Below are 72,089 nucleotides of genomic sequence, written 5' to 3'. Positions count from 1 at the left end.
GATGTATCCTACTATCTGCTTGCTCAAATTTTTTTTCATCATCTTTAATTCCCACTCCTTCACTCTCAGCAGATAACTTTACTTCATACTTCACAATTAAAATGGAAGACACGGATTTAAAAAACAAACAAACAAAAAAACAAAAAAACCTCCTCAACTTCCCACCACTACATTTACCTACATTTACTTGTCTATGTCCCAAGATGCTTAATCTTCTGTTCCTGTTAAAGTAGAGTGGAACTTCTTCTATTAGAGGGCAATCCATCTGCTTGTTCACATGGAAATGTAACTAAGTTCTAGTCAATGAGATGTAGGTGGTATTGTAGTATAAAAGACTTTAGAAAATGTCATTAAAAGATAGTGTCCTTTCCCTATTCTTATAGTCCCTTCCTCCATCCAGATCCCTGGAATATGGATGTGATCACTGGAGTTCTTGCAGATGGATTTTAAGAATGATGCCCATTGAATTGCAGAGGAGTGAAACAGAATTACATTTACCTTCTTTAAATCATTCCAGAGGTGCTTGGGTGACTCATTTGGTTAAGCATACAACTCTTGATTTTAGCTCGGGTCATGGTCTCAAGGTTGTGAGATCGAGTCCCAGATTGGGCTTCACACTTACTGGGGAGTCTCTTGAAATTCTCTCTCTCTCTTTCTCTGTGCTTCTTCCTCTGCTCACACACTCTCTCTCTCCCAAATAAATAAAGCTTTTTAAAAGATCATTCCAATTTCTAACTCAAACAGGTGCAACTCTTCTGTTTCTAAAACCCACACTCTTAGGATGTTCTTAAAATTTTGTTACACTAAAATTACTTCATTTTTATGTTAAAAGAACTATCTCTTTTCCATCCTTCATATATATTACAAAGTCTGCTTCCATTGACTTTACTCTGGAAGATTCCATATCCTATTGTCCTTTTCCAATGCCTGGCTTTCCTCTCCACGACAAAGGTGATAGGGTTTCCAGAGTAGGGTTGGGTATGGAAGAAAAAAATGTAGCCCCATTACCCATACATAATTCTAGTCAGTTTTTGGTAATATTTGTATCATCCTCTCTATCCTTATTATTCTCCCTCTTGTTCTTCTTTTGTTGCTTTTGTTTCTATCCTCCTTTTACCTTGTTTAGAAGTTGACCCAGAGGAGGAAAGATACTAAAACCATACATCAACATCATCAAGCTTTCATTCCTACCTCCTGTATTTTCTCTCTGCTTTCTGACTTAGAGAAAATATTAAAAGTAGAAAGAGCACTTATTGTTTGATAGCCTTCCACAGGCTATCAAACATCCTCTTTTTTTTTTAATATTTTATTGATTTATTTAACAGAGAGAGACAGAGAGGCAGGCAGGGGAAGGGGGGGAAGCAGGCTCCCCGCTGAGCAGAGAGCCCGATGTGGGACTCGATCCCAGGACACTGAGATCATGACCTGAGCTCAAGGCAGAGGTTTAACCCACTGAGCCACCCAGGTGCCCCTGAAAACATCCTCTTGAAGGAAAATACAATCGGATGATTTGTCTCAGAGTCTGAGCTGAGTAGAGAAATGTTCTTGCTAAGGGTGGCCAACAAGGAAGTATGAGTAGATGATTAAACTCTCCCAGCCCTGTCATCATCTTTCACTTTGCTTCCCAAGTGGCAACTCTGAGAGACAAGCATGATTTGTTTATTCTCCTGCTTTAAACCCCTCACTGGCTCCTTTCCAACTTCACCTTTCACCCTTGGCCCTCCCCACACCCTGTGACTCTAGTTAGCTTGATTTCTTATAGTAGTCTGGGCTGTTTCACATCTCTGTGCTTTCTTTCTGTTGCTCTTTTCTAGCCTGACCTCCCACCTCAACCTTCTAACAAATACAAACCCATTCACCTTCAAGGCTCAACCCAAGAACCTCCTAGTCATCTGTGAAGCTTCTTGTGCCCTTTGACCTCCATTCTCCCAACTGACCTTTCCCTCATTTATCCCCCTCTAAAGAAGTATTTTAACATGTGTCACCCTCTATTACAAAATTATTTGACACGTTTGTATCCTTTAATTTAAATTCAATTAATTAACATATAATGTATCATTAGTTTTGGAGGTAGAGTTCAATAACTCATCAGTCTTATATAATACCCAGTGCTCATTAAATCATATGCCCTCCTTAGTGTCCATCACCCAGTTACCTATCCCTCCACCCCTCCCCACTCCAGCAACCCTCAGATTGTTTCCTATGATTAAGAGTCTCTTATGGTTTGTCTCCTCTGTTTTCATCTTGTTTTATTTTTTCTCTCTTCCCAGATGATCTTCTGTTTTGTTTCCTAAATTCCACATATCAGTGAGATCATATGATAATTGTCTCTCTCTGGTTGACTTATTCTACTCAGCTTAACACCCTCTAGTTCCATCCACATCATTGCAAATGGCAGAATTTCCTTTTTTGATGGCTGTGAGATATATATATATCACCAAACTATGGAAAGAGCCCAGATGTCTATCAACAGATGAATGGATAAATATTCGCACAGCTTCTTTATCCATTCATCTGTTGATAGACATCTGGGCTCTTTCCATAGTTTGGCGATTGTGGACATTGCTGCTATAAACATTGGGAAGCAGGCGCTCTTTAGAATCACTACCTTTGTACCTTTGGGGTAAATACCCAGGACTGCAATTGCTGGGTCATAGGGTAGCCCCATTTTCAACTTTTTGAGGAACCTCTCTACTGTTTTCCAGCGTGGCTGTACCAGCTTGCAGTCCCACTAACAGTGTAGAAGGGTTCCCCTTTCTCTTCATCCTTGCCAACATCTGTCGTTACCTGACTTGTTCATTGGTCTGAGATGGTATGTCATTGTGGTTTCGATTTGTATTTGCATGATACTGAATGATGTGTATCCTTCTGTTTAACCATAAGGTCACCAAAAGCAGGCATTTTTCCGTACTCATGTTTTAATTGCCCAAGTAATTCATGAACACTTTCATTTTGTAAAGGAATCAATTAACACAGAAATATAACATGAAAACCCCCTTCACTTCTAACCCCTAAGTAACCCTCCCCTCCTCATCTTATTTTTACTTGAACCCTCCATGCCTAGTTCAGCATCTGGCACACAGAAGCCCCCAGAACTGTGCTTTGAATAATGAATGAATGAATGACTCTCCTTCCAAGGTTATTCTTCTCAGCCAGTGACACATCTGATCATAAATTTGAGTTTAAATAACCATTCACAGCATGCAGCTTCCTCACTCCAAGGTAACACTGTATGTGCTCTCTTGTGGTTTATTTTTGCTCATTCACTGTCTGAGTCTTCAGTCTCCTCTAGGTCCTGTTTACTTTGACTATTCAAAGCTCTGCTCCTCTGCTGGAGCAGTTTACTTTGGGAGGAAGTTTTCCCCCTGCCTGTGCAGTGTAAATTGGTTTCTAAACAATCTAAACAGTCTCCATTAATATTGTACTGTAGAACAAGGCAGGATAAAATATTCAAAGTAGCAGGAGTTACTTTTTAGGATGATTGAATACGATGAAGGAGCCAAGGACAAAGGGTAATTTATTCCAAAGGAAGTCAACACCTTTGCTTTACACTAGCTCTTGCAGTTAAAAAATAGGGCTGGTAATTGGACTTGCTTTATGAAAATCTCATTAGCATTAGCATATAACTAAAATGCACAGCTCCATAGTTAATTGCAATCCTGTACTGCAGTTAACAACTACAGTGATGACATTTGCATATTGCACATAAAATTAAAAATGCATGTCAGATAGGTGCTCTTTCAGAAAAAAAAATCCTTGAATAACATTGCATTCACTACAATAATCAGAAAGATTTTGAATTTGAATGGAAATTATATGTATAGTATGAGCTTTAGAAAGACAGAGGAGCCTGATCAAGGAGGAGGGAATCTAAATCTGAAACATCACATAGGCAAAACTCCAGCAGCTGGAATCTTCTTCAAGGGCAGAGACCTGTAATACTGAACCGTGTGTGCCTTGTAGAAATACAACCCTTTCGTCTGAAAGTCTCATTTCATCTCCCAGGCATCAGTCCCGTCTTGTTACTTTTCCTCCAGACTGTAAGCTTCTTGAGATCATGGGCTTGATCTTTTAAAATCTTTATATCCCACAATGCTTAGCATGTAGCAGGCACTCAGTTGTTCCAGGTGTGAACCAACTCCATCCTCTCCAACTGAATCCGGTAGACACGAGGGACTGGAGTGAAGTAGAGTGAAGTGGTTGTTCACTTTCACGTCCTGCAGTCACTTGCCTTGAGCCAGTTACTTCAACTTCCCTGAGATTCTTTTTCCTCCCCTAAAAAATGGTTTCTGCCTTCAAGGTTTCTGAGAAGATTCAGAAAGAAAATATGTAGTACTTAGCACAACACAGTGCCTGGCATATAGCAAGTGCTATTATCATTGTAACTGTTGTTTTGGGATTAAAGATCATGGGAAAATGAAGCTTTCAGGTATCTGTTTCTGTTTTTGCAACTTTTCCCATGTTGAAGCTGAAGTATAAATCACTTTGTATGCCAGTTCTAATGCCAGTCAACTACCAGATAGATCAATGTTACCATGAGTAACTACTTGCCACAAGGGCAAATGAGGCCCTGAGAAGAGAATGAAGGGACCTGAGACAGAAATACCACTCTCAAGGTGGATGATACAAGAATCCATTATCAGGCTTTGTACAGGAGACTCCTCTGTTGACCCTAAATTGCCTGCTTCTTGGAAGACAACAATGTACCAGGAACTGGAGTCAGCGTATGCAGTGCATTGTGCTAGGAACTCAGAGACACAGATGACCTTGGATGTGGACCTGACTCATATACAACTGGAAATTTTGGACTAGAAATAAAGTAAGGATCAAAGAGTTAAAGATATGGGTGTCATCAGCATGGAGAAGAGTTGCAACACTGGACACAGGTGAGCTCCCAGTAGCTGTTTATTGGGGAGCACCACCACTTAGGGGATGCAAGAGGGAACCCATTATCAGATTCATTATCAGGCTTTGTACATGAGACTCCTCGGTGACCCTAAATTGTCTGGTTCTTGGAAGATAATCACAGTCCAGGAATGAAGCCGATGGTGCCAATGAAGCAAACAAGGAAGGAGAAATATGGGAAGAAAAAGGGCAGAGAGGTCTGGGAGGTTGAAGGAGAGAAGAATTTTAATAGGTAGGTGGTAGTTACCAGACTTAGCTCTGTGCAAGATCAAAGAGGGCCACTGGATTTAGCAATAAGGATGTGACTGATGATTTTTTTAAAAAGATTTTTATTTATTTATTTGTCAGAGAAAGAGAGAGAGAGGGCACAAGCAGGGGGAGGGCAGAGGGAGACGAAGAAGCAGGCTCCCTGCTAAGCAGAAAGCCCAAAGTGGGACTTGATCCCAGGACCCTAGGATCATGCTCTGAGCCGAAGGCAGACACTTAACCTTCTAAGCCACCCAAGCATCCGTAGTGATTCTTGTTTAAGAAGGAAGCTGCTATAGAATGGTGTGAGTGAGAACTTGCCATCAAGGGTAGGATAAGAATGAAAGGATAGGAAGGAAATGTAGGAAAATGTAGACTATGCTTTGGCAATAAAAGAAAAAGCTCAGCCAGCAGCTTGAGGGCATAGCTGAGTTGGAATGGAATGTGTATAGTACTGGAGAGAACTAAAGTAGGAGCCAGTGAGAAAAGAGAAAGAGAAGATATGAGACAGCTGGAGGTGGTGATACCCTTGGAACCAGCTCAAGTCCCAAGCTGTACAGGATTCTTGTGAGCTGTGTGTTCTGTTCTGTGGGGACTGAGGTCAGGACTTTCTCATTTGGGAGAGATTCCCCTTTTCTTTGGCCCTGTGCCCCTGGTGCTCACCCGTATCCCAATACGTATGGAATCATAATTTTCAGTTTTTTCATCTGTGTCCTCCTTTGATGGTAAAATCCTCAGCTGCAAGAAGCATGTCTTATTCATATGAGCATCCCAGTACCTAGTTCAGGGTCTGGCACAGTCAGTAAGGATTATTGAACTCAACTATATAGTCCCTCATGGCCAGTCTGTTCCATTAGCTGGAGTTCCCAGTGATTACACAGCCCCTTTATCAATCCTCCCACCTCTGCCCCCATCTCACATACATCTGATATTGAGGTGAGAAAAGACTAGGTATAGTTCACTCCCTTCCCCATACTTGCGGAACAGACCAAAAAACATGGGAGCCCTGTCTCACCTTGAACTAAATGAACTGTGTGAGGTACTAACTGAAAATAAAGCCAAAAGGCCCAAATCCTGTTCTCTCCTAGTTTTCTTTAGAGAGTTTCTCCCCCAGAGTCTACTTCTCTCCCTACTCTTTCTCTTCTGGCTAGTCCGTGTTTTTTTTTTTTTTTTCCTCAACTCTCTAGTACCTGTTTCTATTTCTACTTTTAAAAGCCTGTTTTTAGACCCAAGCCTTTCATTTGCCTTTACTCAAAGGCTTTCTGCAGACTGACTATCTCTAAGAAAATGATCTTGAACCATAATCTGACAATTGAAGCTGAGCCAACCTTTTTCACCCCTTTCAATGTTTTTCACCATTTTCATCCTGTGTGGGTCCAGCTCAGACAAGACCCCAAAACACAAAAGCTTCTGTTAAAGAACAGACCCTGGGGCCTCCAATTTAGAGCGATAGGCCTTCCTGGAAAGGGATAGAGATGAATCCATGAACTCAAAGCTGTGTGCCAACTGTCCTGATTTTTCTTAATAAATCAATAGTTGCAAAGCTTTCCAACTAGCAACAAAGAAACCTCCTTTTTCACTCCTGCTTAAAAAATAATTTTTTTTCTTCCAGAAATTTTTTACTAGTAATCTCTTTAGGTCTAACACCCTACCATTCAGTCTGAACACTTTGGCTTCCCACATATTGTGGGATTAGGATTGGCCTGGCAGTGACCCAGGGGCACAAAGAGGCAGGCAAAGTGGGGTGTAATTCTACTCCTCTCACTGCCTTCTCTGGGGGGCCACTGCACACCCACCATCCTGTGAGTCAGTTTGCAGATCCTGGGGTCCAAGAAAAGGAAGCATTGTCTCACAGCTATAAATCAAGAACTGTGTTCGTGGGATTTTATTTTCCTGCTTCTCACTCATGCTCGTTCTTGTTTTCCTGGCACAAGGGCATTTGCGCCTAGAATGGCTGCTTACCTCAGCTGACTGCTATTTGCCGGTATCCAGCTCATTTTGTTGTTCTGAAAAGCCACACAAAGGAAAGAGTTGATAATTCTTACTGATGCTACATTAAACTTATCTATGCTAAATATGTCTCAAACACCCAAACTGCCTTAAAACCTCAACGAAGCTGAACAAATGACTCACTTTTAGGCATGCAGGGGCGGGACACACACACACACACACACACACACACACACACACCCTGATCACCTAACTACACAGTTTTTGTCAGCATTGCTCTACCAGTGACTTCCATTTTCAGCTTCTTTGGAGTCTTTTGGTTCCTGCCCAACACAAGGCTCTGCTTGTTCAGTAGGGTTCAAAATTCAGTGTGGAGTGGTTTGGGTGGTGGGGGTAGGATACACAGCGCTCCTACCGTCTTTAAGCGGAACTGCAGGGAACTGAAGGCACCAGGCCAGCGGCCTCTTGCACCTCATGGGTCCACATAGAGCCTTTCCTCTGGCTTGCTCTGTGAGCCTACACATTCTACCTCTTTCTCTCTGCTAATGCCTTTGCTGAAGGAGATCCACCCCATTTCCAAAGGTGTCTCTGTCTAATGCTGTTTTCTAGCAGCTCATGGCAACACAGTCATTTGAAGCATATACCTAAAGACAGTCTTCTGCCCACCCTGCTTCCTCTGCAGCTTACCAAAAGGAGCTCCTTGTTTATGCAGCTGTCAGCCATTTCCCATAAATGTCTGGCCCAGTGAACTGTGTTGTGTCAGGCATGGCTTTAGTACCAATGGGCTGGCCCTCCGCCAAGTCCTCATTGTTGGCGACTCCATCTTGCTATTGAATGCTAAGTATGAGTCATAGGTGATTCTGGTGAAACTTTGGGCAGGTCCTGACAATGAGGGCCCACCAAGCCACACAGGGAGAATGTTGCCTGACCTCCTCTCTCTAGACCTGTGGATACTTCTGAAGCTCGATGCCATGTTAGTACAAACAGTACAAAATGCAATTCAGGTACTCCTGTGCACTCACCACTGGGCTGGGCTGTCAGAGGCAAGGAAGAAGTGTATGTTGATTTCTGTAGGAGCTATGTACAGCAGCCCATCTTCTTAATCGGGTTTCACTTGAAAATAAATACCTCACTGGATAGGAACACTTATCAAATATTTTTGGAAGAAAATTGTTGCTTTTGTAGGCTGATGTGTAACCTTTTTTTTTAAGAATTTATTTACTGGGGCGCCTGGGTGGCTCAGTGGGTTAAGCCGCTGCCTTCGGCTCGGGTCATGATCCCAGGGTCCTGGGATCGAGTCCCGCATCGGGCTCTCTGCTCAGCAGGGAGCCTGCTTCCCTCTCTCTTTCTCTGCCTGCCTCTCTGTCTACTTGTAATCTCTGTCAAATAAACAAAAAAAAAAAAAAAAAAAATCTAAAAAAAAAAAAAAGAATTTATTTACTTATTTGACAGAGAGAGATCACAAGTAGGCAGAGAGGCAGGTAGAGAGAGAGAGGAGGAAGCAGGCTCCCTGCTGAGCAGAGAGCCTGATGTGGGACTCTATCCCAGGACACTGAGATCATGACCTGAGTCAAATGCAGAGGCTTAACCCACTGAGCCACCTAGGCACCCTGATGTGTAACTTTAATAATCTTATTGTTAGTCCTGAGTACCGTGCTACTTATTCAAAATTATCCTTCATCTTCTGTATGTATTACTGTATTTATTCAGCAGCAGCTGGCGAATGACTATATCACTAGATAATGCCCACATTTTGAGAGGTTAAATTTCCTAGAAACCAGTTTCTAAATTTCATTAATCCTTGCTTATACTTTTTAAAGTTACTGAAGATGGATATTATAAAACCCTTTCTTGCCCAGTGGTGATGAGATCAGACAGACCTGATCTGACGAGGCTGACTAAAACTGTCATACAACTTTGGGGTAGCCTTGGAGACTTGGAAACATTTGAGGCATGCTTAGTCACCACTACAGATCAATCCCATGGGTCCCATCACCACTTCGGTGAGTTGGTAGTACAATAGAGATGTCACCGTGGTAAGGCCTGGAATGAGGGCCAGTCACAGGGCTGTTTTCATGGTAAAAAGAACAATAAATTGCTCCTAGTTATTTTTTTTATTAGAAGGAATTTTCTAATGGAAAATGCTCCTCCACTAAATAGGATTTTATCTGTACAAAACGGTAATGCTTTTAACTGTCAGGGTCAGTTCCCATTGGCATCTGAGAGCTGAAAAATGACATCTGTCATCACAAGAGAAAGAAGTATTTTTTCTTATGTTGGTCAAAAGCCAAGTCATTAATTGCCAACCAATAAAGATACAGCCAAGGGGAAAAGAATTATTCAGAGTTTTAATTGCCCCTGAAATTGCAGATAGAAACTTTTACATTCATTTACACCTTAGGTAGCCAAAAAACTCTAAGGGATTAAGTTCTTTGGCCAACCCAGAATTTGGTTTGTCCAGCATTCCCTGGAAATGGATCATTGGCTGGGATTTGTACATATGTTTGTTTTAACCTTATATGGATTATAATAAGATGAATATATACATACACAGACATATCAGTCTGATACATTAATCATAAGTTACCAAGTTATTCAAATTATTTTCAAAGATGCAAACTTTATGTGAAGGTAAAGATATTAACATGTAAAATGCAAAAAATATTTCCTAGCTATGTGCTACTTTATGTCAACTGAATACAGAATGTAGCTTAAGAAAATCATAATATATAAATTAAAATGAGATGAATGGGGTACCTGTGTGGCTCAGTCAGTTAACCGTGTGCCTAGGCTCAGGTCATGATCCCAGAGTCCTGGGATAGAGTCCCACATTGGCTCAACGGGAAGCCTGCTTCTCCCTTTCCTTCTGCTCCTCCTCCTTGCTCACATGCTCACTCTCTCTTTCTCTCTTTCCTCCTCTCATAAATAAATAAAAATATAAAGAGGTAAAAAGTGTTGACTAGCTATATTAAAAAAGTCAGCAATTCAAGTTGTGCAATCTGGGTTATTTTTTCTTTTCACCACCTGAGATTTTGTTTATAGTTTTCCCCATATTATAAAACACTGATAATGTTTTCAATCCATTATTACCTTCTGGACTATAATGTAAATTCTTATGTGTGCTTCAATATTTTTTTTAGAAATCCTTCTTTGGTTTGGTTAGATTGCTATTCAGAGAGTAAGAAGGAATTACTTCATATATTCCTTGTGTTTTTATTAAAGCTAAAAGTTTTTCTTTTAAAGATTATTTAATTGAGAGACAGAGAGAGAGCATGAGTAGGAGGGAGGGGCAGAGGGAGAGGGAGAAACAGGTTCCTCGCTGAGGGGGGCTGGGGGCTGGGGGTGGGACCTGAATCCCAGGACCCTGGGATCATGACCTGAGCCTAAAGAAGATGCTTAATTGACTGAGTCACCCAGGCAACCCAAATTTTTTTTTAAATATGAAAGACTAGAAAATTCCTGAGTTGCCTCAGGTTTTGGTCAGAGGAGGCAAAAGAAGAGTGGAAAAGTCTGGGATGACAAAATGGTTGTGGTGGTAGGACCACTCATAAGAGGACACTGAGAGGTTGTCTTTGATTTTAGTTTGTATCTTAAAGAACATTTCACTTTGTTTCAGACAAATAGATTGACAACTTATATTTCACAGTATAGCATATGCAAAGCACTGAACACTTTTCCTGGGACATGCTGACTCCACACTGGGATGCTAGGAAAGAGGAGTAGCACAGATACAGGGAAGGCAGCATGGCCTACAGCATTTTATGTTGTGGTTTCAGAAAAGAGATCTGATTCTTTGTTTTTCCCATCCAACACTATAAATTGATTCATTCATTGATTCAGCAAGTATTTATTGAGAACCTATTATGCTAAAATAGTCTGGGAAATAGGCTTTTATGAATTGTGATATGTGACAGATTAGTATTCATCATTGAATTAGCAGAGGATTCTGAATTACCAATCAATATAAATAAGCCAGGAATAGCTTAGAACTCTCCCTGAGGCATGCCACATAACCCGGCTATATAGAAATTAAAATGAATATGCATTTTGTTATCTGGGCAAATTGCTAGTATGCACATTGCTACCATGCATTTTGTTGGATGAATAGGCAAAGAAGTCCATCAATAAAGTATAAGTCTTCAAAACTCAGGTGCATTCTTTTTGTGATGTAGGCAAAAGTGGATTTGTTTATAGAAGGCTTATATCAGGAAGGAGTGGAAGGTAGGGACCAGAGTGTCATGAGTTTACACGATCAAGAAGGAGGTGAGCTTATGATTCAGAAATTCAGAGTCAGCACCACCTAAATAAATCTGGTCTTAAAGGAGCAGCTGTTTGACTATGACTCATTTAAGATGCATTGTAAAACCAGAAGCTCTAGGACTAGAGCTTGAAGACAGGAAAAGTAACTACAAACGGAGTAACATTTAATAGTGGCTCCTAGTAAGTATTGTCCAAGGGAAGCTTGTTTTTTGGTTGTCATCTAGGTATGTTTCTTTTGAAATGTGAATACAGTGTTCCATTTCACAAAACCAAAAAAGCTCCTGAAATGGGCCTATTTTCAGGATGTTGTTCTCTTGAATCACTGATGTTATGCTTAGCATAACTGGTAGGGTAGGGATGAAGTTCTTCTAAGAATGAGGAAATTTACATGCAAAAATCAAATTGATATAAAGTGGTATCATAAAATGAGTGGAAGAAACATCATGAGTCAATGCCTGGTAGCTAAGGTATGATTTAAATCCGTAAAAGGCAGGTGCTATCTAGGAAATGATCTGATAGCTGGTCTCTTATGAAATAGACAATGATTTTTGTACTCCTCAACTCCCGTGTATAAATGGTGGAGCTAAAACCAAAGGAGCTTGGAAGTTCAGAATTTTCAATGGCAATAGTCATAACTGGAGAAAGAAAACTTTTTTTTTTTCCTGAATATGCTAAGAACCAGTATAAAATAGCATTGTTTCACTGCTGAATGCACCTACATCATCCAGTGGTTTCTGCTATGTATGATTTAGATACAATTCTATTGCATTGTGAGAACCAGCTCAGATAAACTCTTGGAATATCTCCAATTTCTACAATTCCCTTGTGAAAAGTACATATTATAAGCAAAAAAATATTTTGTATTTTGCCTAAGACTGTCTCTGTTCAGTGATTCCATTTTCTGCTTTAACTATTGGGTCAGTTTCTGAGATATTGAACAGCCAGATATATAATGAAAACAAAATATGGTTAACATTCTTTCTAATGGTTCCCCACTTAAGGACTATGGACTATGGTAGAGATATGAGACTAGGATAGCAAGAGTGTTTCCATCATACACATTGTTTACATTATAAGTAAATAATATGCATATGTTTATGCTCTTATTTTTTGATAAGAAGTAGTGTGGCAGTTATTAACTTTAGAACATTACTGGGTTTATGGAAGCTCTTATCATTATATGTTTTCTCACTCAACTGAAAACTAAAAATTCAATTACAATAAAATGGAGAGTCCTCAAAAATTTTTGACTGGGAAAGGAGTTCTCAAACTTGTTATGGAACAATTCTGGTGTTAGATATGGAAGGACTTCCTTGAGGTTAATTTTTTTCCTATTTTTTCCTGTGGGAAGTATCAATACAAGATGCAGCCAGAATATTTTAGGATGTTCTGGTAATATATCTGTTTCCACAAAAATTGCATGCCTATGTTTAATTATGTTACCCTTAAATAAGGGAAATTATAATTCTATCCATTTGAGGGTGCATAATCTTTTAAAAACACATTTAGATATAAGCCATATGTTAAACTGAGTAAATCAGGTGTTGAAATAATGTGCTTTACTTTCAAATAAATTACACTGGTATTTTTAAAATTACAACAAATCAGTAGCAGCCAACGTACATCAGAATACATTATCAGGTTCATAGCTCTACTGGAAGAAGATACTGGTTTGGCACTTGGTAACTTGATAGGATGTTGATAATGAGATAATACTTACAGTTTAAGGGCCAGGAGTGTGCCTTTAACCGGTGAGTTAGTATTATCTCTCCACTCAACCGCTGGCACCAGTGTTGGCCAGCTGACCCAGGAGATGGGTTGTCCAGTTGCCTCTTTAGTGGCACCTCGACTCCAGGAGTTTAAACATCTTTCTTTGGACCATGAAGATTATGCACCAAAATGATTGGCAGCAGTTTTAATCTGCACTCTCTCTTCTTCCACAGCAATGTTCATTCATTCTTTCTTATATTGAAAAGTATTTATGATGTGCCAGGAGCTATGCAAGATGCTGGGGATACTATCGTGAGGAAATACAGTCACAATCAAATAATCACACAGCCAATATGTAGTTACAAACTAAGATGGGTACTGCAGGAAAGGAGAAGGCCATGATCGAGAAGACCCTGAACCCAGATGGGGACTTAGAGAAGGCTGCCCTAGGAAGCTTGGCTTGAGTAAAATCTAAAGCTATACCAACAGAACTGGTAATTGATAACTGTGTATGATTTCATTTAAAATTAATTAAAAGTAAATGAAATATAAAATTCAGTTTTTTAGTCACACTAGCCACGTTCAAATCCTCAATAGCCACACATGGCAAGTGCCTACTATATTGGACAGTACAGGTATAGAATATTTTTGCATCACTGATCAAAGTTCTATAGGACAACACTGGTCTAAATGATGAAAAGGAATCAACCAGTAAAGTGGTAAGCAAAACCATTTAGGGTGGGAAAAGGCCATGTGCGAAGAATGTATTATTGAAAGAGACAGTTTACAAACTAAAAAAAGTCCATTGTGGCTGGAAAGAAAAAGAACAGTATAAAATGAAACTGGAAAGGTAAGTAAGATAGCTTTGGTCTCTTCCCTGAGAGTAAAGAGATTTGTGTGGGAGGTGGGAGATGGGTAGTACATGTTGAGAGAGAAGAGTTTCAGAGGGTTGTAGAGAGGGAGTCCAGGGAACAACGGGAAGCTTGCTAGGTAGGCAATGTTGAGGAACTCTCTGTTTGGTGACCATGGATTCATAATGACACCAATCTTTTCTCCAAAAAGGCAGCTCTGGTGTATAAATAGAGAGAGAGAGAAAAGAGGGTAAATGCAGAGTTTGTGGGCTAGGAAATTCAGGCAAAGGTGTTACTGAAATGATAGGCCACGAGATTTTACCTGGATAAGGAAACAAGGCATGAAAAAGAGAACTGATGGATTGGTAGAAAGTGAAAGAGGTTAATGGACTAAAATCCAAAGTCAGGTACAGAAGAATCTTAGCAGGAAGGACAAGCTGAAGGAGAGGCAGGTATGGTCAGAGAGCAGGATGCCTAAATCAGTAACTTTGACAGTGGAGCAATTGCAGATGATGACAAGATCCAGAGTGGGCAGTTGAGATGAAGAGAAGTTAAGGCCATTAGAGATGGGAAGATAGAGACCTGGAGGCCAGACTATCGTATGGGTCAACTCTGAATTTTGAAATCACTGGGATTGAGAGGAGTACTACTAGGAGACTAAAGAGTAAATGGCAGGCCCATGGATGAAAGCTACTAAGAGGTGGAAAGGAGGTACTATTGGGGGTTGTGACACTGACTCAGAGGAGAAGGTTGTAAGAGTGTAATGGAGTAAGGGTCTGGAAATGGTAATAGGGGCAATGAAACACCAACTCCTCCTCTGCTTGGTGTGTGAGAATAAACAACCACAATTGTGGTCTCAAATATGAGAGGTCCACAGGAGAGGTGGGGTCTGCAGGTTTAGTTGGAGCAAGAAGGTGAAAATACTCTTTAGAGAAGTGGATGATATAAGAGGGCTTGGTGAATATGGAGCATATAGAGGACATAATGGCAAGTTTCAGCCAGTGAGGAGGAATGGAGGACTCATCCAAAGAATAGTAGGAGAATAATCATGCTAAAGGATTGATGACTAAGGTGAATTATATTTGAGCATTAATTGATTAAAAAAAAAAGTCGACAAGCATAGGAGTGATCACTGGCCCTAATGGTCCATGGGTTTGGCTCACATGGCCTGAGGTTGGGGTGTTTCTGCAGAAATTTCTGCACATGCCACTGCTCTGGATGTTCTTGAGTCAGAAGCTGCATTTTAACCCCTTTACAAGTGTAGCTTCGGTCCCAGAGCCTTTCATTTTAATACCTGCTGGGTATGGGCAATTTCACAGGTGAGGAGTTAAGAGTCCCACAAATAGGGGATAAAGGATCCTATATGAGGTGTTAAGGATGGGTGTCATCCAATCCCAAAGAATAAGGTATGGGAAATCCTAGAAGACATGTCTCTATACTCAAACAGCCTGGGGTATGCTGGTCACAGGAATCTGCAAGTGATATATACCATATATATATATATTTTGTATATAGTGCTGTGGCTATTACAACTCAAGGATTTAGGATTTACTCTGGATTATCATATATAAGATTCTCAACCTTTTTGAGTCAACAACATGTCCTCATTTGTCCCTAATTATAGATCAGAGGATCTTATATCAAATATAATCATTGAGCTTTGAAATTTAAGAACTCTGGTTGCAGCATTATCTTTGATTTTTAAATTGTGAAAACTTGCATGAGCTGCAAGTTATGTGCTATTTTTAGTTCTAGCAAAAAATAGCTGGAGGTCCTATCACAAGATTAACAAACATAAATTATTGGGAAGGTTATTTATTATTTTAATTATGTGATATTATCTTTTCCCACAGACAAAACCAATCAAAATAACTAAAATTGAATCCGTGAAAATAAACAGATTCCCAAAGATTATGTGTTGTTAAAAAAATGTCATGCATTCATTAAATTTCTTAGATGTTAACCAAAAAGAGTTAGTGAAGTAAAAACATAGTGGCCCCTCCTTATGGGTTCAGAATCTGGCTAGTAGTAGACAGAATTCTAGAAATCATTTCATCAATGCTCTCACTTTCTAGAGCAGGAAACTGATACTTAGGTCTGGTGCAGTGACCATTTCCAGCGACTTTAACCTATACTGACAAAATGTCTGGCAAGACTTTGATAATAACAGGAACTGGATGGAATGACAACAATATCATAAGCATTAAGTCCCCAACATTAGAACTATAGCAGTGTCTGGTCCAGTATTAGAATCCTCTTAACAGTAGATTTGCCAATGGTCACCTGCTGTTCCTCAAATACTTGCTTCCCTGATGGGAAGTTGGATTCTCCCAGAACAGCCCATTCTGTTATGAGGTAGCTATTAATGTTGGAAAAGTCTTTATACTGAGTTGGTGTTGTGATGCCTATGACCCACGGGTTCTACTCTCTGGAGCCAAGACCTCCAGTGTTTGCCAATAGCAATTATGTTTGATCTAATTCTCTTCTTTTCCAGGAAAGACATCTCTAGTTCTCTGAGTTACATGTTATATGTGGGGCAAAGGTGAAGTGAAGAAAGGAAAGAGAAAATAATGTGCTGTAGCTTATTATTAAAACTCCAGGAGTTTAGATTTATTCTGGGTCATCACATAAAAGCCTCTCAACCTTCTGAGTCAACAGTATGTTCTTCCTAGTCCCTAATTGCAGATCAGAGAATCTTATGTCAAATATAATCATTGAGGGGTGCCTGGGTGGCTCAGTGGATTAAGGCCTCTGCCTTGGGCTCAGGTCATGATCCCAGGGTTCTGGGATCGAGGAGCCCCGCATCCGGCTCTCTGCTCAGCAGGGAGCCTGCTTCCTCCTCTCTACCTGCCTGCTTGTGATCTCTGTCAAATAAATAAATAAATAAATCTTAAAAAAAAAAATATATATATATATATAATCATTCAGCTTTGTAATTCAAAAGCTCTGTTTGCAGAATATCTTTAGTTTTTAACTTATGAAAGGAGTAGATATACTGAAAAGAAATCAGATGCTACAAATTGTAATATGAAGGGGAGATTCAATGAAATACAAAGTAAGAATTTTTACTTGTAATGACTGTGGTCTGAGACACTTAATATTACAATCTATAGACTTCATGTTGCAATAAAACACAATAATACTCAAGATATTACAGCTTTGTAAGAAAAAAAAAGATTCTTAACAGTTATCTGTTTCTTTAAGAAAAAGAAGGAAAATACCCCTTCCCACCTCTTCAAATATTAGTTAAAATTCCAGGGAACAGGGGCACCTGGGTGGCTCAGTTGGTTGAGCATCTGCCTTGGGCTCAGGTCATAATCTCAGTTTCTGGGATTGAGCCCCAGGTGGGGCTCCCCACTCTTCCTCTGCCCCTCCTCCTCCCCTCCCCCTTCCTCTACCCCTTCCCTTCCACTGCCCCCACCCCTGATCTCCTCTCTCTCTCTCAATCTCTCGCTCTCAAATAAATAAATAATCTAAAAAAAAAAAAAAATTCCAGGAAACAACTGGAATCCTGGAATGCTAGGATACTCTTAGCTAAGATTTAAATTAGTTTTTGGGGAAGTTGTGCATGTGTCATTTTCGGTAGGTTGCAGACCGTAAAAATGTAAATTTACTTTGATTTATTTTATTTTTTAAAGATTTTATTTATTTGGCAGAGGATACAGCGAGAGAGGGAACACAAACAGGGGCAGTGAGAGAGAGAGAAGAAGTCTTCTGGCTGAACAGGGAGCCCGATGCAGGACTCGGCCTCAGGACCTTGTATTCATGACCTGAGCCAAAGGCAGACGCTTAACAACTGAGCCACCCAGGCACTCCATGATTTTTTTTTTTTTTTTTACTTTAATATAAATCCTAGAAGGCACTGTTTTTCTCTACTCTCTAGAAAATATAGCCCATGAGTGGTGCTGAAGGGAAGCAGAATTTGTCACCCCAAAATACATCACTTTGGCCTTGAGGATTATTCTGATCTGAAAGCAATCAAAACCCAGCAGATTCAGCAAAATCTCTTTACCTCCGTGTTAATAGCTTAAATTTAAATTGGAAAGGGGGCCATGTCAGGAAGAGAGCTATTACCATAGATGGACTTTTTACCCAAGAAACTTATCTGCATAACAGGGCAATCTTTGTTTTCTAGACATCTCTTCTGTCTTTCTCTGAATGGCCCTCCTTCCCTTGGTATCCCAGACTCTTCCCCCTTTCTTCAGCTCTGGATGTTCTATAGGCTGCCTTTTGAATTACTTGGCTGACTTTTGAATCTTTATACCTTTATGGGGCTCCTGTATGTAAATAATTTTGTTTGTTTTTCTTCCACTAATCTGTTTAGGATCAATTTAATTATTAGACCAGCCAACCTATAAAGGAAGAAGGGGAAATTTAAATTTAAATTATTTAAATTTCCACTGATATAATTGTCCTGATAAATTTAAAATATAAAATTACTTATTTTCTAAACACAGAGACAAATGAATACACGCATTCATCTGACAAATCTAGCCACACAGATGTTGATGTTTCTTCATAGACTAATTTACTTACGGACAAAAGTAAAACACAGTCTAAGAAACCAGAGACAAATAGACTTGAAATGAATTTTGTTACAAATTGCTTTGAGTCTGGTGGGATTTTCAAATTCTGACCATAACTAGATTTGATTCTATGTAAATTTGCTGTTAAAAGGTTTCACTATGTGTAGACCAATAGCCCTTAGTCACCCACCCATTACATGTCATTTTGTATGGTGAGAACAGGAGAAATGTGAATTCTATTTATTAGATTGCTCATGGGAAGGAGTAGGTTCAGTGAAAACATTTTTGCTAAGTGTTTGCTATTTTTTTACTAGGATGATAGTGATGTTAAACTTGGGAGATGAGTGTATGTGCATGTTAAAATTATATTTGGTAATTAGGTTATTTTACACAATAAACATTCAATTTATTTAGATTCCACTACATCCTAGGCATCTTGCCAAATGTTAGAGAGAGTATGAAGATAAGATAGTTCCCATCCCACACTGTGATTGGTGAAGAAATAATTATGATACAGCATGCTATTTTATAGGATGTACGAAAGGTTATAATGTAGCATAACATATTGTAACATAGTAGAAACATAGTAGAAAATTTCAAATACACGTTTCCTATTGAGCAAAGACTTTGAAACAATATACATTGAATCATGAAGAAAAATTTAAAATCAGGGATGCCTGGGTAGCTGCCTTCCTCTCAGGTCATAATCCCAATGTCCCTGGATTAGGTCCCAAATCAGGCTCCCTGCTTCTCCTTCTGCCTGCACTCTTCCTGCTTGTCTAACAAATAAATAAATAAAATATTTAAAAAATAAGTCAACTAATGAAGTTTAAAATATTTATGGGGTGCATGGCTGGCTCAGGGAAAGACCATGTGACTCTTGATCTTGGGGTAATGAGTTTGAGCCCCACGTTGGATGCAGAGATTAATTAAGAAAGTAAACTTTAGGGGCGCCTGGGTGGCTCAGTGTGTTAAAGCCTCTGCCTTCGGCTCAGGTCATGATCTCAGGGTCCTGGGATCAAGCCCTACATCGGGCTCTCTGCTCGGCAGGGAGACTGCTTCCCCCTAATCTCTGCCTGCCTCTGCCTACTTGTGATCTCTCCGTCTGTCAAATAAATAAATAAAATCTTAAAAAAAAAAAAAGTAAACTTTAAAAAGTTTTGTAAAATGAAACGAGCCAACTGTTTTACATGTTTCTTACTTTAAACAAAGTACATTGTTTCACTCTAGTTTTCTGTAAGAGTTTTCAGAGAACTTTATGAGAGAGATAATTTGGAACTGGACGTTAAGGAAGTGAAGATTTTCTGAGAAGGAAAGGAACAGAATAAACTTCAGCCATAGGGACCTGCATAAGCAAAGGCAGGAGGCTGTGGTGTGTTTGGGGAGTGAGAAGCACTAACCTGCTAATTGGGGCATTGTGGGGGGGAAATGGTAACAGTTTTAGTTAGAAAGGAGTCAGAGCCAGGTTGCCAATTATCTAATTACATCCTCAGGCAGTGGAGAAATAATAGAGGGCTTTTCATTTTGTTTTATTTTAAACTTTTAATTGTAAATAATTTCAAATTTACAGAAAGTTGCAAGTATAAATAGTACAAGAAACAGCAATATATATCCTTTAACCAGATTCACTTATTGTTAGTATTTTGTCCCACTTGCTTTTCATTTGATTTCTCACTCTCCTTTTAATAATGCATACATATGTATAAGTGATGCACACATACACATATGTATGTCTATGATGCATACATACATATATGTGTGTGCACATATATGCACACACACATTTTTCTCTGTACCATTTAAGAGTAATCATGGCCCTCTTCTCCAGAATACTTCTGTGTTTTTCCTAACAATAGGGATACTCTCTTCACAATCATAGGATGGTTATCAACTTTAAATTTAATCCTGATATAACACTGTTTATCTAATCTGGAATTCACATGCCAGTTTTGTCGACTGAAGTTCTGACATCATTTATAGCGTTTTCTCTCTTCCAGTGAAGGATCCATCTTAAGATAAAGTATTGCATTTAGTTGTGGTGTCCTTTTACTCTTTTAATCTAGAACATTTCTACGGTCCTTCTTTGACTTTTATGACATTGACATTTATTAATAATATAGCCCCCCCTTCTTTTTTTTTAATAGAGGAAGCTTCATTTTGAGCAGAGAGTTTTTACAGGGGATTACGTAATCAGACCTGGGTTTTAGAAGAAGTCATTCTCGAGGTAATGTTAAGGATGGACCTGAAGCTAAGAGAGTATTGTTTTGGTAATGAGATAGGAAGCTATTGTTGGCCAGTATTCCCCGGTAGACTGGCAGGAGTAAGAGTCTGGATCTGACCAGGATCCCTGGAAGTTGGGGCAGATGTAGGACCCAAGGGAAAGGGATTCAAAGTCTGAGTCCTAGGTAATGTTGCTTTTAGAATGGTGTAAAATGTCAAGTCCACAGAGGCTGATGGAAAAGCAAGAGCCTGATCTAAAACAGTGGGCTTGAATTTCAGATTAGCATAAATGAATGAATTTCTGATTCAGCATAAATCAGATTAGATAGTGGCATTCCTTCTGAAGAATAATGTTAAATGCATAGTTGAGCTTACAACCATGAAAAGTAAATCCTTCAGCACTAAAAATTAAAAGGGAAGAAAAATACCAAAAACTAGGCATGAACTGATCTTTTAGCAAACTTGAGGGGAGATTTCTGGTCTTGAATATGACCTATGAAAGCCCACACAAATGCAGGAAACTCAACTGGCCTTGAGTGCCAGTGAAGTAGTTAGAACTGAGATCCTTGCATAAAGCCAGGATCAATAAGGGCTATATCCTCCATAAAAGAAAAAAAAATCAACTATGGGCACTTGAAGGTGATAAGGATATTTGCCTTTCTTGACCTGGGCTTTGTGTGGAGGAAAATAAAGAAGCTTTGCGTAGGTGTGGGTTTGAATTTACACTGTCTGAATGGTCTAGGAATCTTTCAGCCTAGAAACCCACATAAAAAGACCCAGTGAGTGATAACACAGATTTGGCCCATAGAGGCAAATGAAAAACTGCTTGGAAGTGTCAAATAATCCATGCAGGATTCATACAGATACAGCCTTGCTGAAGAGGACCTCAATCAAAAACTATAAGGTACATGTAAAGTAAGGGAAACTCCACCATGAATAAGAACAGAGAGACAACAAAAAGCAGAGTTAAAATCCCAGTAACTTCAGATAACAGAACTACAGGTTTAAGACTAGGAAAGTGAGCATGAAAAATAAAGACCTAAAAGAATTAATTTAAACCATAAGAAAAGTATAAGATACTTGAAGATTAAAAGACAGGAATACTGGAAGAAGAGAATACAGATAATCAGAGAGACAGGATATTCAAGGAAATTATAGCTGAGAATTTTCCAGAACAGTTTAAAGACATGAGTTCTCAGATTCTGAAAGCCATAATGAGGCCCAAATGAAAATAGATACTTAGACACATTGTGGGGATATTGTAAGAAAAAATAACTGTTAACCTATAAATCCTTACTCTGATAATCATTAAAAAGCATGAGAAAAAAAGAACATCCCTGGACATACCAACACCCAACATAAACATACATTTATGTATATATACATTTATGTGTGTGTATATATATATATGTACACACACACACACTCAACTCAGTAACAATTTCTGAAAGACGTACTTCAGGAAGAGAAATTTTACCCAGACAATTTTAGTGCAATAAAGAATAATGAGCTAAGTAATTGCTAAATATGTAACTGAATTAATATATGATTGAATAACAATATCTAATTTTCGGTTAATATAGAGAGAACTAAAATTCAGACAACAATTACATATAACAAAGAAGGGATGATCAAAGTTAAAAGGGTGTAAGTTTCTTGTGTTTTAAAAATTGGTAGAGCAATTGATTGACTTTAAGTGTATGACTTTGTATGTTAAATTTAAGGATAAACACAAAGAGAATAGTTACCACCGGAAGCATTAGTGAGGGGAAATAGGAGAAAACTATAATTGATCCAAAAGAGGGATAGAAATAATTTTTTTTAAGATTTTATTTATTTATTTATTTATTTATTTATTTATTTAAGAATTTATTCATTTATTTGACAGAGAGAGAGAGATCACAAATAGGTAGAAAGGCAGGCAGAGAGAGAGGGGGAAATAGGTCCCCACTGAGCAGAGAGCCCGATGCAGGGGCCGATCTCGGGACCCTGAGATCATGACCTGACCCAAAGGCAGAGGCTTAACCCACTGAGCCACCCAGATGCCTCTTAAGATTTTACTTATTTATTTGAGAGAGAGACACAGAGAGAGAGAGGGTGTGAGCATGAGCAGAGGGAGGATCAGGGGGAGGGGAACAGAGGGAGAAGGAGAAGCAGACTGCCACTAAGCAGGGAGACCAACATGGGGCTCCACCCCAGGACCCCAGGATCACGACCTGAGTTGAAGGCAGCCACTTAACTGACTGAGCCACCCAGGCACCCCAGAAAGGATTTTTAAAAACAAAACAAAACCAAAAACCAGGCATATAAATGGACTAAATGCTCCAGTTAAAGGCAGTTGGACTGAGGAAAAAATAAATCATCTTTACAATCTTTATAATAGGAATACCTAAAAATTGAAAGCATAATTTGAAGTAAAAGAATTAAAAATAAAATCGGCAAATTCTAAACAAAAGAAATCTGGTTTCTATATTAATATCAAACAAAATATTCTTTAAGGAATGAAATATCATTGGGGATTAAATAATAAGAGGAACAATTCTCAGGACAATATAACAATTTTTTTATAGATTTTATTTTTAGATACTCTCCACACCCAATGTAGGGCTCAAACCAGGAACCCTAAGATCAAGAGTCACATGCTCCACCAACTGAGCCAGACAGGCACCACTGCAAAATAACAATTTTTAAGTAGGGCTAATAACATAGCTTTAAATTATATAAATCAAAATTTGACAGAGTTATACTGGGGAGACAGGTATCAAAACAAGCAATAAACAAGTTGACTGGAAATGAGTCCCTTTGAAACCACTAATTAGAGATGTTACAAGCACTTGGATGTAACTAGTATCTAAGCTGGGTTTAGGTCTAAAAATTTGAAAGTAAAAGAATGAATGACTCCAAGTTCAATAGATTCTGCACTTCTTGAGGAGAAGAATCTTACTCAGCTTTGAAAGACCCTGGTGCCTATCACAGTGCATTTCACACATGCTCAGTAAGGGTTAAATTGAACATATCCTCATAAAACTGATTTTTTTTAAGGATGTACACATTTTTAGTTCTAGAGATTAATATTTACTGAATTAATACTAAGGGGACTGTAAGAAAGCTTGGAGATACGGTTCTTGCCTTTAGGAATATAGTAATTCACTTGGTATATTGAAGACTCCAGTAATTTGAAAAATTAAAAAGTAATAATCAATTGTCCATAATCAAGTTTTAACTACTATAGTATTTGAATGAGAAGAGAGAGAGAGTTCACCAAAGATTTGAGGTATTGGAGAAAGCCAATAGAAAATGGAAAGCACATAGGTGCAGTTTTAGTTGGTCCTTGAAAAATGGGCATCTTTGGTTTAAAAAGAGAGAGAAGAGAATATTTTGATTTGAAAAATTGGCCTAAAGGTATAAAGGCAGAAAATATTGTACATATGTGTGTGACATTGATGATGCTAGTTTCAGTGGATACAAGTACTAAAGAGTGGTGAGAGAGAAAGCCAGATAGAGGATCATATGCCCTTCAGAGGATCTTAAAGTTGTTAAGGGTATGGAATTGCTTTAGGAGGTAATACAGAATCATGATTTCTTAAATTGGTCTGACACTAATCTTTCTAAGCTATTTCCATGAATAATCTGGAAGTGGTGTGTAAAAGGAGTGAAACAGGAAAATCTGTTAAAATAGATTTAAAGTAATCCAGGTATAAAATCATCATAAGGGCAATGTACATCCAGGACTAAGGTAAATCAGGAGAATGGGGAAAATGGGATAAATTTGAGGGACATATCAAAAGAAGAAATGACAATATTTGGCATCAGATTGATTATAAGCAAACAAAACCTTGCTTCTCCTTCCCCACCCTATCCCTGCTTATGCTCTCTCTCTCTCTCTCTCTCACCTCTGCCTCTCATAAATATAAAAAAAAAAAATTTAAAGAACATTTTATTTGAGATAGAGAGAGTACATGAGTGTGTGGGTGGAGCAGAAGGACAAGCAGACTCCTCGCTGAGCATGGAGCCTGATGCGGGGCTCCATCCCAGAACCCTAAGATCATGACCTGAGTCAAAGTCAGATGCTTAACTGACTAAGCCATCCAGGAGCCCCATAAATTCATAGAAAGTTAGAGATGGCAAGAACGTTAGAAATTATATGCACAGACCTCTCTTTTCAGAGATGAGGAAATCGATGGACAGAGAGCTTATGTGCCAAGTTCATGGCTACACTGGTGGTTAACTGAGAAAATGCTTAGAATCCAAGGAGAGATACCCTGTGAGCAGGTAAAATTAGGCTGCTGGAGGGAAATCAGTGTTGGGTAGATACCTCTGGGGAGTCCTCTGAAAGGCAATTGGAGAAGTGGGAGTAAATGTGCTCTTCAAAAGAGATATTACATAGGGACAAGAGGAGAGAACAATGGTAAAGTTACAAGGAATATTCACTATTGAGGATTCAAACTCAGATGGCTCCCAAAGGAGTCAGGGAATGTTAGATCAGGCATGAGGGGCAATTGGAAGTGGCCAGATCAAAATCCTATAGTATGTTGCCCTTAGGATGACTTCAGTCTTCTGTTATTTTATTTTGTACAAAACTGTATCCTGCATTTTTATGTGAACATTCACCATATAATCTGTCAATACTTTATTTCATGTTGATTTTTACCCATGCCTGGTCTTTTTGTTTGATTATTAATGTTTATTAATTTTATAAGCAAGCATAAACTAATGTTTCATGTTCAAAACATTGACAATAGAGGCACCTAAATGGCTCAGATCATTGGGCGTCTGCCTTTAGCTTGGGTCATGAGCTCCCGGTCCTGGGATGGAGCCCCACGTTGGATTCCCAGCTCAGCGGGGAGTCTGCTTCTCCCTCTGCCTCTGCCTCTCCCCCATTTGTGCTCACTCTGTCTCTGTCTCTCTCTTAAATGAATAAATAAAATCTTTTAAAAATATTGACAATAGGGAACCTAGGTGGCTCAGTTGGTTGAGTGACCGCCTTCAGCTCAGGTCATGATCCTAGGGTCCTGAGATCGAATTCTGAATCAAACTCCCTGCTTGGTGGGGAGTCTGCTTCTCCCTCTGACCCTCCCTCATCTCATGCTCTCTATATCTCTCTATCCCCCTCATTCTCTCTCAAATAAATACATTAAATTAAATTAAAATACTGACAATAATCGACCTCTATACCATTTTTCCATCCCACATCCCTCCCTCCCCACACCTAATAAAACCACTGTTCTTTGCACTTTTATATAGTGTTATCACTACATGTCCACACATAACTACTAAGTAAATTCTTTAGTTCCTTTTTAATTTTAAAGTTGGAAGTAATCTTTGGAACTTACTTTTTAAAAAAGGTTTATTTATCTATTAGAGAGAGAGAGAGTATGTGAGCAAGGCAGGGGGTAGAAGGAGAGGGAAAGAAGCAGACTCCCCACTGAGCTTGGAGCATCCCACAGCCCCACCATCATTACCTGAGCTGAAATCAAGAGTCGATGCTTACCCGATTGAGCCCCCAGGTGCCCCTGGAACTTACTTTTTCACACAATATTATGTTAAGAATCGTATTTTGAGGGGCGCCTGGGTGGCTCAGTGGGTTAAAGCCTCTGCCTTTGGCTCAGGTCATGATCTCAGGGTCCTGGGATCAAGCACTGTGTCGGGCTCTCTGCTCAGCGGGAAGCCTGTTTCCTCCTCTTTCTCTCTTTGCCTGCCTCTCTGCCTACTTGTGATTTCTCTCTGTCAAATAAATAAATAAAATCTTAAAAAAAAAAAAAAAAGAATCGTATTTTATGGGGTACCTGGGTGGTTCAGTCATTTGGGATCTGCCTTTGACTCAGGTCATGATCTCAGGGTCCTGGGATAGAGCCCCTTATTGGGCTCCCTGATCGGGGGAAGCCTGCTTCTCCCTCTCCCACTCCCCCCTGCTTGTGTTCCCTCTCTCACGGTCTCTTTCTCTGTCAAGTAAATAAATAAAATATTTTTTAAAAATCATATTTTGTGGGGCGCCTGGGTGGCTCAGTGGGTTAAGCCGCTGCCTTCGGCTCAGATCATGATCTCAGGGTCCTGGGATCGAGTCCCGCATCGGGCTCTCTGCTCAGCGGGGAGCCTGCTTCCCTCTCTCTCTCTCTGCCTGCCTCTCCATCTACTTGTGATTTCTCTCTGTCAAATAAATAAATAAAATCTTTTAAAAAAAATCATATTTTGTGTGTAGTTGTCGTCCATTTTTACTGTTTACAGCATTCCATATGTGACTATGCCACACTTTATTTTCCCATCAATGGTTATTTAGGCTATTTCCAAATAGTTTAGTCTATTTTAAATCGTGTTACTATGAACATTTGTAGATGTCCGCTAGTGTATATTACAAGGACTTCTGTGGGGTATATATTTGCTTATATTGATTTAGAAGTCTTTCTGTAAAGCGTAGTGCATTAGAATGGCATTAGGCAAATGTTCTGATTGTGGAAATTCAAGTTTAAAATAATCGACATCTTTTCCTAAGAGGAGTTGATTCAAATACCACCCTAGGGGCACCTGGGTGGCCCAGTGGGCTAAAGCCTCTGCCTTCGGCTCAGGTCATGATCCCAGGGTCCTGGGATCGAGCCCCTCAGCAGGGAGCCTGCTCCCTCCTCTCTCTCTCTCTGCCTGTCTCTCTGCCTGCCTCTCTGCCTACTTGTGATCGCTCTCTCTCTCTGTCAAATAAATAAAATCTTTAAAAAAAAAAAACAAAACCAAATACCATCCTAGGAGTCTTGTATAGCATGCACTCAAGATAGGGTTATTTACGAAATGTTTTCTTGGGGGCCAAAATTAAAAGCAGTAGTTGATGACGGATTTTTGTCCCAGTGACCCAATTTAACATCAACGTTATTTTCAGGATACAAAAGGAAAACTGAGGACCAGAGGCAAGGAAAAGAGATACCAGGTTAACTGAAGCTTTGGATTGCTTGGCAGCTAGTCCAGAATAATTCACTTTCATCTCCTTTGAGGGTCTTCCCCTATCTAGCAACCCTCCTTGTGTGAGAGTGAACAATATGAACAAAGAGAACCAAGGAAAAGGGCTCTGTCAGATTTCTTCTCTCAGAATCTGTTGATTGTCTGCTAAGAAAAGTTTCTTACTCTTAAGGGGTTCTGAGCTTAAAAGTCTTATCTCGTTGTGAACATGTAAGAAAGAATCCTTTTCTGCATGTGTGTACGTGTGCACACACAGGCATGGATGTATAAGGGAAAAACCACTGGACAGGCATAGAAGCTATCCTGCTACTCTATTGTAGCCTTTCTTTTTTTGAAGGATTACAAAATCTTTTTCACTTAAATGAAAATCATCCCTATATCTTAAATAACAATAACTTTATTGCTGAAATTTCCCATTCATTTTTACTTGCAGCAAATACACCCGAAACCATGCACATTATTTAGTGAACTTACCTCATGTCCTGCTTTAAGCAAGTATCTGAGACTTTGTGCCCAGTAACAAAACTGTCTACCCCTTTCACAGCTACCTCCCATGGTATCATGATGGAAGGGAAGGAATGATTATATAAGTAGGTATGTTTGTGGAAAATGAGGAACATAGAAAGGGCCAATGGATTATGAATGCTACATGTATCTTACGGTCTTAAGTGGGGTCTTCTTTGATAGGAGCTCAGGGGAAAATCTTGTGGTCTCTAACTTCTAGTCATTTGCTATACTCCCCTTTTTCTTTCCTTTCTGGAAAATAGTTTTTTTAAAAAAGTTAGATAGTATACAAATGTCATTCATTTAGATGGAATACAGTGCCAATGAATTACTGATTATTCCAAGCCCACACATAAAACATACATAAAAAAAAATATTGTTCCTGAATTGCAATGTGTGTTCTACAAGGAAATATTCAAATCAAGATAGAAACAGCAGAGGTTCTTCCTTGTTTGGATAGTACTTTAGGACATAACAAGGAACTACAGCCCTTTTTCCTCACTATGTCAACTGAGGATGCATTTCCTAATTTGCTTACCCTCTCCGCACCACTCCCCCCACCCCCAAAGAGCTGGAACTAAGTTCCATCCAATTAAGGTTTGTGCTTGCAAGTACATTACTATAGAGTCAATTATTTGGAAATTCTATATGTAATCTCTATTCAGCATTTATCTAACATAATATTAATATTTAATTTTTATAAACTCAGCCCTATAAAATAATATTATCATTGCATGTTTATTCACCTCCAGTTTTCCTGTAACAAAATATTAAAATTTGATTGTAAATATGTAGAGAGTAGAAAAGGTGAATTCCTCTTGTAAAAAGAGCATTAACTAGAGCATTCTGATTCCCATTGAGAATTAGTGTAGCAATTTTTCCATAGATAAAAGAACCTCTTATCTTATGAAGAGCTGCATTAATTACAGCCTGAAATTCTGTTTCACGCATCTTCTTTTAGAGCCAAAGAGAGAACAGAAAAAATGTGTGCTGTTGGAAGTCTGTACTCCCATTTTTCTTTTTCTTCTTCGAGAATAGCTTTTCTGAAAGGTAAATAGTACACAAATGCCATGAGTTTAGGTGGAACACAGTGCCAAAGCAATACTAATTATTCCAACAACAGCAGTAGCTATAACTCTAAAAGCAAAAAACAAATTCCAATGTTATGAGTAACTTTGCTGATCATAATAAAAGAAGATGAAATTTAATGTCAATAGCAGTATGAGTGTAGGAGGTAATTTTATTTCATTTTCTTTTCAGACAAAACAGACACGGAACATGGAGATACAAGCAAATGAAAAAAATATCAGGTAATAAAGACTATAGAGAGATCTATGATCTACAATGAGGCCAAAAGCTTTGGTTTTAGAGCTATAAAAGGCAGTTTCCACTTTCTAGAATCTATATTAAGAACTATACTTCCTTGTGTGTCAACTATACTCAAATAAAATAAAAGAAAAAAGACCTATACTTCTTATTTCCTCCCATCACCCTTATTGGGTGATGGTGACCAACCAATAAATAGACACAGAGGAGGAAAGTGAGAATAATCTATTGAGCAGACATTCACTATACTATCAATACTATTGTCCATGGAGAACTTACCAGTACCTGCTCCCTGCTGTCTTTGCACCTCTTCATGACCTTCGTTCCCTTTCCTATTTAGCACCAACCCTTGCCCAAGCTTTGTCCAATGACTGGTTTGTGTCAAACTGTGTGTGTGTAGGTGCAAGCCTGCTATATAATGGTGCTGCCTATGAGCTCAGGTGTGGGGAAAATTTCTTTCCTCATTTATTCATGCATCTATAAAGAAACCCGGGATATTGTTATGCACTGTTACTATAGACCATGTTCTCCATACCACCATTCCAGGAAAAGAGTCAGGTGAAATGAAATACTTAGAAGATAGTAAAGAATTAAAGGTAGCGGTAGATAAGCATAACTCTACAAGAAAACAATCCCAGATAACAGTCCTACTACTCTTCTGTAAGAATCCTGAGATAAATAAACATATTAAATCTGTTAAAATACCTGAACCCGATATACGGAATTGATATTCATCAAAGTAATGCCAGTTTCCCTTTAATGGCTTGCAAAGGGTTCACATTTGCAAATGATGTTACCTGGTATGGTAGGAAGGACACAGCAGACCTAGTTTTGAATTCCAGATCTGCCATTTATTGGCTGTTGACCTTGCCCAAGTACCTTTCTAATTCTCAGTGCTCTTCCACCATGCAGAAAATGATACTTGCAGAGCTATCGGTATGCGTGGAGATATTGTAAAAAGTATCTAGAATGGTACCTGGTACTTACGGGCTGAAAAGCCAGGAGCTTTTCTTGTCACTGTTATTAATCATCATGGCACACTACTTTTTTCACAAAATCTTTAATATTATAATGAATAAAGAGACCCTATTAACTTAAAATAATAAAATAATAAAATGCCTTAAATTCAGAGACCATTTTTGATCCAAAGTACTCAAAACCCATTTCTATTTGTCTGCTTAGTTCTATAAAGGGAAAGATATGCTACCGTGGAGAACATGAGGCCATCCAAGTACAGGTACAGGGGTAGGACAAGAGACCACTGTCCGGCTAGAGTCTGGCTGCCCTGCTTCCACCAGTCAATCCAGACTAGGCGAAGAAACAAAATGGCACCACGAGGAAGGTGAGCAAAAGGAAAAGGATCAAACTGATCACATTTTAGGCCACCAGGGATGTCTTAAGTGATCCCAAGAAAAACAAATCTCTTCAAGTCACCTGAAAAAAATAAAGAATTTTGGAAAATGAGCAATTTACATAGAAGCTAAGAATTGAAGCAAAGATTTGGATTCCTCTCAAAAATCATTTTTAAAAATTTTTGTCCAGAATTAGCCCAGTCATTGCTTCCGTTCTCAGCTTTTCTCAAGCAGTAGAAACAGAGCCAAACTTAGTTCCTTCAGGTTTCTTGTTGGCTGCAAAACGATGAGGCCCTTCATCTCCTCCCTGGTGTTGCAATCCTTTCTCTTTGCGATTGCCTCATCCACCACCTGCCTCACGCCAACACTTTGCCTACTATTTTCTTTTCTGTCCCTCCTTCCCGTGTGGCCACTTGGCCGGCTTGCCAGCAGTGGATTGGCCAGGAGCAGCGGGCTGTCATGTGACCAAATCCAAGCGGCTGTAAAGCACCTAATTCTGAGTTTTCCATGACGCACCTGTTGTGGTCACATTGGCTCCCGAGTAAATAAATGGTCAAATCTTTTCCGAAAGTGGTTTTGACAAAGAACAACTTAAACTGCCAAAGATGTTGACACCGGGGCTGTTATCTGGGAGAATGAGTAAAGCAACCCCTTGGAACAACAAGAACAGATAAGGCCCACCTCTTTGTCCCCTTGCCTTTTTACATTGATATTCCTGTGGAAACAAAGGGAAAGAAGAAAAGGAAACAAAGGCAGATCTTTAGTGCTGGCTGTCCCAGGGTTGATTAGGATGCTGATCTGTGTGGCAGGTTTCTAGGTTCTCACCCAACTTCTTGGCTGCGATTCAAAGGATTTAACAGTGCGCTTTGTAAATAGTAGTGTACAAAGCCGGTCTAAAAATAGTACATTTCCAGGGTCTGAATTGGGTGAGTGGAATGAGTGGCAATGGCTGTGTTGTACAAGACAGATTACAAGCGAGTTACTCCATGGTACTTGATATGCAGGGTGATTCACATGCTTCATCTGGTTTGGTTAAATAATGCAAACACATTTACCAATGTACATGATCATTTTGTTTATTTGTGCTCTGGAGAGCTTTGTGTGTTTATGACAGACAAATGTACATGTTCTATTTTCTGACAATCAAACAAAGCTCTCCCGGATGAGGTAAATAGCTGAGTTAAATAGTGGAGCCGACACTCCTGAGAATCGCTGATGTGACACTCTGGTGCTTGTTAATGACAGGTTTCCTGCTGCGCTTGCTGCCCTAAAGGATTTTTGCTGAAGGTGGGAATCAACAAGAGGCTCTGACAACTAGTGGGACTGCTAGGTCTGGCTGAAATCTCTCCTGAAACCATGTGTGCGAAGGCTTGTGCCTCACTAGAAATTTTTAACTGTGACAGCAACTGGGCTTGTTCTTCCTCCCCCCAACTCCTGTGGCCCAGCTGTATGGGCAGCAAAGGTGAGGTGCTCGTCCTTAGAAGAGAGCAGACATTGCAGATGACAACTGTGGAAGGCAGGGTTGCAGAAGACTCAGGGGCAGGGAGAGGCCAAAAGGAACTTTAAGTAGGAATATTATTTTCTGGGGCACCTGGGTGGCACAGTGGGTTAAGCCTCTGCCTTTGGCTCAGGTCATGATCACAGGGTCCTGGGATCAGGCCCCTCATTGGACTCTCTGCTCAGCAGGGAGCCTGCTCCTCCCTCTGCCTGCCACTCCCCCTGCTTGTGCTCTCTCTCTCTCTCTTTCTCTTTCTCAGTCAAATAAATAAATAAAATCTTAAGGAACATTATTCTCTGAAATGAAGGTGCTGGGAAAGTGTTTTGCAGTCTTTTGTAGGCAAAAACCACCCCACCTACTGTTTTCAGCCATAAGTGGTAGTTTTTCCTATGTACCTTGATGAGAGAAATTTTCTCATACCAAAGTACAATATAATTATTTCCTACCAAAAATAATCATCTCTTGGGCAGTTTGGAGACTTTATTATTTAATGCAGTATGGAAACTCTTGGGCAAAGCCTTCAGTCATTCTGGCAGGTTGGTTTCCAAAAATTTTAGATGGAAACTGAGAACAGGAACAGTGCTCGAAGTAACTGGATTAGGGAAATACATTATCGAGGACAAAAAAACCCCCATCATATCACTTTGGCAAACATTTTTCTTACCCAAATTTCATGCCTTTAATCTGCTACAGTAAATGGGGTCTGACAGTCTCTATGAGCATACATGGTGGCACTCCTCTCTCCCCTCCTTATGCTCTGTGGCTTTAGGAAACTTATATAAATGCTAACTCCCTGGTTTCCTCATCCATACAACAGTGAGAACAGTACTCACCTCATTAAGTACATTGTTGTGAGTATTCAATTAGGCAATGTAAGTAGAGCAGTTGGCCTATGGTAATAAATGAAACCATGGTCATCACAATGAAAGGCAATTAGCAATCCAGGGCACAGCCTCTTACCTGCCTAATAACATCCTATTCTTTCTAAATGGGTATCATCTCACAGGCTGAACACTGTGCAAATGTCTAATTCCTTCTGAGAATTACCACCACCATCATTATTATGATTATCCTGGTTGTTGAAGAATGAACACTTCAGAAAGCATTAAGTCAGACTTTCCATTACCTGTTATTTCCCTCTTTATCACCATCTACATGATAATGGGGGGGGTCTCTTTTTAGAGTTTCTTTTTAAAGTTTCTTTTTAGAGTTATCTTGGAAGATAACATAAATCATTATTTTAGTTATTTTGGATTTTTTCAATCTGTCTTTTATTTCTTATGCTAAGGAATTGTGATTTTTTTCAATAAAATAGGTATTTACTTACAGCCCCAAATAGTCTGGGACACAATATAAATTTCATCTCTTGTTTGAACCTGAATTTTTCAAATGAATGAGAGAATATAACTGGATAGTCTTTTTGGGGTACGTACCCTCAGACATGAGCAAAGTGAATTCTGAAAGAGCCTGATGTAGTTATGGAGAAGTGAAGAGCCAAATAACTTCCTAAATGTCATGGTCACAGCAAAAACATTTACCCACCATGTTTATAAACTTAAGAAGAGCATTATAAATGGAAAAATCAAATTGTGCAAAACAAAATATAGATGATACCTCTGATGGTAAATATTTTCAAGATTTGCTTTCAGTATCTGTACTACAGTGCCTTTTTTTTTTTTTTTTTAAGATTTTATTTATTTCTTAGAGAACAAGGGAGCTCATGCACAATCAGGCAGAGGGAGAGGGAGAAGCAGACTCCCCACTGATCAGGGAGCCCAATGCAGGGCTCAGTCTCAGCACCGTGAGATCCTGACTGAGCCGAAGGCAGGTACTTAACCAACTGAGTCCCCTAGATGCCCCTATACTACAGTGTTTTAAACTTATTCTAAAAAGGAAGGCTCACTGTTACTACCACAACTTTTAATGATTATCATCCAAAGTTAACTAAGTTCCTATAAACAGAATCTTTTCAGCCAAATAAAGTATTAGAATTAACCCATTTATAAAATTCTCACATCACTATACTTAAAAATCATATCAGAAAGACAAAGGATTCTCATAATTGTTCAAGTTTAATTTTCACTGGACCAACTGAATGAATTCCTTTGCTTCCTCTGTAGACGGGACACAATCGTGCCTCTCAGGGGTTTTACTCAAAGGGATAAAATGTGCAAACACAACAATTAAAAGACTGACACTTCTCTTTCAATTGAGATTGATTTTCTTTTATAAGTCTATCTACTAATGTGCTGACTAGGTTCTAGTTACTGAGAGAGATTAAAAACTATACCTGTGCTTGTTTGGGAAGAAATTACTTTCATCTAAGAACCACTCAAGACAGTGTCCATAAGTGTCCAATTACATTTAACCAGCTGCTAAAATAATGTCAGCAATCACCAAATGTATGAACAGTCAACCAAAGGGTGGGCTGGTGTGGAAGGGAAATGGTATTTGGTACAGGTAGATGATGGTGGTTATAGGGGCTGAATTGTAACACCCCAAATTCATACGTCAAAGTTCTAACCGTCTAGGACCTCAGACTGTGACTGTATTTGGAAGTACGGTCTTTAAAGAGTAATTAAGTAAGATGAGGTCATTAGGTCGGGCTCTAATCCACTATGACTGGGGATCCTTCTAAGAAGAGGCTATTAGGATACAGACACACACAGAGGAAAGACCACATAAAGACACAGGGTGAAGATGGCCATCTACAAGCCAAAAAGAGAGGCTTTTATGTGAGTCGTTGGTACTTTATGATGACAGCCCACATAGACTAATGCTACGACCTTGAAGGAAGAGTGAGATTTGTTTAGGTAGAGAAAGGCAGCACATGGGTTCTACACTTCTTTGTCTCCTGTTATTAAATATCTTCTTCTTATTTGCACTTGACTTTCCTTGTTGTTGTTGTTTTTCAAAGATTTATTTATTTATTTATTTGACAGAGAGAGAGAGATCACAAGTAGGCAGAAAGGCAGGCAGAGAGAAGTGGCGGGGGGCGGGGGGAGCAGGCTCCCTGCTGGGCAGAGGGCCCAATGCGGGGCTCTATTCCAGGACTCTGAGATCATTACCTGAGCTGAAGGCAGAGGCTTAACCCACTGAGCCACCCAGATGCTCCTTGACTTTCCTTGTTTATCTCCTTGGTTCTGCCCTTAGAGTTAGAATGTCAGGAGATGATGGGGAGAAGGGAGATGGGAAGGGAATTGGGAGAGGAAAAAGAAGTACAGAAAAAGACTGTATGATACCGATAACATATTAGTTTCAGAAGAGGTGATCAGATAAGGAAAAGCAACAAAAAGCAGCAACTATAAAAGCAGTGAGCAGTCCTAAAACTAAAGGGTGGCTTTAAGAATAAGGAACTACAGAGTATTTAACAAAATTATAAAAAATCTGAAATTTATCTGCACTCAGTAAGTAAGTCTTCATTGCTCACTTGTGTCCTCTTGATAAGTTCAACCTTTATCTTTGTAAATAAATTCCAATATTAGCATTATAATTAATAAGTTTTTTGATAGTTATAACATCCCAGGGTTGCCTTCCTGGTTCATTATTTTTGCACTGTTAAAATACAGTTTCTTTTTACAATGGATGTAATGACGTAAATATAATACAAAAGCATTTATATCAGTAGCAAAGACATGGCTGGGCTATTTAGTCAAATAGGACTTGCTACTCACGTGATTCTCTTACTCATTAAATATTCCTATTGATTTAGGGGTTTTCAATTGGTTGAGAAATACAGTAGAGACAATGACAATAGTAGAAGATAAAATGGTTCCTCAAATCTAGGCTAATCTAGGAAAACCCTGAAACTCATCTAATATATTTTGCCATCCAGACATAATTTGTTTTCAGTGGTGATGTAAAGAAATGCTTTAAAAAAAGAAGTGCTTAAGTGACTACATGTACATTGTTGTTTCTTAAGGAAAGAACATATGTTTGGTCTAAGTTCCTGAAAGTGTACTTCAGTCTCCGTAGTGAATTTATAGAAATCTGTTTCTTTCATTACAGTTTTGCAAGTTGTATTCAGGAATGGGCAGGAAATAGAATTAGTGAGGAGAGTTTTTATAGTCTGGTCTAAACTATTAAGAAAAGAGGGTACCAGGCTCACTTAGTTGGTAGAGCATACAACTCTTGATCTTGGGGTTGTAAGTTCAGGCCCCATGTTGGGTGTAGAGATTACTTAAAAATAAAATATTTTTTAAAATTAACAAACAGGGGGCGCCTGGGTGGCTTAGTGGGTTAAGGCCTCTGCCTTCCGCTCAGGTCATGATCTCAGGGTCCTGGGATCAAGCCCCGCATCAGGCTCTCTGCTCGGCAGGGAGCCTGCTTCCTCCTCTCTCTCTGCCTGCCTCTCTGCCTACTTGTGATTTCTGTCTGTCAAATAAATAAATAAAATCTTAAAAAAAAAAAATTAACAAACAGGGATGCCTGGGTGGCTCAGTTGGTTAAGCATCAGCCTTCAGCTCAGGTCATGATCCCAGGGTCTTGGGACTGAATCCAATGTCCACCTCCCTGTTTAAGGGGGAACCTACTTCTCCCTCTGCCTGTTGCTCCCCCTGCTTGTGTTCTCTCTTTGTGAAAAAAAATAATAATAATAAAAATAAAAATAAAATCTTTAAAAACAAACAAACAAACAATTAAGAAAGGTATTTAATGTGGAAAACATTTCTTCCTTCAGAACTCTTTTTTGTTTTCCCTAGGCCCAAAAGTCCTGGCCTAGTACCTTCAGAGATCCTTCCCAGACCACAGCCTGTGGGCTTACCATGAGAGGTTCTTACCTGGGCTTGTTTATAGCCTCTGTGGGTGTTATCATGCTCTTCCTCACCTGCTGGCCCTGCCCTGCATGCTCATCCTTTTTGACCCTTTGGCCCAGATCCATGCTCTCCATTTACTCCCTTGGTCTGAGTGCTTTGGCCTTCCTCAATTCCTGGACTGCTCTTATCCAGTGTCACTTTGATAAGCATTCTATAATTAGGGGACTGTCTTCTCTACTCTAGTGCCCATCCCTGGTTTCTGAAATCCTAGCCTGGGCCCTCTACTTTCCCAGGAGAGAAAGGTGAACATGTAAAACATCTTGGGTGCTTTTCTTTGTATGTCTGTCAAAAGCACAATACTCAGCTCAGTAAACATTTATTCTTTGAAAGAAAGGAAAGAAGGGAGTACTGGTTTTGTCCACAGTTGCTACACTTGGGATGTGGTTTGCAACAGTAGGAAAAGGCCAGCTATGTCTTTCTAGCAATTCTGTTCTTAGTATGTTCTTCAAGCATTAGCCCCAACCATTACCTCCTAACCCACTTGCTTCCATACAGAACACTTTTCTCCATAGAAGGATTTTTCTTGCCATCATTATCATCAGAAACAAGGAATTTTCCAAGGGTAGGCAGATACATTTCTGAGAACACAGCTAGAAGCCAAATATAGGAAGATTAAGGAAGGTCTCAAAAGTACACAGCTTGCCTTATATATCCCAGTGGTGTTATTATTGCCAGAAACTATGTTGACCCTATGATTTCCATTTCAGTAGTCAAAAAACCCCAGAATAATTGGAGCAATTGTTCCCAACTCTTCTCTTAGATCATCGTATCTAGTAAAAAGGAAGGAAAAAGAAAAATTAATACCCACATTATGTGACAGATATTGAGGTAGGTATCTGTGCAAAATGTTTTAGAACATCTACCCAGATCGTAGGCATCCCCTCAGCTATACCACTCACCACAGGTGACCTTCTTCAGCATGTTTATGCTCTCCAACCCTACTGCTCTGCCCCGCTGTCCCCAGCTGCCATATAGTCATGCACAATGAACTCCTGTTATAAGTAAGGTAAGGAATCAGACTCTTGGTGAGACTTCAAAATTGAGATTATGGGATTCCCATTCTCTCTGAGTTGGTGTCTTAGAAAGGGATATGTAGACTCAAAAGCTATGGGTAGTCACACTGTGTCAACTCTGTTGGCTTAGAAGAGAGAAGACAGATATGCAAAGTGAAGCTATAATGGCTCTTGATGATAACCTTTTATGTCTTGGTTCTAACCTCCTTATAAGGCTTAGCTAAAATCTTGACTTTAAGAATCAAGAATAGAATATCATTACCTTATAATTAATTCTCTGGTCTCTCACTTTTTTTCTTAAACTTGCTCAGATTGGTTCCTGTTACTTGGAATGAAAGGAATCCTACCTAATAAAGTGACACACATGCTTTCCCTTATTTAAAATGATTTCCACAAGAGATCTCAGAGGTGTTTTTTTATTTTGCAAATGAGAGAACTGGTATTAACTAAGTTGTGTAGACTTTCTGTATGTCTTGTGCATTTCAGGAATGGCATTTGAACTCTAGATTTGTGACTACTAAAACCTGGGCTTTTTCCACTTGGCCCCTATCCCTTTGGAAGAATTCTGACAGCTGCGAGAATCCTCCCCCATGGCCTCAGATGCTGAAGTTTTGTAAACTTTGAGGTAATAAAGATTCCAGGTATCACCATCACTGTCCGCCCCCCTCTCCCTCCTGCTATTGATTCCCTGGCACAGTGCCAGTTTCTGCCTGACCCACCCCATTGGGAACACAGACTGTGCATTTTTCTAGGGCTGGAGAAGTTGTCTCTGGACTCCACAGGGAGCAAGGACCCTTCCCTAAAAGCAATAAAATCAAATCCAAGAGATTGTACATCCTCTGGATATGTTTCTGACCTCTGTCAGTCAGCAGGGCCCTAGGGCATCCAGGCTTGTACTGCAAAAGATCTCCCTTTGCATAACATTCACAACACTCCTTCCACTGGAAAATTTGACCAAGAAGGGTCAGTCTATTTGTTCCCAGGAACAGAAGGTCCTTTATCCTTCCACTGAGAGCAGGCTACACCAAAGGCTGTGTTTTATTTATTTGGTGATTAATTATTTGGAATCCATCATTCAGATCCTTCCAGGGAGGAGAAATTTCTTCCTGTGTGAAGCCTGTGGTCTGTTTGCCCAGGGACATGCTCTGCAGCTCCTGTCTTGCCCAGGCCCTTTGGTACCATGATATTTGCTTTAGAACCTGCTATATGTTGAAGACATGGATATATTTCCCCCAATCTTCCTAATGACGTGGGTCCTAGTTAAATGACCTATTTTGTGCTCAGAAACAAAATTTATTGTCTTTCTGGGGATCCTGAGCCCAGGAAATGGGGTTGAGTTCTTGGTTTTAGTATTTTCTGTCTTCTGAGGGAGATCCAGTATAGCTCCACAGAGATGGGAACTGATTTTTATTTCCTGGATGATGATTTAGAACACCACTGGTGATTGTAGGAACCACAGTAGTCTGCCCAAAGTTTATAAAAGTGAAATAACAGGAGCACCTGAATGGCTCAGTGGATTAAAGCCTCTGCCTTCGACTCAGGTCATGTTCTGGGATCAGGCCCCACGTTGGGCTCTCTGCTCAGTGGGGAGCCTGCTTCCTCCTCTCTCTCTGCCTGCCTCTCTGCCTACTTGTGATTTCTGCCTGTCAAATAAATAAATAAAATCTTTTTTTAAAAATAAATAAAAAATAAAAAATTAAAATTAAAATAAAAAAATAAGTGAAATAACAATTAGAATCTGGAGAACTCGCTCCACTCTCATCCTGATTTTCAGTTCTTTCTCCTTTGGGACAAATCTTTGTAACAAAGTGGTGGGCAGTTCAAGAATCTACATGAATTGTCCATGGGGATAGTTTCCTTAAGTACCATAGGGAAAAGTAAAGGATACTAAGATTAACATTAGGTCAATCTCACTTTAGTATCTGGCATAGAGTAGTCTCTGAATGAATGTGAAAAGAATGAATTTACAATAAGAGCTTATAGAACATTGAATGAAAAAAGAATCTATACATTATGATACTCAATGAGAGAGAAAGAGAGAGAGAGAAAGGGAGATCTTCTTTATAGAAGAATGGCAGCTAATAAAGCAGAAGGGTTGATAGAAAAAAGTCACTACTTTGTAATACCAGTGCTATGTTTGGTCCAGGCAAGGATCATCAATAAATGCTAATGCTTCTGGGTCAAGGACTGTTGGGAAATGTTATTCACAAGTCTCAAAATATCAACAATCTTTGGGACACCTGGGTGGCTCAGTGAGTTAAGCCTCTGCCTTTGGCTCAGATCATGATCTCAGGGTCCTGGGATCAAGCCCCACATCGAGCCCAACATCGGGCTCTCTGCTCAGCAGGAAGCATGCTTCCCCCTCTCTCTCTCTGCCTACCTGCCTCTCTGCCTACTTGTGATCTCTGTCAAATAAACAAATAAAATATTTTTTAAAAAATCAACTACCAGGTCACTCATTAATTACCAAGGGGAGGGGTGCCTAGGTGGCTCAGTTGTTAAGTGTCTGCCTTCCGCTCAGGTCATGATCCCAGGGTCCTGGGATTGAGTCCCACGCTGGGCTCCCTGCTCATCAGGGAACCTGCTTCTCCCTCTCCCACTCCCCCTGCTTGTGTTCCCTCTTTAGCTGTCTCTCCCTCTCTGTCAAATAAATAAATAAAATCTTAAAAAAAAAAAAAAAAGAAAGAGAAAAGGAAAATACCAAGGGGAAAAGAATGCCTTACTATAGAGAAATATAGCAAATAATATCTTAACAAGCACCATCATTACTCAAACACCACCAATAATGGACTGGTGATATTATATGCCTCTTGATATGAGGGAGTCTGAAATATATAACATTATCACCTATTAGTTTTTTGTCAAAAGTATTTAAACTGAATCTAATTATAAGGAAACAATCACACAAATTTAGGATGGTCAACATTCTACAAAAAAATGACATGGACTTTTCAAAAGAAGTTAATTTTGTGAAAAAAGAACAAGTTAGAGAGATGTTCTAGATCAAAGAAGTCAAGAAGACATAACCAATTTCAATATGTGAAGCCTGAATGGATCCCAGATTTTGAAAAAATTTATAAAAAACATTCTGGGGTCAATTAAGGAAACTTAAATTACAGAATATACATTAGATGCTCTTAGGTAGAATTAAATTTCTTATGTGTAGTATTGATTCTGAGGTTATACAAGAGAATGTTCTTGTCTTAGGAGATACATCTTGAATGTAAAGATATATTGTCATGAAATTTATTTTCTAATGGTTCAGTGGTAAAAGTATATATATAGTACCTAAAGTGTGTGTGTGTGTGTGTGTGCTGAGAGAAAGCAAGCAAAATTGGAGCACAATGTTAACAACTATCAAATCTAAGTGAAGAGCATACATTTACTCTACTATTCTTTCAACCTTTTTGTGGGTTTGAAATTTTCCAAATAAGTAAATTGCAGGGGAAAAAGGATGAAGAATAAACTGACATTCACCTTATGAATGAATCAGAGCCTGGGTAGTTCTTTTCCTGAAATACGTGAGAGAAACTGGAAAGCTGGGGCAGAATAAACAGGCAATAGAATCACAGAATATCATAAATTGAAGTTCTTTAAAGTCTAATATATAGACTGGTTCTGAAAAATGAGGGGCGCCTGGGTGGCTCAGTGGGTTAAGCCTCTGCCTTCGGCTCAGGTCATGATCTCAGGGTCCTGGGATCCAGCCCCCCACCAACCCCGCCGCTGCATTGGGCTTCCTGCTCAGCAGGGAGCCTGCTTCCCCCTCTTTCTCTGCCTACATCTCTGCCTAGTTGTGATAGCTCTCTGTGACAAATAAATAAATACAATCTTTTTAAAAAATGATCTGCAAGAAAAAGTTTTCTAGTTAAAAAAATGAGGGCCAGGGCGCCTGTGTGGCACAATGGGTTAAAGGCTCTGCCTTCGGCTCAGGTCAAGATCCCAGGGTCCTGGGATAGAGCCCCACATCGGGCTCTCTGCTCAGCAAGGAGCCTGCTTCCTCCTCTCTCTCTCTGCCTGCCTCTCTGCCTACTTGTGATATCTCTGTCTGTCAAATAAATAAATAAAATCTTAAAAAAAAAAAAAAGAGGGAAACAATGTCTGTGCTTTATCTTCCTTATCCTGAATCACAACGAATACTGTTAGTATACCAAAGTTCTCAGTAAAGAAATGTTTGATTTTGTTTAATGTCACAGTTTTTAAACTTATTTGACCATGGAACCCCCTTTAAAAAATGTTACCCCTATTAGTTTCTTTAGAAACACTGTTCCTCAGAAGAGAAGTTATAGAAACCCTGATCTAACTTAACACCCTCATTTTACAGGTGAAGAAATGGAAACTCAGACCAGCTGATGTCTCAAGGTCACAGAGGAAGAACTGAGCCCAAAACTCAGGTTTGGAAAAAAGGTAATGCAAAGACAAGGCTTATTGATATTCACGGAGAAGGAGAAAGGTTTCTTATAAAAATCATGTGGATTGAAATATTTAACACTGTTTCAACCAAAGAAAACCCCATATTTTATCCCATTTATAGATGTTCTACATATAGGATCTGTTTTGCAAACATGACACCTTTGTTTATAACCATGGAGACATATGTTGTTTGCTCCTAATATTGTACCATACGTGAGAAAATGAAATGCCTTCTATCTGTGATGCTAATTTAAGTTTCATCCTGTTATAGGGACTAAATATTACATGGAATTGTGATAGAATTGCCCTGTCTTAAGTTACACTATTTACTCAACAGTTGTGATAGGCTAAGGGGGAAAAATTCCCGCATTTTATTGCTTTACAAGCCAACCACGTTGAGAACATACATCTGCTTTAAAACCACACAATTTCTTTTCCAGTGCCCAAGCAGATTTGCTCTGGGCTCACGCAGTTCTCAAACGGGGCTGTGTCTCTGATGGCTGCAGTTTGCATTCCGATCATGAGCACAGCCCTGGTGCAGGACGGGCAGTCTCAGTCAACAGATGTCAACTCCCCTTGTAAAGGCGCTGTTCTGTCTCACAACTGGCAAAGAGAACTGAAGGAGTTCCCTTCCCTTTATGGCTTTTATCTCTCTGGTTAATAGGGGATGATGCTTAAAGGAGGCAATTCTTGAGCAATAAATCCAGACTGCAAATAAAGCAAGGGGAGAGGGAGGAATATTACAATGTAAGAAGTTTCCTTTGTTGACTATATTTAATTGGGATTCCACACATGAATGAAGAAGAGACGAGATTCTCTCCCAGGGTGACTGGGAAGGGGAAAAAAGGTGGGTTTCCTCTGGCTGTCTGCTTTTTAATGTGCAAATGAGAGCTTTTCCCAGCCCAAGAGAGTTTGCAGTTCTGAGTACAGAGCTGGTGTCTCAGTGGGTGCTCAGTAAATAGGAATTGAAGAGGATGGTGGCTTTGAGGAGTGGGCTCAATTACATTCTCTTAGGCACAGCCCTCTAGCGACACACATAAAGGTCACTCTGTCTACCCCAGTGAGCCCTTTGAGTACGGAGAGAGGTCTTCGTTCCCTCATTTGTTTTCCCTCTTACCTGAAGTTCTCTCCAACCCACTCCGCCTTCTGCACTCAGAGGCTGATGAGAACAAAACGGGGAAGAGCAGAACCAACAGCTGCTATAGCCTCACTTCTTGAGCAGCCTCCCTCCGTGGAACTCCACAGTATCCTCCTTGAGCTGGCGGGAAGAGAAGGAGACTAGAAGAATAGTCTGGAGAATTAGTTGGGGGCTACAGCAAGAGACATGGTATGAGAGACTGTATTTTCATTCCCAGAAATCCTTTCTGACAGGATTACACAACCTGCTGTTCCTCCTGGGGGTGGGGAGTACACAATTTCTGCACCTTTGATGTTTGGCTTGGGCATGTGAGGACTTCAGCCGATGACACGTGGGTAACCTCCGCCATGCCTCATCTGAGCAAAAGTTTTAAGAGCCTACTATGAACTGAATGTGTTTCCACCCAAAACTCACATGTTGAAGTCCTAACCTCCACTGTGATGATATTTGAGGGGGGGACCTTAGGAGGTAATAACATCATGAGGGTGGAGCCCTCAGGAGAGGGATTAGTGCCCTTGTAAGAGGAGACATAAAAGAAATGACTCTCTCAGCCATGTGAGGACACAATGCAAATACGGCTGTCTGTAGGCCAGGAAGCAGATCCTCACCAGACACTGAATCCTTGGTCTTGGACTTCCCAGCCTCTAGAACTGGGAAATCTGAAGCCACCTACTCTACGGTATTTTTGTCGTTGTAATCTGAACTAAGACAGGACTATTGTATGTTTCCAGCAGCTTTCTTGCTATTTTTCTCTTTGCTTTAAGAATGCCATGTCCAAAAACGGCAAAGGCTCTTTCAGCCTGGATCTGGAATGAAGACATGAGGCTAATGTCATGCACATGTCTTTTTTATTACAGATTCCAGAAACAAAGCCTTTGTAGTTGTAACTGAGATTTGAGGGCTGTTTGTTACAGCAGCAGAGCTAATTTATGCCATGTGAGTGAAATAGGAAAGTGAAGTTTGTGACTTCAGTAGTCCTCCAGTACTGGTCTTTACCCATCAGGCTGCAATTTGTGATAAAAAAAGAAAGCTCTGCAGCCTTTGTACATACTGTTTTGACCCTGCCCACAGTACTCCTTGAACTAAGCAAAACATAGTGTGTTGTATGATAATCCAACTACTAACAGGTCCCAACAAGCAAGGGGCTTTATGTGAGGGTAGGCCCTCCAAAAATAGAAAAACGTTAACTTTCTCCAGAGACTTTTATGAAAGGCACTGTATCTTTCACTTGTCTGGGTAGCAATTCAGATCAACATCCGTGCCTCCGCCAGTGCTGGAGGCACTCATAAACTTCCAAGAGGAACTGGAGGCTCTCATAAACTTCAAGAGGGGCCTATAGCAGAGTAGCATGATGACATAGAGAACTTTGACTCCTTTGTGCTTTGCCTTAGTATATATGGTCTTTCCCCAAAGCATATGGCTATTATAAATTATAACTAAATAGTGGACTAATATCATGAACAGGGGAAAAAGTACCTCAAAGTAAAATATTCATTGAATATTTCATTTGAACTTGCATTCAAATATAGCTTTGTGTTATTAGGGATAATTATTTGTTGGTTTAGCACCATGCCTTTATGAAGATGGTTGCTTGAAAATATTGAATCACACAGCCTCCTTCAGAAACTCTTTGACTATAAAATTCTCATGCTCTTGTGAAATTTAAGCAGATTACATCATACCACTAGATTTTGTTAGTTATCATAAAATAAGGAGTTCAAGCCAACAGATGATTATAACTGACAACAGGAATGTAACTGTGAACTTTAAAAATATGCTAATGCTTGTCCCTGTATAAAAATATTAGCCTAAGTTCTTTCTATGGCATATGTGTATGTGTTTATAATCTATTTTTGTAAGAGTGTAAAAAAAATCAGCTCCAAAAATATCACTCTCCCCTTTGACATTTATCAGCGATAGCAATAATGTCAGGGAGGATTAGTATACTGAAGAAGTACAGAGATGCTGCCTAAAGCATATCTTTTGGTTTTATTTTAAAAGAGTGATATATATCCTGATTCATGCCCTAATTTTAATGATATTTTAGATCAAATTCATATATAGTAGATAGTGACTATGTTGAGGTCTGGCATCTGGCCCTGTTCTTTGTAGACTTGAGAACTTGCATAAAGCCCAGTGAATAGAGGGCCTTAAAAATTATTTGCATGGACAGATGGATGGATGGAGAGATGGTTGGAAGAATACATAAAAGAATAGACAGAAGGGTCTCCGCTCCTCCCCAAAAATGAAATGAGGAAAAAAGTTACTGTTTCTGTGTTGATATTAAATTAATCTATTTCAGAAAGAAGGCCATATTTTCTTTTACTATAAATAAGATAAATATAAATTAATATAAATTAAGTTATGATAACCATTACCATAGCACTCAATCGGAATATTGATTTCAAGGCATGTTTTGTTTTTAAGTGCTCCTCTTCTGTTACTCCTTAGGGTCTTGTTGATGGATGATTTTCTTCATCCAGCCAGCCCCCAGTGATTTTCCTTGAGAACTCTTCCACAGTGACCCACTACAAGATAGGGTTTTACCAACTAAGGAGGGCACATGGCTTGGAGTTCCTTAGTTACTCTAATGGAGTCATGAGGAATAGATAAGTTTCTGTCATGTTTCTATAATTCCTCTTATAGGAATAAGGAAATTTAGATTGGAATGTGGTTTTCTTGGTGAGACATTATGAAGTCTATAATTGTCTTTTTTTTTTTAAAGGTTTTGATTTCTTTTTTTTTTTTTAAAGATTTTATTTATTTTTCAGAGAGAGAGAGAGGGAGAGAGAGCGAGCACAGGCAGACAGAATGGCAGGCAGAGGCAGAGGGAGAAGCAGGCTCTCTGCTGAGCAAGGAGCCCTATGTGGGACTCAAGCCGAAGGAAGCTGCTTAACCAACTGAGCCACCCAGGCATCCCTACAATTGTCTTAATGAAATGTTGATTCCCATACTCCTAGATCTGTTAGGTTTTAATTATCAACTACTTGTTTCATTCATGGAAATAAGAAACTTCCAAAAGAAATTTTCACTTCCTTCCTTTAAAAATCCTATATTGGGGATGCCTGGGTGGATCAGTCCTTAAGCATCTACTTTCAGCTCTGGTCATGACTCCAGGGTCCTTGGATCGGGCCTGCATCTGGCTCTCTGCTCAGCAGGAAACCTGCTTTTCCCTCTCCCACTCCCCCTGCTTGTGTTCCCTTTCTTGCTGTCTCTCTCTGTCAAATAAATAAATAAAATCTAAAAAAATAAATATTGACCTTGCACTTCTCTTTAGTTGTTGCCCTAGTTCTCTAGCATTTGATTCCAGTCACCACACTTTCCTTCTTGAATTTGACTTCTCTCTTAGCTTTTGTGACCTCACTCCTATGTTCTTTTCCTATTTCTGAAACTATTCCTTCCCACAGTCTGCTGCTGGACTCTGTCCATAATTCACCTTCTTTCTTTCTTTCTTTCTTAAAGAATTTACTTATGGGGCACCTGGGTGGCTTAGTCCTTAAGCATCTGCCTTCCGCTCGGGTCATGATCCCAGCGTCCTGGTATCATCCTGGTATGGAGCCCGGCATCAGGCTCCCTACTGAGTGGGAAGCCAGCTTCTCCCTCTCCCACCCCCCGCTGCTTGCATTCCCTCTCTCTTGCTGTATCTCTCTGTCAAATAGTTAAATAAAATGTTTTTTAAAAATTCTTTATCTTTTTATGTCTTGGTTGGTAGAGACTCTCTGATTCCCCTGCCTGGAATTTGAGAAAACCATTCTCCCAGAGTTTAACCAACAGTACATTAAGACATTAAGCTTTCCAGTTGTTATACCCCAATAATGGGTCCGTGATTAAAGGAGCGAGACTGATACAAAGCGAAGGTCAAGCAAAGTTTTATTTCACGCCAAGCATCAAGAATATAACCAAACGGTCGGGGACGCACCTCTTACAAGAGAGGGTGAACCTTCTCTGTTTCACAGTTTAACTTTTAAGGGCAAAGGCCATGAGGTCGGGCCTGGCCATGCACAGGTGGCCAATGAGATCATAACACACACAGGAAACTCCCCAGTGATGCTAGGTGACCAACTGAGTTACAGTTTACCCTAGTAGACATCTGAACCAGCCTATTACACTTTGATTGGGATTGGCGCCCAAAGGGCGGGGCCCATACTCCTCAGTAACCAGGGAGACAGTACGCATCCCCCCACTGACCGGATGCCTCCAACTGGCCTGACCCACCTTTATATCTGGGCTTTGTTACCTGAAGCTGGTTTCCAGGACTTGTCTCCAAGTAAATCCCCTGGGGGAAGGGGAGCAGGGACAGTTTCTAAATAGGTCCTTACTCCAGTGCTTATATTATGGCAGTCATTATGCTAGACTGGAGTACATAGAGACATTTCCTACCGTGAAGGAACTTGCATTGTAAGGGGGAGGAGGACAAGCAAACAAAGGCAAAGCACGGGTGGCATTTAAAAGTAAAACACCGTGAGTGTAAGGAGGAGGGAGAGAGTGATCCTGAGTGAGAACTCTAAGAAGAGGCAGCAGCAAGCTGGGCTTTAAAAAACAAGTAGAAATTTTTTCAATAAAAACGGGATAGTGGAAAGAGAAGTATTCTAAAAGCCGGTAAAGTAGGAAATTGTTCTAAGCTTGAAGGAAAGGGAATGATGTGTTAAAAACTCTGTGTGTGTGTGTGTGTGTGTGTGTGTGTGTGTGTGTCTGTGTGTCAGTGTGTCTGTGTGTGTGTCAGGGAGGTGGTAGAAGAAGAAATAAGAAAAGTAAATTCGGACCAGCCCACGAAAGCAGATGTTTGTTTCATTTACTTGAATGAAATGTGCTTTGTACTTCCTGTGAGAAGGGTAGGCCCCTAAATTTCAGGGCTGACATTCACTTATGTAGTTACAAAATAATAGAAGTTGACATTAAGTTGAAAAAGTGCAATCACATGATTTCCTGCCATACACCAGAGAAATTCATAGCAGTAAAACAAGTTATTTAGTGAGCCAGTACGTTGTAGATTCTTTTCCAAGTCTCATTGCTTCCCTGGCCAGCCCTGGACAAAAATGCAAGTCAAGTTAAGAAGAAAAAGGGGAGAGAAAAAGAGAACAAGGGGAAAGGAGAGCTGGAAGGGGAGAAGAAGATTGGGGCAGAAGGGATTCACAATTCTGTTGTTCACGTACACTGTTCTCCTACTGAGACAACTTTCGCAGAAGAGGAAAGCAGATTGATCAAACCATTTTAATGAGCCTTATACTCCTGCAACTCCTGCAATCCTCACCAGAAACATAAAATCTGGGCTTTCCAATAAGAGGTGGATATTTTTACTCTACTGCCTTTACAGGGACATGAAACACGATCACCATTTTCGAAGATAGGATTTACCTGAGACTGACTGGTTCAGAAAATGCCTCATTATAGAATCCATCTCTTCTTCAATCCTTGGATAAGGAAAACAACAAAACTTTCTATAGGGGCGCCTGGGTGGCTCAGTCATTGAGCATCTGCCTCTGGCTCAGGTCATAATACCAGGATTCTGGGATCGAGCCCCGTTGGGTTCCCTGCTCAGCCGGAAGCCTGCTTCTCCCTCTCCCACTCCCCCTCCTTGTGTTCCCTCTCTCACTGTGTCTCTCTCTCTGTGTCAAATAAATATATAAAATCTTTAAGGAAAGAAAAAAAGAAAACTTTCTATAAAGAACATCAACAACAGCTTATAAAGAGACTATGAAAATTTGAAAACATTTTAAAACCCAGAATTATGCGTATCACTGAATCAGAAGCTAAATCTTACAAAGAGATGATATATACTGTCTGAAGGGATTAGAGTTTGAGAAAGGGAACAGGCTAATGTCAATGATGGCTGCCATGATGGACATGAAAACGTAGATGATAGAGTGAGAGAGAAAGCTCTGTGTTGGGGTCACTATCATCTGAAGAGGACAGCTAAAGAGGAAAGTGAATCAGAGATTGGTCTTCCATGAGTTGCTATCTAAAAGGTTGGGAATAACATCTGTGCGAAATGGTTGTCGGTGAATGAAGAAAAGCCATTTCCCCTTTTTGTGATAAGCAGTAATGTGACACACAGGAGAGTATACCTTCTTTTCATAGCACTAGGTTTGGTTTATCTGAAGAAACACTGTGTTCGAACTGAAAAAAAAGAAGAAGAAGAAGAAAGTGCACTTACGGGCTGTGTAAATGAAGAAGCTTGCACCTCAAATGGTTCAAGAGGATTTGTAAGTAAAGCTCCAGAACCCAGACAGAAACAGTGACATTAACATGGTGTATTTAAAGGAGATGAAATCCAAGGGAATTTGCCAGATTCAAGAGGAACTCCTCTGTGTTCTATCCAAGCTGAACATTCCATTTTTACAAGGGCTCCTTTGTTGTCATGTTTATACACAGACTAATAAATGCTTGACCTTTTTTAGTGATGAAGGAACAGTCTGTGCCTCAGGAGCGTATTATTTCAAGAAGCACAAATGAAGAGAAAGACCAAAGCCTTCTGGGACAGATGGACTAAATATTTTGATATTAGAACCACATGGGGAAAGGCAGGGACTGGGAAACAGAAATGGAGGCCTGATAAGGGAACCTGGAAACGGCATCAGTCCTCTCAAATGTTTCCAGGGACTCCAGGTGTGTAGGGCACCGACACCAACCTCACATGGCGAAGGGAGCAAAGTGAGATAAACATTATCTTGATGCGTAGTAAAAATGAACAATAAATGAGAAAAATATTTGTGATCTGGCAAAAGTGTTGATTTCTCAACTTGTGATGTCTGAATGAAAATGGACTGGTATTCATCCCACCTTTACTTTCTACCTAGAATTAAGTGGTGTGTATGAATTAAGTTACTTAATCATCACATTGACCCTAAGATGCAGGCACTACTATTTCCACCATCATCTTTTTTTTTTTTTTTTTAATATATGGATACAGAGGTTACAGAGAAGGTAAGTAACCTCTCAGAATCACAGAGTCTTAGAGTGGCTTTAACCCCATTTGGTCTGATGCCCAATTCCCTCCCTTACTCTGTCCCCCAAATGACTTGAGCAGTCACTAACCTCTGGTCGCCCTCCCTACTCTGATGCTACTTCCTTCTCCACTCCCATTTCCAAACAGGAGCTGCTGATAAATTAAGAGGGAACTCCAGAGCAGCAGAGGTACCTGTGTAGTTGCCCTTAAAGTACCTCACATAATTGTGTGTCTTTGAAATGATAAGTCACTGGTGATTGTTACAGTGGCATGGGGCATGCTTAGACTGTGGCATCTCATGACTACGGACTGTTTTGTCTAACATCATATTGTTAACAGTCTTTTCAAGAGGAATGAATACTAACTGACGACGGTGACAGAAAAGTTTATTTTAAAAACTGAAAATAACTTCAGATTCAAAAAGCAATGGCCAAAGACCAATGATGAAATATGGGACTCCAATTATCGAACTGAAACCACAGGTATCAAAACTGCAGCAGAAAGAAACAGTGAAAATGGGAAAGCCCTAAGTGACGTGAAACCATCGGTCTCGCTGTTGGGCATAATGAACGCCTACCTGCACTCCGTGCCGCGGGATGCACAGTTTATGGTACGTCCGAGACTGTTCGTAAAGAGCCACGTGGAATGGGACCAGTAACAGCTCTGCTCGAGGACAGCAGTACGGAAGGGGTGTCTGCCTGGGAGTCAGAACCAACCTGTCCTCCTTCCCCCTTGTCCCTGCCAAGGAATCGAGGTGCTCGGAACTTGCCTCTGTCTCTCCCATCCCCCGCCCCATCCTACTCCTGTTTTCAGAAGCAATCAGATAAACTCATTGATTCTGTAAAGTTTAATGTGCAACTCTTCCAAGGGCGGGTGGTTCTAACTGAAAATCAAGCCTCTGAACCAAGGTGCACAAGGTTTCAAATTTAACTCATTATATTCAGGAGTGTAAAAAACCAAGAGGCAGCTTTTTTTTTTTTTTTTTTTTTTTTTTTTCCATAAATGATCTAATCCTACTTCTCCAGCCTTTTCCACACTGGGTGATATGGGGGGAAAAAAATCTTAAAATTGCCATTTAAAACCATCTCAGTCTCTTCCAGTTTCAGAGAGCCTTATTTTGAGCAATTATTCAATCACTTATAATTTATCACCTGTATTAGTTTTCTGTTACTGCTATTTAAAAAAATGAACAAAAATTTAGTTATTTAAAACATGAATTTATTATGTTCCAGTTTTAAAGTTTACAAGCCCAAAAATGGGTCTCAAGGTGTCAGCAAGGCTGCTTCCTTTCTAGAAGCTCCAGGGGAGAATCTCTTTCTTTGTACTTTCCAGCTTCTACAGGCTGCCTGTATTCCTTGGATTATGGCCCTATTCTTCCATCTTCAAAGCCAACAACTGCTGATGGGGTTCTTCTTACATCTCATTTCCCCCCCTCCCTGATCTGGCTCTTCTGCCTCTTCCACATTTGAGGACTCTGATCACATAGAATCTGCCCAGATAATCCAGGACAATCTCCCTACTTTAAGATCAGTTAATTAGTCACCTTAATCCATCCACAGTCTTAATCCCCCTTGCCATGTAAAGTAATTTTTCATAGGATCCAGGGATTAGGATTCAGATATCTCTAGGGGGCCATTATTCCACCCACCATATCACCTTTTTGAACTTGTTTCTCTCCCTCTCGCTATTCCTTCCTAAATTGGTGCGTGGGTGCATACAGGTGGGGAGAGAAGGCCTCACACCCAAGAGCTATGATCTCTCCTCTGGATCCTTGCTGGGTTCTCCTACAAGGTGCTAGACCAAGCTTGTTTCTGGCCAGACAGGATCCCACGGATTAAATTTGTGGCTTGTGAATTTGTGTTTGTTACAGTTATCTTATGTATAACAAACCATCTCAGAACTTAGTGGCTTTTAACCATTAAACCAACAATTGCTTTTCATGAGTCTATGCACATGGTTTAACTGAGCTCACTTATGTGACTATATTCAGCTGAGAGCTTGGCTGGGACTGGAATGTCCCAGATGACCTTTATCCTCCACAGTCTTTCTCCTCATGTCCTCTCATCATTCAGGAGTATGATTTGAGTTTCTTTATAGCAAGGCAACTGGCTTCCAAGAGAACAAAAACAAAAGCTGCCAGGCTAGGGCCTCATACGTGTTCCACTTTAGCTACAATCACTTGGTCAAGACAAACTGCAAGGTCAGCCAGACTCAAGGGGAAGGAAAACAGACTCCGTGCATTTGTAGATACAGGTAGGAGAGGAAATGACAGCAACAATATTTGCAGGCAAACTTCCATATAATCTGTTCTCTTAGCTTGATCAGGGCCTGAGACTCTGGCTTTGTGAATCCTGAATCCAGCTCCACTACAAATCTCAGTAAGTCAGCACTTTTCTCATTCTAGGGAGGGCTCTATGCTTATGACCAACCTGGGGCAGTGTGCCCTGAAGCCCTTTGCCCCAGGGTCACTGAACTTCTACTGTGGTAATCCCCTGGTAAATGCTTCAGTTGGCCCCATTATCTACATTTGCAGCCTCAGAACTAGTGGGAAATCCTGGGCACTTTGAGAGCTACAGAGCTAAAGGAAGAGCTAAAAGAAGCTTGGGAATCCTAACTTAGCTCCCTCTGATGAGCTGGGCTGTGCCACCATTTTTGCTCTGCTGAACTTCTTGGCTACAGTGGAGCGTCTTGCATGGCGGTCTCCCCCCGGAGCTGGACTTCGAGATACAGCTTGCTTGCTGATGAGTTAGGCAAGTAAAGCATTCCTGATCTGAAGGGAGGTGTACAAACTCTCTCTGCTTTTGGATTTCTCCTCAAATCTGTTTCATTGCTTCTTTCTCTTGGATTTGTCCCCAGAAGGTCAAATCAGAGCATGCATGGCTAACTGCTTGATTCTCATGATCTCCAGAACCAAATGACTTTCCTCCTTTCTCTTTTGGGTAGTGGCTTTTATCACTTTGTAACTCCCTTACAAAGGTAGCATTTGTCTGGTCCAATCTTTTGTTCTTTTAATTTTTAAAAAAAATATTTTATTATTGGAGAGGGTATGTGCTATGATGAGTGCTGTGAAATGTGCAAAGCTGGCAATTCACAGACCTGTACCCCTGGGGATAAAAATACATTATATGTTTATTTTAAAAAATTAATTAATTTTTTAAAATATTTAATTTATTTATTTATTTGAGGAGAAGGAAGGAAGAGAGAGAGAAAGCAAGAGTTGAGGGAGGGGTGGGGGGAGAGGGAGAAACAGACTTCCCACTGATCAGGGAGCCCGACACAGGGCTCGATCCCAGGACCCCAAGATTGTGACCCACACTGAAGGCAGATGCTTAACCAATTGAGCCACCCAGGCACCACTTATCTAGTCCACACCTTAAGCTGCTGGGGATGATAATGGGCAAAGAGGGAGATTACACATAAAATGGATGACTATTTCCCAAAACTCCCGTCTACATTAAGAAATTAATCTCTAATTAGATAATTAAAGCATCACTCATTCAGGCTGATAGACTGGAAGCTCTGCCCTGGAGTCTGCCTGTACTGTCACTGCCGCAGCCATTTCTCTTTGGAAGGGGACTGTTGCCTGTTAAGAGCTCCCAGGAAGCCAGGGCATAGGGGAAGGTGTAGAGAACCTCTTCATGCTCCACCATTGTGTTCTTTCCACCACCAAACACATACATGCCTATATACATATTCTGAGAGTCTCTATCACTTGGGCTTTCCAGAGACAAGTCAGCCATCCTGCTCACTCCTTAGGGCTTCTCTCTCCTTCAAGCAGCAGGAGCCCCAGCTACTGCTGATGCTGCCCAATAAACTGACATCAAACGTAAGTTGCCAGGAACTGGAAGTGAAGGTACAATTTATCTGCGACACAGGCAGCATGTTTCCCAAGGACTCTATCTGTTCTGCCTTTGTTCGGATAGTTAGAAAATGCATGACTTTAGACTTGGTAGTGTATAGGTGGGAAATTCAACTATGATTATACCCATTGCCTCATGTATATGTGTTAATTGTATTTCTTATGAAAATCCTGCCTCATGTTGTCATTAGACAAAATTGTCTGCTAATGTGGAATATCATTCCTCAGCATTTTCAACATCCTAGAGGGCTCTAAACTTCTGACATTAAATATTAAAGAAAAAGAAGAATATGACAACTCCGTATTGCTTAGCTGTGGAAAAGACGTTGATGCTATAATGTTCCTAGAATGTGTACACCAAAGCTATCCAGTCTTGCTTCCAAATTAGGTGGTTTTGGTTTAAAAGACTCAGGAACTATACCTGTGACTCTTCAGTTCTCCTGGGATCTGGAGACATGTTGGGGATGTGTGGATTTTCAATGCACACAATCCTTCATAGCCACATGGGTGAGAGGACCAGAAGCTAATAATAATTGGATCCAGGCTGAACACAAGATGGAAACCTAGGAGGTGAGAGTCAGAAATTGATAAGAGGGTCTGGAGAATTCTGTACCCAGCAGAGACCTGTTCTGAATTATACTTTGCTAAGAAGAGGCAACATGGTGTTTGGCAAGAGCACTGGGTCAGGAATCAGAACACCTGGTTTCCAAGCCCTAGTTCTGCCACTGACTACTCATGTGAACATGGGTGACTCAATGTCTCTGAGTCTCCTTTTCCTTGTCTGTGAAATGAAGGAGGTCGAGCTGCACCTAGGTCTTTATGGTCTATAGTTCTCTGACAGTGTGCTCACAATAATTAGGCACTAGTGAGAAGAAATAGAAGACATAAGGTTATACTAAATCTTGTTCACACTACTGGTTGCTGTTGAGATCTCTGACATGCCAAATGAGAAATAATCATAAGAGTCCATTAAGATCCAAATATCCTTTCTTTTTGGGAGAAAAAAAAAAAAAGCTAAATCAGAGAACAGAACTGTGTCTGAAATCAGGCCTTTTACTCTTTTACCTCAAGTTTATAGCTGCTGGCCCTTGGAAGGAGCAGAGCACATACCTAGGCAGCTGAAGGGACGGTAAGTGATCTGCTTCTCACTCTGTGGTCCCCCAGACCACGTGGGATATCATGTGGAAACTGGAGGAGAGGGGCAGTTCATCTTGTAGGCAGACAGCCCTAAAGAGAAAGCCCAGAGGAGCTAAGCTAAGCTAGTTCAATACTTTCCTATTATCACCAATCAGATTAGTATCTTCACATTCTTTAGGGGAAAGATAAGGGAGGGAATTATAAGAACAGGAGTAACATTTATAATTCATTCTACGGGAGAAAAATTCCCATTTTGGCACCGAAGTTTTTGAATGTCAGAACTAAAAATAGTGATTTTTCCTGCAAGAGCCCCCACCATTCTTGAATATGGAGGTGTTTAGAGGGGAAGAAGACATGACAAGTGGCAAGCATGATATATAGAAAGGAAGTTTGGGAGACATGATCTCAAATACCAGGCCATTCATAATGAAAGAGCAGCTTATAGTTTTTGCCAACCCACCCTCTTTACATTGTTCTGTACTTGGTGAGAAGCTTAAAGTTCATAAAAATGACTGGAGAATTTTGTCATTCACGGACTTAGTTAAAAGGAAACAGTTAACAAAATCAAAAGACAACTAACAGAATGGGAGAAGATATTTGCAAATGACATATCAGATAAAGGACTAGTGTCCAGAATCTATAAAGAACTTAGCAAACTCAACATCCAAAGAACAAATAATCCAATCAAGAAATGGGCAGAGGACATGAACAGACATTTCTGCAAAGAAGACATCCAGATGGCCAACAGACACATGAAAAAGTGCTCCATATCACTTGGCATCAGGGAAATACAAATCAAAACCACAATGAGATATCACCTCACACCAGTCAGAATGGCTAAAATAAACAAGTCAGGAAATGACAGATGCTGGCGAGGATGCGGAGAAAGGGGAACCCTCCTACACTGTTGGTGGGAATGCAAGCTGGTGCAGCCACTCTGGAAAACAGCATGGAGGTTCCTCAAAATGTTGAAAATAGAACTGCCCTATGACCCAGCAATTGCACTATTGGGTATTTACCCTAAAGATACAAACGTAGTGATCCAAAGGGGCACATGCACCCGAATGTTTATAGCAGCAATGTCCACAATAGCCAAACTATGGAAAGAACCTAGATGTCCATCAACAGATGAATGGATCAAGAAGAAGTGGTATATATACACAATGGAATACTATGCAGCCATCAAAAGAAATGAAATCTTGCCATTTGCGACAACATGGATGGAACTAGAGCGTATCATGCTTAGCGAAATAAGTCAAGCAGAGAAAGACAACTATCATATGATCTCCCTGATATGAGGAAGTGTGATGCAACATGGGGGCTTAAGTGGGTAGGAGAAGAATAAATGAAACAAGATGGGATTGGGAGGGAGACAAACCATAAGTGACTCTTAATCTCACAAAACAAACTGAGGGTTGCTGTGGGGAGGGGGTTTGGGAGAAGGGGGTGGGATTATGGACATTGGGGAGGGTATGTGCTTTGGTGAGTGCTGTGAAGTGTGTAAACCTGGTGATTCACAGACCTGTACCCCTGGGGATAAAAATATATGTTTATAAAAAATAAAAAATTTAAAAAAAAGTATACAAAATCCAAAGGACAATGGCCTGAATGAGACATAAATTAATTATGAAAGAAAGAGAAAATGAAAAGGCTCAATGTTTATTGAGTATTTCCTATGTGTCAGGAACCATACTGGGTGCTTTACATACATGAATTATCTACTATCATTGCAATGACTTCCTTATGAAGATAAATATATTGAGGCTTAGAGAAGTAAAACAATTTTTTTAAAGACTTTATTTATTTATTTTATAGATTTTATTTTTTTTAAAGATTTTATTTATTTATTTGACAGAGAGAGTGCACAGTAGACAGATAGGCAGGCAGAGAGAGAGAGAGGGAAGCAGGCTCCCTGCTGAGCAGAGATCCCGATGCGGGACTCGATCCCAGGATCCTGAGATCATGACCTGAGCCGAAGGCAGCGGCTTAACCCACTGAGCCACCCAGGCGCCCAGATTTCATTTATTTATTTGACAAAGAGAGAGGGAACACAAGTAGGGGGAGAGGGAGAAGCAGACTATCTGCAGAGGAGAGAAGCCAATGCAGGGCTTGATTCCAGGACTCTGGGATCATGACCTGAGCCGAGACAGACGTTTAACAACTGAGCCACCCAGGCACCCCTATTTATTTATTTTTGAGAGAGCACACATGGGAGCACAAGCAGGGGGGTGAGGGGCAGAGGGAGAAGCAGACTCCTCGCTAAGTAGGGAGACCGACTTGGGACTTGACAGAACCCAGAATCATGACCCAAGCTGAATGCGGACGCTTAACTGACTGTGCCCCCCAGCCACTCCAGTAAAACAGTTTTCAAAGGTCATGTAACTAACATGGGACAGAATCGGGACTAGAACTCAAGTCTTGCACCAAAGTCTATGCTTTTTAAAAATATTCCAAACTCAGTTTAGAAACAATTATATCCAAGGCAAAATCCCAAATAGCAGAGCTGGTATTTGGAGAATATTAGAACACATAGGAAAATTGAGAAGTTTGGCAACATAAAGCACCAAGAGAATATTATATTCCATAAGCCTAAAGCTCAGTTCAGTGACCCCTGGATCAGAGTACAAGGTGATGGGTGACTTAGCCTAGGTATGGGAATTCGGCTCCAAAATTAGATCTGATAGATGATATAATGGGCAAGGTGGGACAAAGGACTAAGGAAGCGCTAATTGTGTCCTACACAGAAAGTAGTAGGCCCACAATGAATATTTTCAGTGATAAGAACTAGGATGAGAATAATTATTCCATATCAAGGAAATAATAGTAAAGATGGATGAGGATTAGGAGTTCAAGATGTAGGCTTGCTAAAGAGGGATTCTGTGGAGGTTGAGCCAAAGCCTGAATTGCTGACCAAGGACCACTCTAGTACTTGCTAGGTAAAATCACAAAGTGGCTAATGGTAGTATCTGGCACCAGGGAAACATGAACTAACAACAGAGGAGGCCACAAAAGGCTGATAGTTATTTTTTAAAAAACACAAAACAAAACAAAAACCAAAAAACAAGAAGAAGAAGAAGAAGAAGTCACATCAATGTCAGCTTCCTAATTTGAACAAAGTACTGTTCTACTTAACATTTGCTAGACAATGCTTCCTTACTGTCTCTGGAAGTAACTGTTATATTATAGTCTCAGGTTCCATTATAATGCCAAATGAACACATCTAAATTAATACCTTGCCAATCTATATCATCACAAAATGAAGTGTCACAAAGAAGTGAGTTTTCCAAGTGAATTGAAGCTTCCACCCTTTAAGGACCAAGCTTTTTAAAAATTGAGCTATTTTATGGAAATTGAAATAAAATGGATTCCATTCTTGGCCTCATTAAACAGAATATATTGAACATCATTTAATATGTTCTTAATGGTTCTGAGTTCTTGCAGTGAACATCAACTATACTACTGGGCAGTGATACAAGATATCCTCAGGGGGTTGTGAAATACAACAGTGTCTTACTGCAGTCATTCCTGAACCCAGAGGTGCTGTCTATAACCACCATGGTGGCTTCTGCTCTTAAACCCGTGTCCCACATATGTCCTAGTTTCTAGTCTTTCTGCTTTAAGTGGTAATGCTCCTAATATATCATTTTTAACCTTTGTGTGAACTTATAGTTGTTGTGGAAATCAGTTCACTAATTTTTATAAAACTGCCACCATATTTATATAGAATTCCCTATCAGCAGACTATCATATAAAGGCTCAGAGATAACCTGTGTTTCTGATGTAAATAAACTACACAGACTTTATGGGAGAGAATTTCCTTGATGTTTGAATATCATTTATAATGGTGCTTACCTAAATTCAGGGCTGTATTCTGAATTCACGACTGGATGCTTATGACTTCTGGTGTCTGGTCACCAGGAAGAACATTATTGAAGTTTGCAAGTTTTGTTGTTCTTTGTTTTCAAAGAAGACACACTCTAAGCGTCTCATATTATTCACAATTAAGTTAGTCCAGAGAATAAGTGCAAAAGGACGAAATCCCATTGTATCGGGTAGTTTTTGCTGTGTAACAAACCATCCCAAAATATAGTTGCTTACATAAACATTTCTTGTCTCTTGCTATTTTGTGGTTCACTAGGCAAGTTTCCTAGTCTGGGCAGGTTCTACGGGGCTGGATTCACATGTTTGGGGCTCAACTGGAACAGATGGAGCCTCTCTCCGTGTCATCTCATCCTCCAGCAAAAAAGCCCAGGTTAGTTAACATGATAGAAAAGAGCAAGTGAACCTGTTATACAAGCACTTTTTAAGCCTTTATTTGTATCATGTTTGCTCATGTACCAGAGGCCCAATCAAGTCACATGGCCAAATCTAGATTCCAGGGAGAAATGAACTCTATTTTTTTGATGGAAGGGACTACAAAGTCATAGAACAAAGCAGCTTGCATATGAGGGAAGGATTTAATGCCTATTTTGCCATCTACTATATTCACAGCACTTATGTCATGGTTCAGCATGTACACCTTATGGAAACTCCAGCTCTGCTACCCCTTTCATATACTGAGCTAGTAGTGGTCTTCTTCCTATCACCATCTTGGAAGAGTGGCTTTTCTCATCAACTCCACTTCCTTCTGGATTCACTTCTCAGTTCTTGCAAGCTAGTTCTTATAACAACTATTCTTGTAATTAGTTTAACTAGCTACTTCCCAATCATTAACGAAGTCCTCCTATCTTCCTTAAATATTTTAGTTCTTAACACATTGTTTTTTAAAAGTAACTTTTTAAAAAATTATTTTATTTTATTATTTAAAAAAATTATTCAGGGGTGCTTGGGTGGCTGAGTGGGTTGAGTATCTGCCTTCAGCTTGGGTCATGATCCTGGGGCCCTGGGATCGAACCCCACCTCAGTCTCCCTACTCAGTTTCTTCTTTCCCTCATGCTCTCTCTCACTATCCCTCTTTCTCTGAAATTAATGAACAAATTTTTTTAATAAAGATTTATTTATTTATTTGAGAGAGAGAAAGAGAAAGAGTGTGAGCAGGGGGAGGGGGAGAGGAAGAGGGAGGAGAGAATCCTCAAGCAAACTCCCTGCTGAGCCCAATACAGGGATCCATCCCAAGACCCTGAGATCATGACCTGAGCTGAAACCAAGTTAGCCACTCAACCACCTGACTCACCCAGGTACCCCCCAATTTTTTTTAGTTTTCTTTTTTTTTAAGATTTTACTTATTTATTTATTTGTCAGAGAGAGCACAAGCAGAGAGAGCAGCAGGCAGAAGGAGAAGCAGGTCCCCACTGAGCAAAGAGCCTGATGTCAGACTCGATTCCAGGACCCTGGGGTCATGACCTGAGCTAAAAGCAGATGCTTAAGTGACTGAGCCACCTAGGCATCCCTTTTTAGTTTAGTTTAGTTTAGTTTTTTTTTTTTAACCCAACATGGATGTTGAACTCATGACCCTGAGATCGAGAGTTACATGCTCTGTTGAATGAACCAGCCAGACACCCTCACAATTAATCTTTCTTGAAACTCACTTCTTATAGCTTCTATTATAAGTAAATATTCATTTTTTTCCGTTGCTCATTGACTGCTTTGTCAATTTTTTCCCAGAGTTGTTATTCCCTGTATGATTAAAATTGGGATTTTTGGGGTGCCTGGGTGGCTCAGTGGGTTAAGCCTCTGCCTTTGGCTCAGGTCATGATCCCAGGGTCCTGGGATCAAGCCCCGAATCATGCTCTCTGCTCAACGAGGAGCCTGCTTCCCCCTCTCTCTCTGCCTGCCTCTCTGCCTACATGTGATCTCTCTCTGCCAAATAAACAAATAAAATCTTAAAAAAATAAAATTGGGGTTTTCTCCTCATCCACCTTCTCTTTCCTACATCCTCTCAGTAAATCCATTTACTTCCACAGCTTCATTATAAATCTCTAGGTAGATGATTTCCCAATTTATATCCCCAGTTCCTAAATTTATTCTTTTTTTAAAATGTTTTATTTATTTATTTGACAGACAGAGATGACAAGTAGGCAGAGAGGCAGGCAGAGAGAGAGGGGAAGCAGGCTCCTTGCTGAGCAGAGAGCCTGGTGTGGGGCTCGATCCCAGGACCCTGAGATCATGACCTGAGCCAAAGGCAGAGGCTTAACCCACAGAGCCACCCAGGCACCCCCTAAATTTATTCTTAAATTTTGTTTCATTTTTCAAATGACCCATTGAATATTTCCACCCAAATATTTTATCTAGAGTTCCTCTGAAATCTATTTTGACCACAAACAAAGAAGATCATGCTAGAAACTATAATGCCTTCATAGGCTATAGGACATTTGATTCTAGATTTTCCTTCAGAGAAAAGGGACTGGGGTGCTAGAGGCAGCGTGGGGCTAACTAGCATTTGTTGAAAGTTTACTTCATGCAAGGCATTGTGGTCTTAGTTGACAGAGATGAACGTATTCTAGGATTACTTCCAAATAGTAGATAGAGGGGCCAATCAGATGTAGATATGGAATCTGCACAGGTAGCACAGTAGACAGCCACTGATACCCAAGGGAAGGTTTCAGTTACACCAAAGGAAGTGAGGCTGGAGAAATCTCTGTTGGAAAAAATAACAGGTATCTCAAATGACTTTCTAAGAGTTTCTGCTAAAAGTATCTTAAGGTTTCCAAAAAATAAATAATCTTCCCTTAAGAAAGGTCTGGTTTCTTACCTTTATATGGATTATAAAATATAATTCTAGGGGCACCTGAGTGGCTCAGTCAGTTAATTGCCCGACTCTTGGTTTCAGCTCAGGTCATGATCTTGTGGTTGTGAGATTCAGCCCTACACTGGCCTCTGAGCTCAATGTCGAGTCTGCTTCAGATTCTCTCTTCCTCCCCTTCCTCCTCCCTCTCTCTCTCTCACACAAATAAATAAATAAACTCTTACAAAATAATAATAATAAAATGAAGTTCCAGTTCCCCTTTTTCCTCTAAGAAAGTAGAGACTTGTAGGCCCAAACTAAGCTCCTGGCAATATTTCTTATGTTCTATGAGTAAATTTCACTCAACAAAAATAGTTATAATATCGGCACGTTTCTGGTTATTTCCTATGCCAGATTCCTTGATTGAACTCTTATTGATAGGCCAGGTGCAGACTGAATATGTTTGTAGACATGCCTACTACTATGGCATTACTCTTCCGAGGGAACTCTGATGAGCATAATTAATCAAGTTATCAAGCTTGATGTGGAATAGATTTTTTTCTTTTTTGGTGGAACAGATTCTGAAAATAATATGAGAGGTCACTAATGGCCCAAGAATAATTTCTGAGACTATGTTTTTTAGGATAACTTTTTTTAAAAGTTATTTATTTATTTATTTATTTATTTGAGAGAGAGAGACAGAGACCAGAGCCCCCCACATGTGACTTGAACCCACAACTATGAGATCATGACCTGAGCTGAAACCAAGAGTTGGATGTTTAACAGAATGTGTCACCCAGACACTCCAGGGTAACTTTTAAAAATAAAATAAAATAAATTAAAATAAATAAAAATAAAATAAAGTAAATAAAATAAAAATTGTGTTTTCTGTGTTTTCTTTTCATATCAATAATGCACATAGAATTTTCCAAATGCCAAATAGAACATGGTGTGATAGAATGCAAGCTGATACGAATGAACGAAACCCCATTCTTCAAGAAGCGGCAACCCACTAGCTTGCCATATGGCTTGAATTCTATTAATTTATCCCTTTCTTTTATTTTTTTATTGGATTGCATAATAATTTGTGAGAGTTACTGATTCTTCCTTTTCTTCTTTTCGGTTTGTTTATACTGCTGTAATATTCTTGTAGGGCAATTGTGATAGTTCTCATTGACCGTATTTTCTGAGGGCTCATGCTAGGAAACGGATAAATTTAAGTATTGTGTATTAGGTATGAGTTATCTGTACTGTTCATGCCTCTTACTACATTGTCTTTCTTATTGTCAATGGCTGTAAGTATCATCGTTAGTGAATTTGGCTAACAGTGTTTGAGCAGATGAGATTTTAGCTCACTCTTTGATAGCTGCATTGGCTCAGTCTAAGCTAAAGTCTTATTTTCATTAAAGGGAGCAGACATGCTGAGGAAGAAGGTGCTATTTTTACATAGGGACTTTTTCTACTGAAACCACATGATAACACTATGCTGTTAAAATGATCTCAAGCATGCTGAGTTAGCTGCAGAAACAATATGCGTGTTGCCAAAATCAAGGCAGTACTATTCTAAGCCTCCTCTAAGGTCCTCTAGCTCTCCTTGGTGGTCATGAAGAGGAGACTGGGGAGGAGCTGGTAGGAATATACAAATTATAGGTAAAGTGAAGGTCACTTATGGTTACCTCCAGGAGATTAACCAAATTCTTGGTTATTATCACTGATCATTGAGATACAAAAAGTTTTGTTACTCAGATATTTGCATATTACTCTTACTGGTTGAGTATTCTAGATTTTTTTTTTTTAAGGTAAGGATAGCATAAAGCAGTACTAAGCCTAACTTTAGAACATTAGAAACAGAAGAGGTTTAGATGGAGGCCCTCCAACTCCAGTAAAACAAAGAGCAATAATAATAATATAGAAATATGTAAATATAAGTAATATAAGTATAATGCTATACTTAGCATTTTATAAAAATTATTTCATTTAATCCTTATAATAATCTTGCAAAGCAGCTATTATTTTCATCTACAAAAGGCAACGCTTTCTTTTCTTTTCTTCCTTCCTTTCCTAATAATAACTGTTGCTTTTTAAGTTATACTCAAGCTAGAAAGTGATTGAGCTTTCATTCAAGCCTAAGTATAACTACCTAGCTCCAAAGTCTATGCTTTTTCACTAGGTCATGCAGCATCTGAAAGGATGACAGAATTAATAAGGAAATTGGACCTCTATCATACAGTATTTTTATTTTTCATTCTTCCGCCTCCATATTGAAATATTGTTAATGAGAGCAAGTTACAACACACCAAAAATGGAAAAGTAAAATTTCCCTTCTTGGTGGTCTTCAGTTGTTAAATGTAAATCACCTTGAGATTCAGCTTCCCTTGTCTTCAAATACTGGAAAATTCTTTCCTCAGCTACACAAGAATTTGAATCAACTACTTGGTCATAGACAGGTTTATACTTGACAAAAAGTCTTTGGGGAAGCTCTTGAACAGATAAAGATGTTAACATATAGAAATTTGCATCACTTCCCTTCTGTCTGTATAGCACACTTCCTTTTGTGGCCAATGTATTTCCCAGAGACTTGTGCAGATTTGGGATTTTAAATGAGAGCGCCATAGCCACTTGACAGGGAAGCCAGAGTTTACAGCTACCAGAAGTGAATAGCTCTGGAATATGGCAGAGGAAGGGAAGATGATGGGGCAAAAATTAGCATCCTGATTTGGGGAAGATATTGGGAAAGAGAGAAGAAATGAAAGATCTGGGGAGTCGCTGCCAAATATGTGAAAAATGAAGAGATATTTATAGAAAGAAAAATTTAAGACATTTACCAAGTTATTAATAAAACCCCAATTACAGAGTCATTTTCCTTAAACAATCTGCAAAAAGATATTAACTGATGTTCAATTATTTTTGGAGACTGAACTGAAGGGTTTTTTGCTAAAACTAGGCTACCAGGTGGATTAACTTTCTATGGGCTTTACTTTCATAGAACCGTGAGATGTTGAAAATATTTACAAAGATACCAGCAACAAATATGGGATGGATATAATGAGAGAGCCTGGAATCAGACATAAGGAAATCTGGCCTTTTAAGAACTAGGGAACTAATTAGCATTTTGCAGACTCTATGCCTATGCAACAGGATTGTATTTACCTACGAATGTGTATATACTGTCCCCAAGAAATCCTTCTAATGGTGGGAAGTAGGAAAGGTTGGAAAAAACCTTCTGCTTTCTAGGAGGATATTCTCTCAGATCTTTTTTTTTTTTTTTTTTTTTTTTTAAAGCAAGAGAAGGGATCTTTATAACTGCAATTGACATTGTCCTGGGACCTAACAATCTTTGATTCCAGGCCTCAATACTGCAGAAAACCCATCCTCTCTCAAATTCTTCCTTAAATTAGCCAATTTCTTTAAAACATTATCTTGTAAGAGTTCTTAAAGGATCCATTTTAGCCTCTTTCATTTTACTCTTTCCCAGCTGTGCCTGCCTATGGTGGTATTTATTGCAAAAGTCACCAATGTGTCAATGATTCTATGAAAATTGATCCGTGCACACTCATGTTTAACAAGATTTTTAACAGCTTTCTCAATCTTTGTTCATTCATAGTTAATCAAAAACCACTTTTGATTTATTTTCATTTCATGTGAAGTAACAGGTATACAGAAAGTTAGAGAAAGAAAGTCTTAGACATAAGGTTCAGTTTAGCAGAAATGTATGAAAGTCTCATTTTGCAACAAATTCCAGAAATTGCAATAATTTCCAGGTCTTAGTTTCTTTGGAATCAATTCTAACAGCTTTTGAATAGCTCCACAGTTACATATTTCCCACCAAAATACCTTCTCCAGAGAAATTTATCATAAATTTCATTTATATTTGGTAAAGCTTTCTGAATTTTTTTTTTCTTGGCAAATATCAGAGAAAATGGCTAAATGGTAGTGAGTATTGCCATTTATTTGATCTATTGCTTTAGGGTGAATGTCCAGTCTTTGGTGAAAATGAGGTTCAAATATTACTCTTTTGATGTCTTCTGGCAATATAAGAGCCACATCTTTGCTCATTTCAATAGCTTGTATCTCCCTAATGGTTTGAAATGTCATCTGTTGACTATAGTCTAATAATACTTCACATAAAAAATTTCCAATAATTTGTGAGTACATTTTAATAAAACCACAACTTCAGCAGAACATACTTATTTAGATAACTACTAAGTTATACCACCGATGTTGTATTTTCTTGATATATTTTTGGCTTTAAAAAAATGAACATTTTTAAAAGAATAAGTTTTTCTCTTAAAGATGGCATTAAAGTCAATAAAATATTTTGCATATAAACTAAAATTCTCATGGAAACAGAAGTACCACACAACTAAAAACAAATGGTCACACAGAATGGCACAATTGAAATACTTGAGTTCTATTACTTCATCTTTAAAGTTTCTGTGCTATCATTATTTACTACACATCAAAATTTTAAATGCAGACCTGAAGTACCACAGGGGTTTTTGGACTTACTATTAAAAGAAACTTGTGGGGGTTGAGTCCATGTGTATCAAAGGCAATCTGAGTAATAAGAAGTTCTCTGAATTCATTTCTATATAGAACACAATGTTAATTGAGGAGAATGTGCTAAATTGAAGGTTTACTTATATTTTAAAACCCAACAGTAACTGTGAGAATTTAAACCGACAAAAGATTTTTTTTAAGGGAGGATGCTTTTATTGCTGACATTGTTTAGAGTTGCAGAGAATGGTGATCATAAAAAGTAGATCAATTCCTAATTTTACTATAGTTTTTAAAGTCTCTAGACAAGGCTTCTCCTTACTGTCTGCATTGGTAAGGCCGACTTCATGGCTCTGCTCTTGATAAGCTCCTGGTAAAGTATGCCTGAAGGATTTCTGCCACAAGCAAACTGCAGGTAATTTTGAAATTAACAACTAAATAAATATAATGAATATAACAAATATAATATAATAAACAACTAAATAAAATAACAACTATAATAAATTAGTTTATTAACAACTATAATTAATATAATGGTACATAAAACTTTTTAAAGATTGAGATAGTGATTTCGTGATAAAAATTTTAAAAAACAATTTCTTCATTTTCTACACAACGTATTATACATATTTAAATGACCTCACAAAAACTTGGCTAATAATTATTTTCTCAGTTTTTAAGACTTTAGCCAAGTTTTTGTGAGAAATGTCATTTAAATATGTATTATAAATATGTTGTGTAGGATTGCGGGAAATGCTCCCTTTGACTTTCCAAGCATCCATCTCAGTGCATCTCAGTGGGATCATCTTTAAGGCATTTCTAATCATCTATTATGTGTTTTGTGAATGAAAGAACTGTCTTCTCCCTTTACTTCCCACAGTCCTCCTCTCTTCCCCAAACCTCAGGGGATTGCTTGGAGATTAACCTACACATCTTTTTGCATTTCTTTTATCTCCACAACAGAATATAAGGGCTAAACAGTAAACGGGGGTGGGGGGGGACCATAAATGCTTACATTTTTTCCGGGTCTTTGTGAGCCTAAAGGTGTCCATGGAGAGACAGCTTGCTCTGAGATGAATCCCATTTCTTATGCAATGGTAGGTCTCTGGATAAAAACAAAGGGAACTGATACTTCCCTGCATTAAAAAGTCAATGGAAACTACCTCCTTCTGGGGAAGAAGCAGCTCTGAAATTACGCTGAATATGTAAAAAAAATATTTTGACTCTACTGCTTCTGATAATTAATTTTTCTCCTTGGAAAATGGTGTGTGGGGTGTGTGTGTGTGTGTGTGTGTGTGTGTGATACATCAGATACCCACTGGACTACTCACAGGGATGTGAAAGATATCTTCACCACACACCTCGTAATGGAGGGAAAACTTGAGGTGGTTCAAATTTGAGAGTTAAAGCTCTCCTTCAGCTGTCCTGCGCTGGGCCCCATGATATTGTGCTGAACAGAATACTCACACTTTAGAAAATATACTGCTGGAGATTGCTGGGTCCTACTAATTGAAGGGCAGGTGAAAAGAGAGATGATAAATCTTAGGGTGAGACTGAAAGACCCGCGGATCCCCTTACCCAAGAATCCAACACTGCCACTGGATGCAATCAGCAAGAGGTTCTTTATTGTTACGCAGGCGCCTGCGGGTGGTCAGCGCGCGCCTGCGGGTGGTCAGCAGCTCCTGCTAGCTGAGCACACCTGGCTGGGGTGGTGCAGGATTTTTATAGACAGGTGCAAACAAGTTTTGGGTGGGGCGCAACTGATTGGTTGACAGTTAGAACTTTTGAAAAAGGCATTCGTGGAGTTTGCTGATTGGCTTTGGGGACCCGCTCGCACGGAAGAGAGAGGCGGGAAGGGGGAACAAGTTGATTGGTTCTGAGGGCCCATGCGCGGGAGGAGAGAGGCAGGGAGGGGAAACAAGAAGGGGGAAGGTAGGAATGCCATCATGGTGTCTTCTATTAATTCTATAAGCGAAACAGTTACAGAAGGGCAAAAGAGCAATTAGTCACGCAATTAATAACCTAATCTACGCCTAAAAGCCAGCGGTTCACAGAAAAGCAAACAAGCGGTTAGTTATCCTATCTATCTTCCAGGGGAGGGGTCTTTCCAGGGCAGGGGTCTTTCATTCCCCCCTTTTTCTTTATCATGGATAGAATCTTATATCCATTCATCTTGTTCCTGCTCTAAGTGGGGTGCAAGGCGCCAGCTTTTGCTTTCTCCTCAGCCAGCCTCCTGCTCCTTCATTTCCCCCTGAACAATCTTGACCCTGAAATCTTTAAGGGGGTTGAAGGTGGAAGGTCTCATCTTCTGTAACTTCTTCATGCTGAATAGGGGCGTAGAGCTGTCCCTACCTGCTCGGGTCAATATTGATCAGGGTAGGAACATAAGGGAGTTACAAAGGTGGAGGCAGCTGAATCCAGCGCTAACAGTGAAGAGGCGTCCTCGCGCGCGACAAGGATCGTCTGTCGTGGTGTAGTCATTGTAGCAATGGAGTCTCGGCACCACGGCACCAAGTAGAGAAACATGGAACAAAGCAACATATTAAGATTAATAAGGCGATAAGAATGAGAAGCCCGAAAAAGAGATTCGGCCATAGTCCTCCTTCAAACCAGGAACTTAACCATTTACTGAGAGAGAGAGAAGGGTCTTGTAGGGCCTTAATCTGGGTGTTCATATCCTTTATTATTCCTGTGACATTTTTGTGATAGTCTGGGATGTATACGCAACATTCTGTCTCGATAATTGCGCATGTGCCATCCTGGGCTGCTGTCAGGACATCCAAGGCCATCCTATTTTGTAGGACTGCCTTGCATATCTGTGACACTTCAGTATTAAGCTGGGAGATGCTATTTAGTGAATCATTGAGTGCCTTTGTAGTATATTTATTAAGGGCTTCTACATGCCACATGACATCCTCTAGTCCCGCAGATGGAACAAAGATGGATGCTAAGTGATCACACCATTTAAAAACAGATTGTGTCCATCTTTGTTTCAAGTTGGGGAGATTAGCTGGAGTTGTGATGGTTTTAGTAATGCGCCCATGAATCCAGGCAAATCCTAAAGTACAGCGACCTATCCACCCGGGAGGAAGCCAGGGCCGCAGGTTGGTTCCACATATCCAGTGGGTTCCGTTTGGAGCTGGCCATCTGATGCCAGGTCACCTTGCCCAATCAGTAGCAAACCGGTCAGTAGCCTGGAGTACTATTACTTGGGAACACATTTCTAGTGAGCCATCCTAGACATCATGTGTTATTTGCCCAAGTACCACTCATATGATTCTTGTTCCCAGCATAAAACTGCCTTCTGACTGAGCTGTCCAATCATGGGTGTAAGACACAGATGTGTATCCCAGATTTGATATATGCCATCCTTAGTATAGCGATGAGGAGGGTTTTGGAACTTCGGCCCATATTGGATTGGGGAGTTATGGCTTGATAGCAATCCCCTTTCCTTCCAAATAGCTCCATGGGCATGTAGTACCAGGAAAGCATATTTGGAGTCAGTATAAATGTTAATTCTTAGGCTTTGGCAATTGCAAAGTGCTAGTGAGCACTATGGCACACCTAGCTTTTCTTATTTTTTTCTATGAAAACTACTGTCATCAGAAAACCAACTGTCATTCATATTTTTAACAGGGGCATCTTAAATCTGGACAAATAGAGTAAGCAAGATCAATAACTTTTGAACATTTTTGCTCTATAGAGAAAGAAGTACAGTGGTCAGGTTCAGGCATACAGGTAACTAGGTTTAAAGTTTGACAAGTTTTATTTCTGGCATATCTGTTAATGTAGCCCAGTATTTAATAAGTTGGCCTCCATCATCCATTGGTGGCCTTTGGCTTCTAAGACAAATCTGGACCTGATGTGAAGTCATTACAGTCAAGGACTGTTTTCTAGTGAGCTTTGAGGCTCTTTTTATGAGGAGGGCTGTTCCATGCTTAGCTAAAGCATCTGTTTGCAATTGCACCTCAACAGAGGTGACTTCTAAGATAAATATGACTAAGGGATGAAACCAATAAAACGACCTTTGAGTGGTCCAGCCTTAACAATATCCTGATTACAGAGGATCACTGGCAAGTGAGAAAACTTGTCAAAAGATAAGGAGAGTCCCTCATGGAGCATTCAATCCATTCATAAAGAAAGTGGGGTCATCCATTATTTCCACAAGTCCATAGTTAATCCTATGGAGTGCGGTATGTTGGCTTTTAGACAATTTCATTATTCCAGTTATTTCATCATGTGCCGTGGGGTCTGCTAATATCCCCACAAAACAGTAAGATTGACTAAAGAAGCGATTGTACAACTTCTCTGAAGTTTATCTCAAATTGTTTAGCTTAGGTAAACATTTAAAGACAATCAAATCTAGAATTTAACATTCATAAAGGTGTGTTACTAAAACAATTTTTCTCTCTAAAATAACCCTCATTTCCAGAGATAGCCAAATCAGGACTAATTCACTTGTGAAACAAGTCCAGTTTTAACAAACTTGGCCTAATTATTTACATAAGCTCAGCAAGAACAGTGACTGTGATCAATAGATCTTTTAGAATCTGCTTTGCTGGAACTTTGTATAAGGAATCTCTAGGTTGAACTTTTAGTAGCCTCTCCGGGCCAGAAGCCAAGCCCTGTACTTGCCATCAGGCATGCCTGCAATGCCTTTGGGCGAATTCCTCTTCCCGAGACTGCACCTACCAAGGAGTGACATTCTTTACTCACCTGGTGGGGCTGCTGGGAACTCTGTAAGCAAGGTATCAGGCCAACAGTCCCAAGGGGCTTTATGGCTCCAGGTTTCATAAAGTCAACCTTAGTTCCTTACAGCTGTCTGGTCATATCTGAGTCTTTTCAAATATGACATCCCAGTCAAAGCCTTGGTAAAATAACCAGTTTCCAATTCTTTCCTGTTACAAGGAGAACAGATTCTTATTGAACTTATGCAAATGACTGATTGCCATGGAAGAAAGAATACTTACTGAGACCTTTTGGTTTCAGAAGGTTCAGATAGAGAGAAAATTTGAATGCCTTGAGCACTTTTACAAATGAGCACTTTTACATCTCTATAAGTTACAGATAACTAGGAGGAAGTATCTCTAGTCTGGAAGAGCAAACATTAGAGAGAACCAGCAATGTTCAAAGTAAGATAAAACATTAAGAGACATAACATTATCATCTTTTAGTTCATTTAGTCCCATATTACTAATTCTGGTGAATGCGGCTTTAGTCAGTTTTGGAAATTCTTACCCATTTCAGTTTTAGGATTTTCAAGCATATCAAATATCTGTAAAAGTCCTTTATAGGAATCTCCTTGAAGATAAAACTCATTT

The 72,089-nt window shown here is 39.7% G+C and overlaps 1 long non-coding RNA gene across 1 annotated transcript; it reads right to left on the bottom strand.

Moving 5' to 3' along the window:
• Positions 1 to 28,833: 28,833 nt before the first annotated feature.
• On the bottom strand, positions 28,834 to 49,906 carry LOC309863873. The gene is made up of 6 exons (XR_014311299.1): positions 49,820 to 49,906; positions 43,645 to 43,785; positions 41,595 to 41,629; positions 37,748 to 37,874; positions 33,124 to 33,180; positions 28,834 to 29,157 (listed from the first exon to the last, which is right to left on the bottom strand). It is a non-coding gene; the product is annotated as an uncharacterized lncRNA (long non-coding RNA).
• Between the last annotated feature and the right edge of the window lie 22,183 nt (positions 49,907 to 72,089).

This window comes from Mustela nivalis (genome assembly GCF_964662115.1).
Source record: "Mustela nivalis genome assembly, chromosome: 4".
NCBI classification, from domain to species: Eukaryota; Metazoa; Chordata; class Mammalia; order Carnivora; family Mustelidae; genus Mustela; species Mustela nivalis.
This window is presented reverse-complemented; position numbering and strand designations above follow the sequence as displayed.